Raw genomic sequence first — 72,089 nt, 5'->3', positions numbered from 1 at the left:
ATGATGCTTATGAGAAGTTCTTTTTCTAGAATTTGATCCTAATCTGAAAATAGAAGTGTTACCCTAGATAGTTTCTGATTTTATCAGTTTTATCTAAGAAAAGCATATAGGTGTGTGCTGCTAGCTAGGATGGCATTAAGTCAGGTGCACAGTGAGTTCCGTCCCACTGCCATGTCTTATCCCTGGTCGAGCCTCCCTCCTTTCTCCACTGTACCCCTGCTGTCATCTCCCTGCTCCATGCAATCTCCTGAAAGCCTGCTCTGAAGATCAAAGCTCTTTGTTATTATTATCGCCGACCTTTATTGTTGAAAGTATTATGTATGTCCCCCCTCTTCCTCCATTAAACCCCAATCCCACCCCCTCCCCAGGCCTTCACTGCACTATTGTGTGTCCATGGTTTATGCATAAGTGTACCTGTTAATAATGGTAGATTTTGTAATCAAAGAAAACATGATAATTTCAAGAGAAACATCAGAAATGCTTTATTCAAAGTAATGTTCATTCCACCATCTTTCAGGTAATTTGTGGATACCGTCCCAATAGAACTTTTCTTGTTTTGAGGCAAACCATTCAGAGACTCAATTTTTCCACTTCTTTGTATGTTTTGAAGTGCTGCTCAGAAAGTGTGTGTGCCATAGATCTGAACAAGTGGTAATCTGAAGGAGCAAGGTCTGGTAAATACAGTGGGTGGATTAACACTTCCCAGGCAAGATCTTTTAACGTGTCTTTAACTGGTTTTGAAGTGTGTAATAGGGTGTTATCATGAAGAAATTGCTTTGCCGTGTCTTCTGGCACATTCTGGTTGTTTCACAATCAAAGCGTGGTCCAAATTGATTACTTGTTGTCAGTAGTGATCAGTATTAATGGTTTTACCTGGTTTTAGAAGCTCATAATACACCACACCTCCCTGATCCCACCAAACGCAGAGCATTGTCTTCTTTCCGAAGCGATTTGGCCTTGCAGTCAATGTTGATGGTTGACCTGGATCAACCCATGATACTGTGCATTTGGGATTCTCAAAATAAATCCACTTTTCATCACCCATCACAATTTGGTGCAAAAAATACTTTCTTTCATGCCATTGAACCAACATTTTACTGATGACTTTTTGGTTTTCCATTTGTCTTTCGTTCAATTGATGTGACACCCATTTTCTTTCCTTTAAAATCTTTCTCATTGCTTATAAATGATCAGGAATTATTTGCTGAGCAACATTTAATCTTTCTGCAAGTTGTTTTAGAGTGACACGCATCTTCATCTAATAATGCTTGTAATTATTGGTCTTCAAACTTTTTTGGTTGACCTGGACATTCTTTGTCTTTCATATCAAAATCATCACTTTTAAAGTTTTTAGACCAGCGTTCACAAATATCTTGAGGTGGAGCATGTTCACAATAAGCTTCTCGAAGTATACCATAACTTTTTCTTTAAAATAAAGAAATGAATTAAAACTTCCTACAAATGCTCTTTTTTTTGCACAAAATTCTACATTTTTAAGTCTAAAAATATCTCTGATGTTAACACCTTCAGCCAATTTGACATGAAGTTTTGAAGCTTGCTTACAATAAAATAGCATACCTATCAAATCACATAAATATCAACATATGTGTAACTCCATCTGTTGAAAAAAAATCCACGTTAGTAACTGGGTCACCTATGTAAGTTCATTGGTTAATCTATTCCTGCCACCTCCCCAGCCCTTCCCTCTGAAATGTGTCAGTCTGTTCCATGCATCAATGTCTCTAGATCTATTTCTTTTCTTCACTTAATTTTGTTTATTGTATCCCACATATGAGTGAGATCATGTGATACTTGCCTTTCTCTGACTGGCTTATTTTGCTTAGCATAGTACTCTTGAGGTCCTATATGCTGCCTCAAAGGGTAAGAAATCTTTTTTATAGCTGCATAGTATTCCATTGTGTAAATGTACTAAATCTTTTTCATCCACTCATTTAGTGAGTCTGTTTTCAGGTCTTAGCTATTTTATTTTTAAAAAATATATTATTTATTTCATGAGAGATAGAAATATCAATGATGAGAGAGAATAATTGATCAGCTGTTTCCTGCACTTCCCACACTGGGGATCAAGCCTTCAACCCAGCCATGCGCCCTGACTGAGTACCAAACTGTGACCTCCTGGTTCAACTGCTGAGCCACGCCAGCCTGGCAGGTCTTAGTTATTTTAAATGATCCTCTCCAAACGTGAATTGATGAGCTTCAGCTCCTTCCTATCCAGCACCCTGCAATAGCCCTCCGTCCTACTCAGAACAGAGAGCCAATGACTTCAAGCTGTTTTGCATTCTCTGACCTCTTTCGCCTGCATCCCCTGCCACACTCTTCCCACCCCCAGTTCTCACCTCTGTTCCTGACTCTGCACCTGCCCACTGACTCCCCTACACAACAAAACTGCTTCCGCGTATTCCTGTGCACTGGCGTCTCCAGTGCTTGAAACACCTTCCCCCAGATACCAGGTGGCTCCCTCTCACCTCCTGGGACTCTTCCTTCAGGTGGCACCTTCTGATGCACCATCCCCGACCACACTATCTAAAATTACACCCCACACCCTGGCTGTTAACATTTTACTCTAAGTTAGTTCCCCATCTTTCACATTCTGGAATATGATCTTTAATGGGCAAGGATCTTTATGTGTTTTGGTCACTGACATGTTGAATGGGCTTAGAATAGTGCCAAGAACATAGTGGGCACTCAGTACATACTCCTGAATGAGTGAGACCATCAATCAGCAACTCAAAAATTATTCTGCCGTTTCAGTGGGATATTTCTAACGATGCAAAGTTCACTGAGCAACACAGCAGGCTTACAGCTAGAGGATGATGGAATGCAGGCAATTTGTTTGAGCATTCCAAGTTTCCAGGAAACCCAGGTCTAATATTAAAACTGTCGTTTCGGTAATGAAAATGCTCAGACAGGGATTGTTTACAAAACAGCGAAAATCTAGACTCTATAAGTATTGTTAGGATGACCTGTGGCAAGAACAGGTATGGATTGTCTTTTCAAATTTGAATTACCAGGAGATGCTCACTTTGTTATAATAATATTGATTCTGTTCTTTCAAAGAGGAGAGAGAAACACTGAGCTTGTGTTTTTCCACTGGGATTTTGCTATTTGAAACAGGATGGCAGAAAAGTAAGTGAGCAGGACTGTTTAATTACAGTAGAACATGCTACCAATTCAACTATTGATTTTACGTCATTTGCCATCTTGTAATATATTGTATACCTTTTTTTAAATCCATTCTATATAGTGCTCAGTATAGAATTTCATATTTATAAATTCTTTTAAATATTTAACGCCTCACCACTTAGATTCTTAAATCAAATATCTCCTAATAAACTAAAATAATCAGCGTTGTACTGAAAACTTAGGAAAAATATATAGATAGATCACACCTTATAATATACAAAGATTTCTAGAAAACACAAAACCATGTATCTAAAGATTAAATGTGTCAAATCATAGGTGTTAATTAGAAAGTATGGATTAATATAATAGAAACTCTATGTAATGGTACCGATACTGTACAGCAGTATATAAGAAAGTGTAATTCATATATGCAGGTAATATAAAAAGTGAAATTAAAATTTATGTGACTTAATAAGACTGTTATTGAACAAAATATGAAAATTCAACAAGAAAAAAGATTGGCTTTAGTCAGATGTGATACAAATTATTTTAAAACAGAAACAAATTATGCTGCTGTATTTAAGGGTTCTAGTTCTCTTGAATATTAGAGCCACGATATTTCAGAGAAGTAATAGGTAATTAACATGCAACTAAAGATCAGTATGAATATTACCCACATACATATGTATGTGTGTATGCTGTAGGTTATGCATCACGCTTACAGGCACTGATGTCGTGTAACAGTAGGTATTAAATGGGCAAAACTGCCATGAATAGCCAAGTAAGTGTGCAGCGATGGTTAGCCATTTGTTAGAAATTGCAAACTGGCTGAAACCTGTTTGGCTCAGTGGACAGAGCGTCAGCCTGCGGACTGAAGGGTCCCGTGTTTGATTCTGGTCAAGAGCACGTACCTTGGTTGCGGGCGCATCCCCAGTAGGGGGTGTGCAAGAGGCAGCTGATCAATGATTCTCTCTCATCGATGTTTCTAACTCTCTATCCCTCTCTGTAAAAAATCAATCATATATATATATATATATATATATATATATATATATATATATATATATATATATAAATTGCAAACTGGAGAAAATATCTGCAGTGTGTACTGCTGTGTTACTCGGCCACACCACTTGGCCTTCTCTGCGGTTATTTTCTGGACCCATGGAGGCTTAGGGAACGGCCTCTGATTAGTGCTCAGAGACCCAGCGATGGGCAGACTGGTGCCACCCCAGCCACCTGAGCGGCTCTGCAGTCCCCTCGCAGAAAGCCACCCCAGCACACCGGGCTGCACGCAGCACCATAAATCCCGGCGTGTCAGAGCCTCTCTCTCTGGAAGGAGCACACTCCTGTCTTTTAAAGGAGGTTTCCATATGCTGGGGAAGACATGTGTGATAAATGAAGCACTTCTTCCTAGACACTAAAAACATAATAGTGATATAATTAATTACAGTCATATTCTTGTTAAAATTGTGCGGAAAAATTAAACCTTTTTCTATTAACGTGAAATATAAGTGTCAAATCCCCTAATAAAACCCTGATCAATAAAACAATAATAATTGTGTTGTTAAAAGCGGACATCAAAAGGTGTTCATGGCAACATATTTTAAAGGTTAGAAACCCTTTTAAAATAAACGGATTTCATCTTTACACTATGTCATCTAAATCATCGCTGTGTTTGTGTATACAATTATAATCAGACGATAAATTGCAGCTATTGAATGGATTAAGTCTGCTCTTCTTGACCTCATAAATCTGAGGTTGTCATAGCTGCGGAAAATGCCTGTGTAACAATCAGTTGATTACATGCCATGAGCAGCTGTGCGTGCGCGGCGGCGGGGAGAGGGGAAGGGTAACGCAGAGTTCAGCGCACAACTTTGTACGGTGTCTGACACTTCCCTTTAGCTCTCACCCTCTCAGCCCTCCCCCGGAGCTGCCTTATTCTAGTAGGTTTGCCCGTGGGATAGAAGCACGGTAAGAAAGTTTAAGCTGATAAAATAAGGTCTAACTGAAATGTCAATATTCATTAAGACTTCCCGAACATCTCCACTTCCTGTAGAAAGCCTGGACAAAGCGTAAGAAGAGGGTGGTGGGGAGAGACCCGGCACGGTACATGGTAGTCAGTGGTTTGGGGCAAAAACGAAACCTTTGCATCCAAAGTGGCACCATTTCCCAGGGCTCCGTGTCCGCCAGGCACACGGCACTCAGCTCAGTGCCATGTGCACGTCCAGGAAGGAAGCGAAGGTGTCTCACACCAGCAAACCCCTTTAGCCTTCCCTCCGAGGACGGGAGAACCTGGACGCGGAGCACTGCGGTTTGTGAGGCAGCCACACCCGAACCCGCTGTTTCATGCTTAATCCATGAGGCACTGTGCCCGTTTTAGATCTTCCTGCAAAATTAGTTTTAACTCGAATTTGTCTACTTGCGTATAGCTTCCACTGCCAAAAATGTATGTAGAATATGACCTGATTTTGAAAATCTCACATATTAAAATGGTCTTAATCAAAGATTCAAAGAGAATTGGATTATTAATAATGAAATATTTTCATTTACTTTAATTTTCTCAGATGAAAGGATATAAAATGTGCTTTAAGCATTAGTTGGGAATTTACAGCCTGCTCGTAAAAGTGGTGTTTTTCTCGTTTTGCATTCAAAGTTAGAGTCTAGAATAACTAGCCAACTAACTAATCCCAAGGTCACAAGGAAAAGGGTACTCAGGGCGGCTAGCTCACAAGAGAATCCTCAAGTTCAAGCACCCGAGGGATAATTGCCGTTTTATAACCCTATTTAATAACATGTAATGATTAAATTGCCATGAAAATAAAACAAGTCGTTCCGAAGGCGTTCCGGTGGGAAATGAGGACCTGCCCTGGGATGTGCTTCCTGGGAGGGGCTCCAGCACAGTGACCGGAGCGCCCCCTGTCTGCAGAGCCCGCTGCCTGCGGGGAGCCGCGTGCGGGCACCTGCAGGTCCGGAGGGAAGGCAGCGCATGGTGCCTCCAGGGACGGGACCAGAAGCTGATGGTCACGGACAGTGTGCAGAGGCCTCCTCCCCAGACTGCCGCTCCGCTTCCCGCTGAACTGGCAGTTTTGTTGGACAGCACCCAGAAGCCTGAGGTGTAGATTGTTAGCCCCGCAGAGCTGCCTAATGTTACCTGGTGAGATGGTGAAGAACTGAGTGTTGATTTTTGCATTAGATAATTTTCTTGACGTTATTTCACTTTGTCTTTCAAGCCAATTGCAATGGAACTGCCATTGTCCTCAAAAAGCACACTGGAAATTAAGGGATCATGTGTGTGGTCCAGGGTCCCAGAGAGGGAGGGTGGTGTGCACAGTCGGATGGAGAACCGGCGCTGGGTTCCAGAACTCAGATCCACGCCGCCTCGGGCCAGCGCCTCCAGCTCCGCGGCCGCAGCGCATGGTTCCCGGAGTGAAGCTGCGACTCTCAGCAATCTCAGCCTCCCGCCGGCTGCCTACCCGGCTCTCCGCTCTAAAAGTGAAAACCTCAATCCAAACCTTAGTCTGAAAATGACCCATCGCATAGAACAGCATGTCTGGTTTGATTTTTACAACTTCATGACTTGAGTACTCCTGTGATAAAATGTAGCTCCTTGCTTTTCCATGTTTGCGGCATTTCTTTTAGGTAAAAATACCACCCATTAAAAGTTATATTTGAGTAGAAGACAATGTTTTCCAAATAAGTAGTTGAAGCCATCAAGCAGCTGCTGTGGGGAATGCCCCCAAACAGGGTGCGGTGTGCCCGTGGCAGCGGGAGGGGCTCGCTCCCAGCTGCTGTCTGTGCTGCCTCCCGGGCACAGTGAGGGAGGCGTGTCTCACTCACCCCGCTGGCCAATGATTTTCGGTAAATATGTAAGTGAAAGAACGGCACTTCGGGCTATTTGACCTCTGCAATTGTATTATGCCCACACAACCATGCTTAGCTTCACTTTTCCTTAACTGAGGTCATGAGCGCTATACACCATGTCCTCTCCTCTCTGGTTCCTCCTCGGGTCTCTGATGTTTGAATGTGCCGGATCCACGGCACAGGCCTGGACATCCTCCTGCCTACCTGTGGGCACTCCCTTCCCACGGCCTGTCCCAGCTCCCGCGTCTCAGACCTCAGTGCCCTGGCCCCTTCTCTCAGGAAGAGCCCTGACTTCGGGGATGGGCTGGGCGGCCCGACTGCGTGCTCCTGGGACACGTGCCTCCCTCCACAGCGGGTGTCCCCGCAGTTAGATTTGTGGGTGCACCTCTGACTAACGCCTCTCCGCAGCCTGAAGCATCATGTGGGCAGACAGCTCTCATCCACCCAGTGCCCAGCCCAGCTCTGGCCGTGGACCAGGTAACTGATGAGATCATGAATACCATGCCTGAGCTACAGACTACACACATGAGGAAAATGGTGAATGCATTGATTTCCAACCAACCTCATTGCGGTATAGTTTACATAAATAAAATGCACCCATTGTAAGTGTAGTTCAATACGTTTTTATTTTATTTTATTTTATTTAAATATATTTTATTGATTTTTTACAGAGAAGAAAGGAGAGGGATAGAGAGTTAGAAACATCGATGAGAGAGAGGCATCAATCAGCTGCCTCCTGCACACCCCCTACTGGGGATGTGCCCGCAACCAAGGTACATGCCCCTGACCGGAATCGGACCCGGGACCTTTCAGTCCGCAGACCGACGCTCTATCCACTGAGCCAAACCGGTGTCAGCAATACGTTTTTAATATATTGAGTCTTGTTAAGTTGCCTCTTCCTAATACGAGCTGTGACGCAATGGACACACCTTCAAATGCCCTGGATCTCTGACCCTTCGCCCTAGTGCCTGTCTCTCCCAGGGCCCTGCCCTGGGCCGCCCACACGGAGAGGCCACAGGCACATGTTCCATCTCCAGGGGAGATGCATCTTTAGAAACTTGTCAATAGATAGGGTCAACCTGCCTGATTTCTTATACACTCCCTGTTAATTTATCAAATTTGAGCCTTTAAGTTACCCCAACTTTGAAAAATGAATATTTATCTCCTTTAAAACAGCCCATCTTTCAATATGTAGTTTAATATCTTTGTCCCAGGGAATCCTTTCACAGTGAATACACAGAGAGTCACACACATCAGCACATGCCACGTTACCCGCCAGTTAAAGACAAGAGTGGCCACTCCGCCCAGCACCGTGGCAGCTTCCCCATCAAGAAGCGCAAAGGGCAAACCTGAACAAGGCTGCGGGGACACAAAGAGCCCAACACTTCTTCCCCCAGTCTTTGCTTTTCAGATCTTCCCCACTCCTTCCTCCCCTCCCCTTCTCCCTCCTTCCTTCCCACCTGCCTTTCCTGTGCCCCAGTCATTATTCCAATAACAGAAACACAGAAGCCCACACTGGTCGGCTTTTTAAAGGAGAGGAAGGAACAATAACAAACTGCTCACTAAGAGTGAAACATAATTGAAAGCACACTCAGACACTCTCCTATGGATGGCAAGTAACGGGAGGTTAGTCGAATAAGAATAGGAAATTAGAGGAGAACAAGAAGAGAGCAGTGAGGGAAACCACCCACAGGCGGAAAGCGCCAGAGAAAGGGAAGAGAGGGGGAAGCAGAGGAGCCCGCACAGCCCACACAGCGGGCAGTTTATAAAACAGGGCTCTCTGCTCTTAGGTGAGGTGCACTGGCTGAACACGAAGGACCTCCAATGAAGCCCTGGCACTGGCCATTTATGCTAAATGTTTTTAAATCTTTTAATACACATTAAAAAATTCATAAATAAAACCATCTTCCTCTGAAGATTTCCCCCATTATTTTTAAATTAAACCTTTCTATCTGGATCTGCTTATTTCTTTAAAAAAAAATCCTCACCCAAGAATATTTTTTCCATTGATTTTTAGAGGGGGAAGGAGAAAGAGAGAAGCATTGATGTGAGAGAGACACGTGGATTGATTGCCTCCCACACGGGCCTAGGCCCAGGCCAGAGACCAAGCCTGCCACCCAAGTAAGTGCCCTTGATTGGGATGGGAATCGAGCCCAAGACCCGCTGGTGTGTGGTCAGTGCTCTAACCACTGAGCAATGCCAGTGAGGACTGAATCTGTTCATTTCTGCTAGGATCTAGATTTGTCATGAAAATACATGTTTATTATGTTAAGGCATTATGATTGAAAGAGTAAAAAAAACATCATTTACTTAAGTGATTGATATTAAATTACTTTTCCAATAATTTTATTCTGTGTGAAATTTCAATAAATAAATCTATGTACATAATTGTAAAAATAAAATGAGACTTACAATGAAAGCAGTAGCTAGCCAGTTCACTCATTACTACCTTTAGTCTCACTCACAAAAGAAAATAACTTTTAATGGTTTCCTATTTAGTTCTTTGGAAGGATTGCCCCAAAAATGTTAAATAATTTGCTTCATTACTATGTCTCAATTTATCAAATTTGAACATAAAATATTGGGCATTGCTTGCCATCTTATATCTCCCCACTTACTACCAATTTTTGATAGATTTCTTTTTGGCCTTCTAAAGAACTTTCTACCTCTCAATAATTTATTTGAACTGTCACTTTATGTTCATTGACTGCTCTCAACACCTTACCATGTAAGATAAAAATATTAGTACCTTCCTTTCTACCATAATCACTTCCTAATTTATACTCCGTTGCAGCAGCGCATCTTAGCTTGAATTTTTGTGTAACTTCGGTCTTCGATCTACAGAAAAGGCGACGTGGGTGGCCAGTAGAAGCCAGTGGCTGGTGGGAGTGCCTTTTTCAACATCTTTAGCAAAAACACTGATTTCTCATGAATGCAGTTTGGAGTAGAATATGATTGTTTATTTATTTATTTATTTAATTTCTAAACTTCAAGGGTATTTTTCCATTGATTTTTAGAGAGCCAGAGACACACAGAGAGAAACATCGATGTGAGAGAGCGACACATCATTTGGTTGCCTCCTGCACATGTCCGAGCCTGTCAGAATTGAACCCGGGACCCTTCAGTCAGCAGACTGACACTCTATTCTCTGAGGCAAACCAGACAGGACTAGAATATGATTTTTAAAGGTGACTTTTTGGACTGATTCTTGGTAAAAGGTGAGCATGGGTCAAAACACAAGATTCCCAAAGATGATCCTATGGCAGGAGAGTAAGAAGCTAGGACAATTTCAGGGCCAGTGGAATGAGGAAACCGAGACAAGAAACTTAGACAAGTCCAATGTGGGCAGCCGGCAGCCAGCCTGTGAACTTCAAGACCTCAGCTTCCCCAACCACGGACACCTGAGAGCCTTGGCTTACACCTCCACTCTGGACCGGAGGACACACAGCCTAAACCACCTGCCCTGGGAGCGCAGAAATCAGAGGCCAATTAGTGCCATTTGTGCCAGCAAAACCCAAGGACAGATGAAGTCAGGGAACAAATAACAAAACCCCTAAAGCCAGACTGGCCTAAGGTAACAGTAAACCAGACCAAAGAATTATCCCAAACTTCCCTAGACACACAGTTTGATGCCTTAGTATTAAAAACACAACAGGAGAAGTGATGAATATTCTACTGAACCCTCCCCAAAGAGTCTCACCTTAAGAAAAATAATAATGAGAAAAAGCCCTCAGGACAGACTCAGCACTGGCTCTCTCCCAAGCACCCACGCCCATTCAGGGCATGAACTTTTCATTCCTGAGGGTCTCCACGGGGCTTGCAACCAGGGAGCAGTGGGCAGAGGCAGCTTGTACAGGCCAAGCCCCTGATCATGTCACCAAGGCCCCCTCCTCTCTGACTTCCCAGTGAGCTCAGCAGTCCCCCCCCACCCCAGGCTCACTGCCATCACATGACTTCACCCCCAGTGAGCTCAGCAGCCCCCCCCCCCCCAGGCTCACTGCCATCACATGACTTCCCTCCCAGTGAGCTCAGCAGTCCCTCCCCCCAGGCTCACAGCCATCACATGACTTCCCTCCCAGTGAGCTCAGCAGTGTCTCCACCCCCCCCCCCCCAGGCTCACTGCCATCACATGACTTCCCTCCCAGTGAGCTCAGCAGCCCCCCCCCCCCCCCCCCAGGCTCACTGCCATCACATGACTTCCCTCCCAGTGAGCTCAGCAGTGTCTCCACCCCCCCCCCCCAGGCTCACTGCCATCACATGACTTCCCTCCCAGTGAGCTCAGCAGCCCCCCCCCCCCCCCCCCAGGCTCACTGCCATCACATGACTTCCCTCCCAGTGAGCTCAGCAGTCCCCCCCCCCCCCAGGCTCACTGCCATCACATGACTTTCCTCCCAGTGAGCTCAGCAGCCCCCCAGGCTCACTGCTTTCCCAGAGCAGGGCTGCCCAGGCTCTCCTGCTCCTTTCTCCCGAAGCCCTTCCTTTACTGCACGAACTCTCAAACCCACCTGGACTCGTGCTGTGAAATGTGCCCTACATGAGGTCAGGAATCATGCCCTGCAGGCCCACCTGAGGCAGACGCTCTGGTAACAATACCATTGCACTTAGGTTTCCAGAGCGTGTGTTTCAGTCTTGAGTCATGCCTTAGACTAAGTTTTTAAGGATTTCATACAAGGCAAACCCATGACACTGCAGGGTGGTAGAGTTACTAAGCAGTTCTGAGGAGAGTCCCTGGCCTGGGGTGGATGTAGGAAGGAACCTGGAATAAAGCTGTGTAGGGACATTCAGAAGAGAGCAAGTTTTGTTCTTAAATAATTTCTTTAAATCAAAGGTTACTAAGATGCAGGGTTTGAACATGGAAGTGTCATGAGTATTCTCTGAAGAATCAGTGGGGATGGGGTGAGGGTGGAAAGCAGGTGATCTAGGAAGGGGGTGGGGGTGATTAGAAAGGGGACCTGGAGCAGGGCTTAAAGGATTTTGTAGGGACATTGACGGGAGAGAGCGGAAGGAGCGCACATCTGAACTATCCTCCAAGGCCAGTCTCAGGAGCCGTCTCTCCGTTAGACTCTCTCCCTCTCCATCCTCTGGTGAAGTGAATGTCCTTCTCCCTTTTCCACTGTCACTGTCATTTGTCTGTGCTGTCTTAGGGGGCTTGTCCACCCTTTGCTTTGTGTTAGGTTATTGACAAGTGAGATATCTGCTCTTTTAGATGGCAATTAATGCCTAATTTATCTTTACTTCCCACACCTAGCCGAGAGTCTTGCAATAATTTAACGTAGGTATGTGTATGTGCTTAACTAAAAGTGATATATGTGCAAATCTTTTCATTTCCTTCCTTTGCTTATTTCTTTCTTCCCTTCCTCTTTCTCTTCCTCCCATTTTCTCCCTCTGCCCTTTGTTTTAATTTTTCTTTCCTTTTGAATACAGAGGAGGTCTGTGCATATATAGACAAGGAAAGACAGGTCTGTGGATTATTAGAAATTGAAGATGCTAGAAATGAGAATAGAAGTGATGAAGAGAGAAGAAATGTGATCCAGATATTACAGGAAGAAGAAGAAGGAGACAGAGACGGAGATGGAGAGGAGAAGAAGGAGGGGAGAGAAGGAGGAGGAAAAGGAGGAAGAAAAAAAAGAAGGAAGGGAAGGGCCCTCTCTCTGAGGGTAGAGGGGCCGGGCTAGAATATCAGCATACCTTAACTGGACTTGAACAGAAATGACTGAAGTGGTCCCTGCCTAAATGTAAACATATAGAATGTGTAAATTCTTGCCGAATCTCTATATTAAGAAAAGGTTGAAAAACAAACAAAAACCAGATCACCATAAACACATTTTATATACCAGTAATCAAGGATTATATCCAGAGGAGAGAGAGACAGAGGGGGTTTCTTTGGTTTCTCTTTGGAAACTAGCAGTCCATAAAACCACCATCTGTATTCAAATGAGCTGTTGAAAGTGATGAACAGTTTTCTATAGACTATTATTACTTTGCATTCGGTACGCTTCCTACATACTTAATTAAAGGGATCTCAAAAACCTAAAGAAAATTATGGCATTTATTTCATTTAAAATGCCATAAATTGAGTAGCAGTTTCAAGGAAGAAAGTGCTGGCTACTGGCCGAGCGGTGACCTGGGCTACCTTGGGACCTGAAGGCGTTTCAGGGTCTGGCTATCACTCTGGCAGCTCACCAGCTCGATTTTATGCAGAGAGCAGAGTCCTCTCCTATGGCCAAACTCGTATTAGCCTTGTTCATAACGCACAGCCTGCCCACCAGGACAGTGAATCTCAAATCACACCGAGGAGCGTAAGCTCAGGCCTCGCACATCGGCTCAGCACATCACCTCCTCGCGCACGCTCTGTGGGAAGTTGAGCTGTACCAGAGTTTCACCTGCTGCATTTGGAATTAGAGTCAGAGATAAATGTTCTCGGGTTTCCTGGAGTCCAGTGACAACTGCAGCGCCTGTGCCTTTCAGAGGAAAACTCCCACTGCGGGCCTCCGCAGGCCGCATGAACCAGGTCTGTGTTTTCCCTTGTAATCCCAGAGGATCTACTGTACTTCCCATTTTCTTATGTGTTTCCTAATATCATTATATAGGGTATGCTCCAAAATGTGCATGTGTGTACAGTTTTGAGGGACACCCTATATTTATGTAATCATTTACATTCACCAGAAGCATTTCTGTAAGTGGTGTAATGATCTCCAGTGCAGTTCATAGTAATGATACCAACATTTCACCGAAAGGGAAATTGAGGCTCAGTGATGTTAAGTGATCTCACAGATACTGGCATAAGAACCATTAAAAACAGTAAACAGGAAGTACAGCTTATATTTTTTATAGTCACAAATATACTGCTCTATATTTGCTGATAATAGGCTTATCCATCTATCTATCTATATAAAATAGAGAAATATGCTAATTAACTGGGATGCCATAATGGGTTGACCAGACAGAAGGAGGTTGTGAGCGCGTTGGGAGCGGGATGGCGGGGGGCTCTGCACACCTGTGCTGGGAGAGAGCCTGATCAGCAGTGACCATGGCTACTTCAAGGGCCTGAGAGGGAGGCGGGGCCAGACCTGCCACTCAAGAGTGGGTGGTGCCCACAATTTCAAACCGCCACTGGGCTCAGTGGAAACATATTATGAACACATGGGTGTGCTTGAATAGTCATTTCACTCCGTGTCTCACAAGTTTTCCTCTCAATACTGAGTTTCCCTTAATGCATTTAAAGCATGACTTGCTTTATTTAAAAACTGTTTCTTTCCACAACATTCTAGGGACTGTCTATGTTTTAAAAGATAAGTGACTTAAAACTATAGGATAAATTTTAAAAAGACAGATGATTTTCTTCTGCTAGGTGTTCTTAGTTGCAAACAGATTGAACTCTATGAAGTTTGAGCAGAAAAGAAGTTTACTAATGGGTATAGGAGACACAACCTATACTTTGTTGTGCTTTGCCCAGATACTGTGTCTGTGTGTTTCCCACCCGAGAGTTTATTTTGCAAGGCTGGCACCTACACCTTTCTTCAGATGGCGTCCAAGGGCTACCCTTGCTGCTTTGCCAACAAGCACAGAGACGGAAGTGCCGGCAATGAGGTGTGGTGGGCCAGCCCACAAAGGTGTCTGATTGGCTGTCCAACAGGAAGGAGTCAGCTCCCCTGCCTGCAGTTGCACACTCTCTGGATGTTATTTTCACTGCAAGCTCCAGGCTGAGGCGGAGACTTTGCCTGAGATCTCACACTTCCTTGGCTTTTGAGTCTGTCCCATCCCGCGTCCTCTACTTTCTCCCTGGCTTCTCCTGGGAGCACTTGCACTAGATCCTTGTCTCTGGGTCTCCTCAGAGGAAGCCAACTGCATTAGTTCCCTGGGGCTGCCATAGCTGAACACACAGGCTGTGGTTTAAAACAACACCGATGTGTTCCCTAACAGTGCTGAGCCTCCGTGTCCAAAATGAAGGCGCTAGCAGGATGGTGCCCCTGAGACTCTGGGGAGAATAAACGTGTCCTGGCCTCTTCCCAGCTGCTGGTGCTGCTGGGGTCCCTGGCGGTCCTTGGTGTGCAGCTGCATCCTCCATCTCCCTCGTTGTCACGTGGCCTCTTCCCTGTGCATGTCTGTCTTCACAGGGCACTCTCCTCCATGTGCCTCTCCTATTGCCTTACAAGGACACCAGTCACATTGGATTCTGACTCACGACTGTCTCCTAATGTAACCACATCTGCAAAGATTCTGTTTCAAACAAGGCCACAGCCACAGGGGCCAGGAGTTAGTATTCCAGCCCATCTTTTAGGGGAGACAATTCAGTCCGCAGCAATAGCCTGAGACAGATGAAGTTAGGGAGCAACCAGCCAGGGCGAGTATTAGCCTTGACTGCAAAGCAAGGAGCCCAGCAGCCCTGGAAGGGAGGGCTTGAGGAGAGCTGCCCCACATGAGGGACATGGCCACCTCCTGCTGTGGCTGCTGCCTGGGCCTGGGCCTGATGTGAGAGCGAGAGCCCAGCGCTCTGCCCGCCCTGCACAGCCAGCACCTGGCTCTCTGCTCTCCGGAGAGAACCAGGTCTGCGTGTGTGGCCCCGTTTCTCCAGGCTGCCCCCCCGAAGGGAAATCTGTGGGCAAAGCCCCACTCAGAGAGGGAGGCGAGGCAGCAGGGCTCCTCCTGTTCCTGGGGCGCAGGCTGCCAGCACAGGAAGTGCCCCAATGCAGGAGGATGGCCAGAGGCGCTGTGCAGCCGGAAAACAGGTGAACACGCTGGGTGAGACATGGGGCGGAATGTCCTAGAGAGTTAGCATTCTCTCTGCACTTTGGATATGAGATTAATTCTTTTTTGAAAGAGAAGTAAAATATTCTAACTTGGAAAGCTTGCAATTCTTTATATGTTTTCCCTTAGAATAAGGTGACCAGACGTCAGTTTTGATTTTTAACAATTTGTCCCTCCTCCTGCGGAGTTTTAAAAAAGTCCAAAAGATTTAAAAGAATCTTTCAAAAAATTGGGACTTTTTAAAAATGCCGTGGGATGCAGGACAAATAGTTAAAAATGGGAACTGTCCCGCCAAAAGCGGGACATCTGGTCACCTCACCTTAGAATGCATGTTACTCTTCCTCAAGTTGTTACAAAGAGCTGCGCGTCCATTATTTATTATAAATATATTTCTATTTAAATTATTTGTATGGCAGGAGAAACAGATCTGAAGGCTAATTTGAAGAGAGTACTGCATGTTTCATTTGTGGATAGCTATGTTTAAACCTTTTGTATATTGCTTTATGAGACATATTGATCTTTATATGTAGGGTGAAGGTGTCATTTATAAATGTTATCACTTTCCAGTGGGAGGGACTAGGAGTTAGGCATGGCATTGGTCTTATCTGGTTCTTCCTGTTGCCCATCACACAGCTGGAAAACAGCAATAAGTAATTGTTAAGTGAAAAAAACAAAAACAAACAAACAAACAAAAAACAGGATTCTCTGGGTCCTCATTTTTTCTGTTGAAATAATCTGGAAAGGTGCATGTGAAATGATCTTTATGGTACTAAGGTGATGTTTAAACTGTAATCTATCTTGTCACACAACAAAATGCAGTACTCTCTTCAAATAAGCCTTCAGATCTGTTTCTTCATGCTTTGATGGACATGCAGACACCTCTGATCTGATTTGTTTAATGGGCCATGCTCGGGAGCAGGGTCACCAAACGATGGGCAATCGGGCCCACCACCTGGTGGCATTAGGTCCAGGAACGTTTTCACAGGCTGAATGTAGGCTGTGAAAAGGCGTTTGGCGCTTCCGGGAGGACAGTGGGTCACAGTGGGCATTGCTTCTTGGCCTGTGAAGCTGAAAACATTTGCTCTCTGGCCCCTCACACAGAAGCCTGCTGACTGGTGCGAAAGAACAGATCCAAGTACAGCTTCGGTATTGAAAATATTCTGCTTTCTCAAGAAATTGGAGTTTACCAAATTTTTAAAAATACTTTTCACAAAGAAAACCAGCCCTAAAGTGAAAATAACTGTATTTTGAAGGTGTTCGCTGAAACTGAGGAAAGTGTACTGAGGGGGGAAGAAATTACAGACCAGACACGAGGCTCTTCTCCCGTCACAGAGGAAGGACCATTGTGCACCTGAAGGTAACAAACACACACTAAAGTGTTTCCTCGGGTTTGGATAGCACCGGCAACTCTTCAACTCTGCCTCAGGCCAGTAGTTAATGTTTTAGCTGAATTACAGCAGTAACTCACATTTTCATTGTTTAACACTATGAAACGCAGTTGTGTGCACACCCCTTTTATCTGCCCTGATGACAGGCATTTCGCTTCTCAACCAAGCGACTGAGTTGGAAATCACGGAATTATTTGAACAAACTACTTGTCTAAAGCTCTTCTGGCTGGAGTTAATTCCAGGAGGCTCAAACTACTAGGACAATTTTAAAGTTATCTTTACTTCTTCATTTAGTAGATCAACGATATGGTTTTGAAAAAAATAATTTTTATATGTTGTGAAAAAATCTATTTGCTGGTGTAAATATTGTGTTCAGTTTGAATATAAATATTACCTCAAAGATCTTAACCCCTAACGGGGAGAATGATTTAAAACATGGCTATTTTGGTTATCAAAGAAGAAGCTTCAAACGGTGTGCTCAGGAGCTCTGTTTAAAACCATGTGTAGGCACCACATGGAGCAGGCATGAGGTGCAGTGGCACGCTAATTTGATTTAAATGAGTTGAAGTTGAAATTATGCCTTTGGATCTAAACTATCAGGCATTTAAGGTGTGGTCAACAGCACCAATATGGAGAAGGCTTCAAGGTCTTAGTTGATGGCTAGCTTAAAGCGTTTGGGGCCTGAGGAGGAGGCTGTGATCGTAGGCTGCAGCAGGTTAGGTCTAGCAAGGCGATGGCGCCTCCATCCTGGGAGAGCCGGCCAGGCACACCAGCGCACTGCCTCACACTGGGCGGTGCTCTCTGAGAGTCCTGAAGACCAGGGCTGCATGAGGTTTATGTCTTCTGTCAGTTCTAGTTGTGGCTGCCCAGCGAAATGGGTTGAGAGCGTTCTGAGGGCTAATGTAGGCCCGGTGGGAAAGGGTGCAGAAGTAGGCAGACATAACTAGCAGGTCAAACCTGGCCCATTGTCTGTTTGTGTATTTAAAATTTTAAATGTGAAGTGTCATGTTTTGAATTTGTCCCTTGGTTTATATTTGGTGGGATCACACAAAATGTTATAAATAACCATCTCATTTTTATTATCCCCAAAATAATTTATAATTATGTATTTGATTCTGTTTAAAAATCATTTGGGGCAGTAAGAAGACTGCTCTTAAAATATCCATTTGTATAATGTTTATTAATGTTTAATATTAATTAAACATTATCATACTCTATATTCTATGAAAATAATTTTTTAGAGAATGTATTTAATATTTTAGTCTATTATATATATACTTTTGAATACAGTTGATTAATGATTTTAAAAGAGGCTTTATATAGCATATGAACCTTTATACAAAGTTTTTAACTCAACATTATTAAATGTCATTTAGGTATTTTTATCCTTATCTATTTTTTAATAAACTGTCTGCCCTAGCCTGATAGAATGTGTGGGGACATGCACAGACTGTAAGCCTGTCCGTTCCTCTGTGCAGATCTGTATTTTCCTGAGGCAGAGAGCTCCACAGTGGGCGGAGGTCCGGGCTGGGAGACAGGGAAGAGTGAGGATGGCTCCTCCTTCGCCTCAGCACAGCCGCTGTCTCTGACGTGAGACGCTGCACCTGAGGACTCTGCTCCTCCACGGGTTAACCGATCAAACAAGAAGGGGCCCGGCCCGCTGCCTTCGGGAAGACAGAATCATTGGAAACTCTGTTTGGGCTTTGGATAGCTTTTTCTTCACGTTTACCTTCTCAGGCCTTTTTAAGGGGAGTTTAGAGTGGGTGAATGAAGTGCATTTGTCCAACTACCTTGTCAAAGCACATATTTCCACCATGCCCTCGTAGTTTAAAGGAGGACAGGAACAGAATTCTCTTTAGACATAGAATCCAGACAGTTGATCTTCAAATATCTTTAGCCCTAGAACAGGTATCCAAATGCCATTGTGAGCAGAGCCATTACACAGAACAAACAGATGACCAGTGGCTTGCCTGCCTGGAGGGCAGGAGGCAATGAGGGCAAAGGATGGAGGGCTACAGAGATAGGTCTAAAGGGATGCTCCCCTGATTTCTTAAGTAAAGACTTATAGATAAATATGTGTATTAGAACTATGTGGCTTATTGTTAGATAGCTTAAAATGGTTCTTAATAACAGTGAATATTAAAATGTTAAACTCCAGCACATCCCATTGTGATCCACGTGATAAATCAAAGCGGGTGAGCAGTCTTTTCTGAGAGTAGCAAGAACACAATTTCCTGGGCTACATTCTTTAAACTGCAGTCTCTGATGAAATTTTGAATTTGGAGAAAATTTCTATTATTTCAATTTTTGCATAAAGTGAAACTTCATTAATATTTTTATAGCGCACTACTTCAAATTGAGATTTTTCAGGTTCTCATAAAATTATATCTTACAAAATTAGATATGAAAACTAAGTGCATGTTCTGCTTTGCACAAATACTACCTACGTTACAAGAGACAGACATGGTCTGGCTTACTACTGTACAGCAGTGTCTTCACCAAACTCTAAGGTGGTATTTTAAATACCATAAGCCTAGACTACTCTAAGAGTGAGATTTTCTGGGAATGATGCTTACAATTCCAGGGCCAGTGACTACAAAAAGAGGTGACTCTTGTAAATTGAATCTTTACAAGATATGAAGCAAAAGTGATGGGGTCTGTACAAAATGAGCAGTGGAATTAGTGCATATTACAGGCCTGGCACCTACTGAATGTTTAATAAGTGGAAGCTAATGGTTATGTTATCAATATGGACTGGGACAAGGAACTAAAACAATCTCTCTATAAAAGCCTAAGTGACCCTTACGATGGGAAGACCAGAACGGCTGTTGCTATCATGCACACTGACCACAAGGGGGCAGATGCTCAGCACAGGAGCTGTCCCAGGCGGGCAGGCGCCAATCACCCAATTGGGGCCAGGTTCCCAGTCTGGGTTGGGGATGGTGGCCCCTTTCCCAGGGGGCCAAGGTCCAGCTTCCTCCTCAGGCTGCTGGCCATCCTCCTGGTTCCTCCCCCCGCCGGTAGAGCTGTGGCGCTCAGTCCTGGGCTGGATGGGGACACTGTCCTGGGTCTGTGACAGCACATCCTGATTCTTTTGGGTTTTGAATCAAGTGAAGGTGTTTTGTTCAAAAATCATAACAAATAAAATTTAAAAGAAAATAGCCAAAACCGGTTTGGCTCAGTGGATGGAGCGTTGGCCTGTGGACTGAAGGGTCCCAGGTTCGATTCCGGTCAAGGACATGTACCTTGGTTGTGGGCGCATCCTCGGTAGGGGGTGTGCAGGAGGCAGCTGATCGATGATTCTCTCTCATCGATGTTTCTAACTTTCTATCCCTCTCTCTTCCTCTCTGTAAAAAATCAATAAAAATATTTTTTTAAAAAAAAGAAATAAAAGAAAAGAAAAAGAAAATAACAACTGATAAGATACAGTGATCTGATCTATAGGAAAGGGTTAGTTTTGTTTTTGGTGTTCTAGAACACAAAACTAAAAGCAGTGTTTATTGATGCAGGATGTTAATGTCAGCCAGAAGAGGAAGCACTGTCTGATAATTAGCTATGCTGCTTTAAAGGCCTTTACATGGCCCCCGGTGGGCTCACTCAGTCCGAGAATGCAGCTCAACCAGGGGTTTGATTTAAACGAACTTTTATTGGGGATCAAGCCCAAGGAATAAGTGAGTGGTCACCGACGATGGAGTAGTCTGTTATGCTAAACAAGTCTTTATTGAACTTCTCATTTGATTCTCTCGGTACAGCATCCAATGCAGTGGTTGGAACCTGGAAACTACCTTCCAGGAGGATGGCCAGTGCTGGCGGTCCGTAGTTGTGTGGTGTCCACTCTGAGCCTCTGCACCTCGCTGGCGGCCATCATGGGCCGCCGGTGGGAGGATCGCAGACCCGCCGGGAGCTCCTGCGCTGACCCACTCAGCCCCGCTGCCCACGTAGCTCTGCATGCTCGCATGGTTTGAGAAGCAAGTTAGATGAGGTTTAGATTCCACAACTAGGCAGTAGAATTTGTTTTATCCCTAATGGAAATACGTTGGCCCATAGCCAAACTGCATTTAATTTTAATTCAATTAAATATTTTAATTTACAAATTGAATTACCCACAATAACCATAATACCTGATGATTATATGCACCTTTAAACATCTCATCTCACTCACTGTGCTTATGTGATAAGAATAGAACATTCAGGAATAAAAGATGTTTATTCCTCAAATTCGAGCACAATGCCCAGTGTTGGTATGGATGTAGCACCCAGATGTCCTCGGAGGCAAGGAGGTGACCCAATTAAAATAGCACAGTTAGGTCGCCTTTTTAGCTCATTATAAACTTTACTCTCAACGTGAAACAGTCTATTATGAACTAAAACAATGGTGCCTAAAACATGAATAATACATAGCACTAACAATGCTTTTGGAACCATTACGGCACAGAATATTGTATCAATCCATAATTTGAAGATGAGACTAAATGGATCTTTCATCTAAAAGAGCTGCTGTGATGTGTCAATTTACACCTGATGTTAATAAGAATATACTATCACCTAAAATCCATATTAAAATATTTTATACAAAATGTACTTGCATTAATAGATATCTGTCATTTGTTACTAAATACAGCTGTTAAAGGAACCTCTTAAGTGCTTTTAAAATTTGTTTTTAAGACCTTGACATTGAATTGAATAAAAAGTATTATGGAACCAATCCTTCATTGGGAAAATGGACATAATGGATGAAATACTGTATGTTGCTTACTTCATTTTTGCCAGGTCAAATTGAAATCTCATCAGCACTTGACATCCCTTACATGGCCACATAATAAATGAGCGGGAACCTAAATGCGGACATTAAATATTTCATTTTCACTAGACATTATTACCGAACAGTATAGTTCACCTTTTGAGGATATCTTTCACATTTCTTCCTTGACCATCACATTCTTTCATTGTGAGCCTTCTCTGTAACATGGAGTAAAATAAGGAGCTCACTCAATATGAATCATTCTGGATTATAAATTCACATACCATCAACCATGAATTCAACAAGTACACAGTGATCTGTTTGATCTGAAATTGCATCAGAGTGTGAAGTAGTACTTTAGGAGGATTAAATTAATAAAATAAATTGAATAAATGTTCACTATAAGTGAAATACGGCACCTTCACCTAAGGGTAAATAAATAAATCCACTATTTACATTGTTCCCTTTGACCTCGTTTTCTCCATCATCTTCTTGCTGACACTAACTGTTCCTCCATTTGATAGAATCAATATTTTAAATAAGAATCAAAATGCAAAGTAGGGGCTTAGGCACACAGAAGTTTGCAATAATTTTTTTCTAATGGCTTAGGCTCATTTATTTTAGTCTGAAAGACTGACTAACAGTGAGAAAATCACAGCACTTCTTATTTTTATTAAAATTTTTGCTTTTCATCTTCAAAATATTCTCTTCATCATTGTATTTAAACAAAAAAGTTTACTAAAAAACTGAATGGAAAAAGCACCACCTTTATCATTATTATTGTTGTTATTTTATAGAAAGAATATGGAACATGATTTACATGCTGCTTTGCTATGGTAATTATAAAATACCATTTCTTTTCCAAGAGGCTTATATTGTTTGAGCTTCAGCATGCCTCTATCATTTCTGTTCTCCGAAGGATTCATGTGTGGGAACCATGCTAAATGTTACACCAAATTTACACAGGGATTTTTAAGGAATCACTTTAAATGACCAGCTAGAACTTTAGGGAGCAAGTCAGACTTGAAAATGCATAGCTAAGAAGCTTTATTTCTCAATTTTTCCTGATGATTTCTTCATGATTTCCATGTATGGTAACATGTCTTCTTAAATGTAAGCAGACAATTAACATTACCTTGACATGCACACCAAAGGCTAGACTTTTGAGAAAACTCGGTGCTCACAACTGTCCTGAGTTTCTACTTAGAGAAATAGGTCAAAACTTGTCTGGTAATAAGAAATAAGTTACTGCTGTCATTTGTGGCTATAAATTCTATATAATCTTGATATAGCGTGTGCTGGTTTCTCTCAACATAATAGAGGTAAATGATGTTCTTTCTCCCATTGACTGCATTATTCCAGAGCTTCTCTTGCTGGAGTGGAGTCTTTTGATAACTTCACTAATAATGTTTAAATCAGAGATTTTAGGTAAACTCTGTTTACTCAGGGTGGAAAGGAAAGAGTGCATTAGAACCACAAAATCAATTGCTGTTAACAAGCTGACCTACCTCTACAAGAAGACAAACGTGTCCAAATTAGCCAGCTTTCACCAGTCTGAGCATTGTCGTTCGATCTTTTCATTACTTCCTGTTGTTATAGGAGAAATGCAGGATGATCTTTCTCCATTGCCAGTGGAACTGGGCTCTTGGGGTTCCACTAGAATAAGCATTTCCAGAGCCCCTACTGGAGGCTGAGATGTGACAGAAAGAGTGGACGAAAGGGGCCACATGCTGAGCTGACAGCTCAGGGGAGGCCTGCATGGAGGTCTTACAAACTCAGGGACCTGGAGTCACCACAAAGGATGGTCTGAAACTTTAACTAAAAGCCAAGATGGTGGGTAGTAATCTCCTAGGCAGGTATCTTTGCTGACAAGGTCAACCTTTACCTTAACTGAGCCCATCTGTCCTTTTGCATCTATGATAACACACCCTTGAAATGTCTGGGTAACTTGTAGCTTCCCTTTTTCTGGAGCCCCTGGGGCACAACCTAATGTGGTAGGTGCCAGGACAGATTCCACAAATTCCTTCATTGTTATCATGTTAATTGTTCCTGCATCCACCTAAATTATGTCTACCATTTTACTTTTTATCCAATCCCAGGGGTTTCCCAGCTTTGCTTTCTCCCGCCTCTACAGTCTATTACCAGTAGATCTCATGTAACCCACCCATGCCCCTCCTTTGATTGCCATGTATAAAAATAGGTGAGAAGCTGCCATTTTCTGGAGCACTAGCCCAATCCGTTGAGATACTGACCCCCAGCTTTATTTGCATGGAATTACATACCTCAGTTTCTAAGTCCCATTTCCCTTAACCCAGTCCTGGAAGAGGTGCAGCTGCGATTCCACAGAGCAGGAAGCAAAGCAGTGTCCAGCGTTGCCATCTCCAGCAAGAGACCGGAGCCTGGCACGCCAGAGAGCAAGCACAAGAGAGCAAACGCCTTTGTTTGGGAGCTTGTGCCTCTCAGATCTTCCTGCTCTTCCAGTGGCCGCACCTGCTCTGGCCCTCACTCTGCTCCCAGCTGTGACCGACTGCCAGGTACCTTCCCTGCGAGCCCAGACTTTCCCGGGCATGTGTCTGTTGTCTAGGCCAGTGGTTGGCAGACTGCGGCTCTCAGTTTGCCGCTCTGTTGGCTAATGAGTTTGCCAACTGCTGGTCCAGGCCCTTCCCCAGCCATCTGCGGGAGGAGACCTGTGGCTTTGCAGCTTCCTGGCAATGCTCACAAGTGGTCGCCTTTGCTCCTTCCTGTTGTTTAATAAGTGGGCCCGTCGCTGTCTTTGTCCAGCTGCTGGCTTTTTTCTCCCAGTTGGCACCTCTGCCACCTTGAAACGGATTCCTATTTTGTCATTCAGCAAACTCCATGCTCTACATGCCCTCCCCCCTCCCCGCCCCTCCCCCTCCGTCAGGAACACCCCGCATGGTCCTCAGGCTGCAGTGTCACCGCAGGCACGCTTCCCCAGCTGATGCTCCACATCCTTCATTCCGTGGCATCTGAGCAGAACCTCCAGATGACAACTTTCCGACCATAATGCGAATTAGTTATGCTCTCAGCACTTCCCATCCTCATTAAATCATTGCCAGGACAGTGGATTCATGTGGGACCATTTCCTGCTCTCATTGCAATTTTTGTCACAAGAATGAGGAATCAGAATTTCAATATTTCGCATCTTCTTTTAAAAATAATAGTGAACTCTTGCTGTGGTTCTGCATCTGGCTCTGCCTCGCCCTTATCTCCCTGCCAGTTTGTGGCTTCGCAATTAGATTAAGACTGAGAGTCCTGAATGTGGCAAAAGTTAGGAAATCATGAGAAGATCCTCTTAGAGCTTTGCCTTCCTTTTTCAATGACAAAAAAAAAAAAAAAAAATCTTCATTACAGCATACTTTCCAGAAAGCTGGAAAATTTAGACATGCTCATTTCTTAGGTAAAGGGCTTAATAATATTATTTTTCATTTTTACTTTCCTTTAATTTAATTAAAAAGACACAGCTTGTCCTTAAAAGAAAGCACAGAGCCCTAACCGGTTTGGCTCAGTGGATAGAGCATCGGCTTGTGGACTCAAGGGTCCCAGGTTCGATTCCCATTAAGGGCATGTATTTTGGTTGTGGACACATACTCAATGGGGAGGGTGAAGGAGGCAACTGATCGAAGTTTCTAACCCTCTATCCCTCTCCCTTCCTCTTTGTAAAAAAATCAATAAAAATATATTTTTTTTAAAAAAAGAAAGCACAGAAATAACATTCCTATTTTCTTTTGTGTTTTTTTTTTTTTTTTTTTTTTTTTTTTTTTTTTTTTTATGATTCCAAATTTATGTTACTTTCAGGGAAAAAATTCTTACTATTTAAATATATAACTTGAACAAATTACTTTATTTCCTTTCCTTGCTGATCCCAGCTGCCTTTACCAAGGTTTGCTTTGTTCTTCCAAACAGTTCACCTCCAGTTTGGAGTCCCGTAGGAGCCAGGTACAAACAGGGGCAATGATGGCTAACTAAGCACTCCTGCAGCCACTGCCCTTCCCCCCCCCACCCCCCCAGCCTCCACCGTCACTGGGCACTCTAACTACATGCAAACCTCACCCCGTGGACCAGCATCACCGCTGAGGTGATACACAAATGCATGCTCTTCCCTTTGGTAACATGGGATCAGTTTTTCACTTTGGTTTTCTTCGTTTCAGAGACTATTATCATAGAGATCGCTTAATTATTAAAAAATCAGCTGAACAATCTACAATAGCCAGAATTTGGAAACAGCCTAGGTGCCCGTCAGCAGATGATTGGATCCAAAAACTATGGTACATCTACACAATGGAATACTATGCTGCCATAGAAAAGAAGGAATTCTCATCATTTGCAGCAACCTGGATGGAATTGGAGAACATCATGCTAAGTGAAATAAGCCAGTCAATGAAAGAGAAACACCACATGACCTCACTCATTTGTGGATGATAAAGAACATTATAAATTGATGAACCAAGAGACAGATATAGAGACAGTAAAAAAACAGGCAGACTGTCAAATTATAGTGGAGAGGGGAGGAAGATCTGGGGGAGATAATAGATCAACCGAAGGACTTGTGTACATCCATATAAGTACAACCAATGGACATAAAACTCTGGGGAGGGAGGGTATGTACGGGAGGGAGGGAGGGGGGCAAAAAAAAAATCAATAAAAAAAAAAATTTAAAAATGAAAAAAAAAAAAAAATCAGCTGAAATTTTAACCCATAATATGCTTTTAGCTACATTTCAATTTACCACAGATTCAGAATAGAGAAATTAAGTTAAGTTGCTAGGTAGTTTTTAACCTGCTCCTCCAGTCTGTCACTTTTCCTATATTATTTTCATTTGCTGCTACTTTTTCATGTTCCTTTTTGGATTATTTAATAATTTAATTTTTCTTATTTGTGACAAAGTACAGTGGTGAAATATAGACAAACAAACATGTGTGCTCATAACAGGGAGGAATGGGAAATGGAATGGGATGGGTTAAAAATGGCAAAAATATAACCAGAAACCGAAATGGTTTTTAGTTAAGATTGCATTGGTTCATGGTAAATACGTTTTGTTTTATTTAAGCAGTTCCTTTTTACTCCTCCTGGATTTAGAGTTTTTGTTGGAAATGGCTGCAAATTCTGTTAGGTCTGATCAAATACCTGAATGGATGCCCCTCCCCGGGAATGACCTTCAGGCCATTTTGCTGAGACCACACTTGCTTGCTGGGACCACATTTCTTATCTCTCTGTCCAACCTGCACAGAGGTTTGCCCGCCCAGAAAAGCCACCAAAAGTCCTTAAAAAGCCGCCCATCCCGCCACTGGGGGCTGGAGCCACCAGGCTCAGCCACCGGGTGTGCGGATGATGGAATGCATTGGTAATCCCTCACCACACTGCCTCCCACCTCCTCCTTCAGCCACTTAACGAAGTCCTGTTCATATGGAGGAGCAGGTGAACACTATGCTCACCTCCTCCCAGGACCACATCAAAATTACAACCAATTACAGCACAGCCCACCCGGAGAGCCGCTGCAGACCACTGAACAGCTCCTACAGCAAAGGAGATCAAAGGAACCACCTGGAGACTGGTGGTGGGGGAGACCCAAATGGGCTGGTCCCACACCGCATGGCAGTTGCGAATTAGGAGAGGTTATCTCAGCTGCAGAAGGCCTCTCCCCCTTCCGTACCCCCCAGCTGGCAGAGCCAGTGCCAGGAAAAGGAGCCTACCTAACATCTGGCTGTGAAAATCAGCTGGGATTCTGTCCATCTGGGTGGAAGAGAGGCCGGAAACCCAGGTGTCCTCTTAAAGGGCCATACACAGATTCACTCTCTCACAGGCACTCGCCCTGGGCTCTGGCGAAGGGACAAAGGCCCAGGAGGGGCCAGAGCCTGCAGGGAGAGACTGAGTGGTGTGACTTCCACATGGGAGCTGGAGGGACAGCTGCCATTGTCCCGGGTTGAGCCCTCATACAGCTGGCAGGTAGGTGCCATCTTCCTGTGTTGAGCCCACCCAATGTGGGGCCAACGGGTGTTTGCTGTCACAAAATCTGGATCTGCATTAGCCTGGTGACCTCTCCTTGCCCCATGCCTGACAATCAGCACCCCAACCCCACCAGCCTGAGGCTCTCTCAGAGGCAGGCAGCTGGTCAAACAGGCACTGCAGTCCTCCCTGAAAACTCGTCACGTTCCGCAGGTCACTGTTTCCTGTGCCTGTCGGTGAGTAGCCACAGAGTTGGAACTAGCTCCGAATCTGAATCTGCATTAACCAGTAAACACCACTCTGGCCATCCTGGTGACTCGCCTCACCCAATTTGAATATGGCCCAAGGCTCTTCTCTGGGCTGAGCTTTAGAGGCAGCCTGAGGCAGTGGCAGATCCAGGGTGCCCGGTGCCTTCTGTTGATTAGTCCCAGGCCTGGTGCTAGTGGCAGTGTTGCAGAAGACCAAAGAAAAAACAAGCAATGCTCTAAAGAAAAGGAGGGACACTGTTTATTTATGCCGGTGGACTCAGGGAATAACTTTCCAAATCTGAGTAAAGTAACATGCAGGGGGCTTCTCCTTTATATCTTCCTGGGGTCTTTGTCCCACACACATGGGTTATGCCTCCAGTCTTTTTTGTGGGCCTTGCAAGAAGGCCCCCAGGTGTTGGGGGTCTCCAGGCCATATCTGATGGTCTGGCCTGGTGCCAGCATTAATGAGTCTCCCTCCGGGCAGTGCCCTGTCCACAGCCCAATGGCCTCTGTAACAGGTTCTGCAAGACCCGTTTCTGGGAAGGAGGTAGTGACTTAATTATAGCTTATTAAGAATGTACACTAGGCTTGCAGGCATGGATTCAGACTGCTAGCACTCCCCCCCCCCCCCCATTCCTCCCAAATATCAGGGTTACATTGGAATTAGCCCTTTTTAGCCTCCTCAGTGTGCAGCATGTCAATGGATGAATTTTTGTAGCTCCTACCATGTTGCCTGGGTGGGACACAGCAGCAGCTGACCTTAACCTGCAGCGGAGTCACTCCCAAATGGCCACAGAAGCAACTCTCAGAGGCCAGCTTCAGACCATAACCGAGCACCACCTGATTAGCTCCACAAGGAGCACACCCAAAAACTGGTCTCAACAGGCACCAGAGCCAGCTGGGGCAATTCCTTCTCCATGGCGTCAGCAGTTCATATTCTGTGGTCATGGCCAGTATTCACACCCAGTCAGCCTGAGGGTCAGCCCCACCCACTGATTTGCCAATAGCCCTTGAGCCTCAACTATAGCAGGAAGGCACACACAACCATCACTCAGCTCAGGAGATCAGGGAGACCACTACTGGGCCCCACAGGTTATCCTGATAAGACAAGGAAACATAGGAGGGGGGCAGCCAAAATGAGGAGACAAAAATACACACCCCAATGAAAACACAGGACACAATTTCATAAAATGAACTAAATGAAATGGAGGCAAGCAATCTACCAGATACAGAGTTCAAAACACTGGTTATAGGATGCTCAAGTAAGCATTAAAAACAACAACATAGAACCATAGAAAAAGAACAACTCAGAAATGAAGAATACACTAGAAACAAGTCAGTAGCAGATTAGATGAAACAGAGGATTAAATCAGCAATTTTAAAGACAAGGCAACAAAAAATACCCAATTGAAACAGCAAAAAGAAAAAAAGATCTTTTTACAATAAAAATAGTTTAACAGCATACACACTATAGAGGTACCAGAAGTAAGAGAGAGAGAGAACAAGGGATTGAGAAACTGTTGGGAGAAATAATGACTGAAAAATTCTTAGCCTGGCAAAGGAAATAGACATACAATTCCAGGAAGCACAGAGAGTATCCAATAAGATGAATACAAAGAGACCCACACCAAGAAACATCATAAGTAAAATGACAAAGTTTAAACACAAAGAGAGAATGTTTAAAAAAATGTTTTCAATTCTAATTTACATTCAATATTATTTTCTACTAGAAGTCTGGTGCACAAAATTCTGCACTGGGGGGCGGGATTAGGTCATTCAGCTCGACCTGCCTCCTGTCACAGTCCGGAGCCTTCAGGGGATGTGGTACTGATGGCTTAGGCCGGCTTTCCGCCACAGCTGCCAGCCCTCCTCAACCCTTGCAGCCACCATGGCTTTGTCAGGAAGGACATCCAGAAGGACATCCAGAAGGATGTCCAGAACACGTCCAGTCTATACATTTTAATTAGCATATTACCCTTTTATTAGTATAGATTAGGTTCAGGTGTACAGAATAGTGATTAGATAATCATATACTTTATGAAGTATTCCCCTAATATTTCTAGTACCCAATTGTCACCAAAAACAGTTATTACAATGTTACTGACTACATTTCTTATACTGTACTTTATATTCCCATGGCCATTTTATAACTACCAATCTGTACTTCAAAGAGAGAAACTTAAAAGCAACGAGAGAAAAGCAGTTAGTTACCTACAAAGGAGCTCCCATAGGCTGTCAGCTGGTTACTCACCAGAAAGTTAGTTAAAAGGCTGGAAGGGATTGGCACAAAATACTGAAAGTGATTAAAAGCAAGGACCTCCAATCAAAATTATTTTACCAGCAAGGCTGTCAGTTAAAACTGAATGAGAGATAATCAGCTTTCCAGAAAAAAATAAAGGCCAAAGAAGTTTATAACCACCAAACCAATATTAAAAGAAATGTCTATAACAAAAAAAACACAAAAAAAAATGTATATATAAATAATAAAATGGAAATAAATACTACCTATCAATAATCACTTGTAATATATATGAATTAAAGGTTCCAATCAAAAGACAGAGGATAACTGAATGTATAAGGAAATAAGATTTTCTTAGAAAACAACATTCTTAATACTGTTTATCTATGAAGGTAAGTTTATAATAGTTTTTTGTTTATCCTCACATGTATTTCTACATTTCCTACTATAAAAAAGGCTTTGCTTTGCTATTAAAAAAAAGATTTTAAAAATAACAAGTTATTTTTAATAATGAATTATTTTAAAAACATATATTGTCTGTCCACAGAGACCTACCTCAGATCCAAAGACATACCAGTACACAGGTATTTTATAATGAAGGGAACAATCCAACAAGACATAATGGTTGTGAACATTTAAGCACCCAACATAGGAGCACCTACATATATAAAGCAAATAGTGACAGACATAAAGATAGAGATCAAGAGTAATGCAGTCACAGTGGGTATTGTAATCCACTGATGTCAACCCATTGACATCAATGCATAGATCATTCAGACTGAAAATCAACAAAGGAAACAGTGGCATTAAATGACACATTAAACCAGACATGTTTAATTGATATTTTTGAGGCATTTCATTCCAAAGCAGCAGAAATACATTATTTTTAAGCACACATGGAACATTATTCAGGATACACCATATGTTAAGCCACAAAACAAGTCTAAATAAGTATAAAAAGATTGAAATCAAATCAAACATCTTCTCTGACCACAATGGTGTGAAACCAGAAATCAGTTACAAGGAGAAAACTGAAAAACACACAAACAGATGGCACTAAATAACATGCTACCAAACAATGAATGGTCTAACAATAAGATCAAGGAAGAAAATAAAAGACATCTTGAGACAAATAAAAATGAAAATATTGATACAACCACCCAAAATCTATGAGACCCAGCAAATGGAGTCCTAAGTGGAAAATTCATAGCAACATAGGCCTACCTCAGAAATAAGAAAAAAAGCTCAAATACACAACTTAACCTTATGCCTAAAGGGACAAAAACAATAATAACAAACCCAAAACTAAATAGCAGGAAAGAAATAATATAGATCTGAACAGAAATAAATAAAATAGAATCTAAAAACATAAAAGAGATCAATGAAAACAAGGGCTGGTTCTTTAAAAATATAATCAAAATTGATAAACCTAACCCAGAACCATGAAGAAAACAGAGAGAGGACTAAATAAAATAAAAAATAAAAGAGGAGATATAACTACTGACAGAAGATTATTTTTTAAAGTATTACAATTATATGCCAACTAATGGACAATCTGGAAGAAAAGGATAAATTAATGGAAACTTCAGATCTCTCAAGACTGAATCATGAAGAAACAGAATATTTGAGCAGACTGATTACTACTAACACAATCTAATCAGTAATCAAAATCTACCAACAATCACAAGTCCTTCCCAAAAGGCTTTGCAGGTAAAATTTACCAAGCATTCAAATTAGATTTATACCCATTCTTCTCATGCTATTCAAATAAATTAAAGAAGAGGGGTGACTCCTAAGTTCATTTTATGAGGTTAGCATTACCCTGATTCCAAAACAAAGACATTACAAAAATTAAATTACATGTCAATATCCCTGATAAACATACATGCAAATTCCTCAACAAAATACAATAGTAGCAAACCAAATTTAACGATATATTAAAAAAGATCACACACCATGATCAAGTGGGATTTATCCCTGGGATGCAAGGTTGGTTCAATGTCCACAAATCAAATAACATGATATAGCACATAAGCAAAATGAAGGCTAAAAATCATATGATCATTTAAATAGGTGCAGAAAAAAGTATTTGACCAAATCCAGCACCCATTTATAATGAAAACTCAGCAACATGGGAATAGAGGGAAAATACCTCAACATAATAAAGGCTATATATGACAAACTCACAACTAACATCATACTTAATAGGAAAAGGCAATGGGAGGTTTGCTTAAGATCAGAAACAAGATAAGAATGTCCACTTTCACCACTTTTATTTGACATAGTATTGGAAGTCCTAGCCACAGCAATCAGACAAGAAAATGAATAAAAGACATCCAAATTAGAAAGAAAGAAGTAAAACTGTCACTATTTGAGGGTAGGGGAAACTCTTCTTCCTCCTTCACAAGGTCATATAGTGAAAGGAACATTGTCATGATTTGAAGATATTCTGTATAACTGATCATGTAGAAAAATAACTTTCTTCTAAACATTTTTCCCCTTTGAACACTGAAATCTATCCTAGCCTTGAGGGCTTCTGAGTCCATTTAATAACTGGTATTCTATAATAGCTACAGCTATTATAGGACTAACTTAAGTTTTAAAAATTTAACCAAAGGATTTTTATCAGATAGCTCATAGAATGACCTAAGGCTGGATGACAGAGATACAGAGAGGGTTTTTCTTTGCAGATTTGATTTTTTGTCGTTGTTGCTTGTTGGTACATTTTTGCTCCTCATTGTAAGTCAGACAGCACTGATAGGAGCCTCACATAGAAGAGTAAGAAACTGTAGTTTCTATTGTTAAGGAAGGAAATTGTATTGGAGAATTCCATGGAATCAAAGGGGAGTGGTCAGCCACTGGAGTCTAACCACGGCCACAATAAGGGCATTTGGCATCAGTGAACTGTATCTGGTTTCACAAAACCTTACTAATCCTACCCATTTTCACAGGAGGGGGTGCTGAGGCTAGGACTCGGGGTTCAAACCCAGAAAGTCTGGCTTGTATTTTTAATATCTCTCATATATTGAAGAAAATAATGCTTGTTAGATAACTGTGTGAATAGGATATACAAAACAAACAAACATGACTCATTTCTTTCTAGATTTAGTAGCACATTATGATCCCTGGATTTTTTCAAAATCTAGTGTGTGAATAATATGTTTTTGCTTCTGCCCAGCATTTTTTTTATAATAAGAAATCCAATACGGCAAGGATTCTTCCCCTCAGAGTTTATGTCTTTTCCACATCCCTAGCCACTTTGTGGGCCGGAACAAAGGTGTTCCAGTATTAAGTCCAGAATTCACATTTTTCTATTTAGTCTACATAGAGAGATTAAATTTTAAAGAAAAAATAACTCCCGGAAGAATATTTTCAACCTCTGTACAGAAAGTAGATTACAAAACTGAACAATTTCTGCTTTCATTATTGCTTTCTACAAACATGTACACATACACACATGTAAGGATATAGTTTAGAAAGAATACAACATTCTCAATACTGTTTATCTATGAAGGTAAGTTTATAATAGTTTTTTGTTTATCCTCACATGTATTTCTACATTTCCTACTATAAAAAAGGCTTTGCTTTGCTATTAAAAAAAGATTAATAACAAGTTATTTTTAATAATGAATTATTTTAAAAACCTACCAATTTCATAAGTCTTACTCTGTAGCAGAATAAAGCCACCTAGACAAGTCAAAAGACAAAGCTGTCTTCCTCCTTTGCCAGTTTTACCACTGGTATTGAGTGTCTGGGCTGAGCAAACGCTCACAGAAATATCACTCCACAATAATTTTCTCTGCATTTTGTTCCTAACTTCTACCTCATCCATGAATGCCCTCTCACTTACCTTCTACTAGGCATGCTTCTTTTGAGCCATGCTGTCCACACAATATCCCTCTGCACACCAACCACAACCCCCATGCCTTCCTACATCAGTGGAAACGACGTGGTTAATCTCCGGGTTCTTCCCTGAGTCCCCCCTCTATCACCATCTGAATACATGAGTTCACAGAAAATGCAGTGTTAATTCAATGCTGAAGCAATTACACAAGATTTACCAATGTCTTTTAAATTAAAGATCTCCATACTTGCTCTTGCTAAAATGAAACTACCATTTTCATTTTTTAAAAATAAATATAGCCCAAGAGAGGATGACAGTAATATTGGCAAGCAGTTATATTAAAACCACATTTCTACTTTTGGAAATCAATATATTATTGGGGCACCCTAAATTTCCACTGACATTCAAAAAAGCTGCCTGAAATTATTAGCCTTACAGGAAGGGAATCTTTCTGTTGAAATATGTGCCCATAAGAGTTCTAAATTCAGTGTAGGATGATGACTTGGCAGGACAGAACTGTTGCTTGAAATATAATAACAAGAAAGAAAACCAGGAGAAAGATGCTTCCATTAAATTTTCCATCTAGTCTGTATGTTCTCACTATTAAAATGGACTTAGTATTTTCATCTGTTTTCCACACACAAACCTTATGGCTACCACCTCAGCTAAGTTGAAATAACTTGAATTCTAACATTAAAATGGAATATATATCATTTCCCCTTCAACTATATCTAGCCTCTCAACTTGATCTTGAAAGCTGTTAAGTCTTTCAATAGCTTTTACATCTGATTTGAGAATTTGACATATAATTCAAATCTCAGCACGTGTAAGTTTTAGCAAGTAAAAAAAAATCACAAGTCCTTGGAAATTATTTCAAAAGCCCATTCTTTTTTATGTCCACAGACCTGGTTGACATCTGAGGAATAAAATCAGAGAGACAATAAGCCCCGCTCTCTTTCTGGGATGTCAGGTAGGGCCGAGGGGGCCCTGGGGACCCTGCAGCGGGGTCTCTCCTGAAGGAAGCGGGGTCCTCTCCCTCTGAGGGAAGTCGGAAAGGTGCCCTCATTCCACAGCCCGGAGGGTGAGACTGAGCAACGGCCTAACAGAACCAGCCGCTGAGAGCAGGTCTGAAGAGCAGGGCTCGGAAGTCAGAGGAACCTAATCACAGGTGTGGGCTCTGGCCCCGGAGGAGGAAGGGAGAAGCCTTGTGTCACACGCTCTAACAGAGCTGTGTGAACTAGATGACAGTCTGCACAGTGTATCAAAATGCTGCCGTAGCACAGATCATAGCCATTATTGCTACTGCTACTATTGCAAATAAAAAGAAATCTCCACCTATATGTTCATAAGCAGGTTTTCAGATTTGCATATGCAAATGTGAGATGGTTATGGACAAATGTGTTTAAATAATTCTACAAATCTTGTTCAAATTTGATAAGAGTTCAAATTTTGGACTCGCCTTTAAAATCTGTCATTTTCCTTGGCCGCTGCTAAGCTGTTGATGTTGCTATTTTCTAAGGAACTGATTGCTGCTGGGGTTGGGGGGACAGAGGAGTTGGGTCAGTGGGTAAGGACTAGTCTGTGAACTAAAATGACCAACAAACCTTTCAAATAACTCACCTCCCCGCTGACACTGCCTGTGCCCGCCTTCCTTCTCCTGTGGTCATCATGACCCAGAGGCAAGGATGTGGGAGCTTTGGACAGAAGGACAGCTATGGGCCTGCCCTGCTGCGATCCAAACAGGAGGAGGGTTAGAAATAGAATAGGAAAAACATCAAAAAATTCTGAAAATTTACACCAAATTGGAAATGTATCCACTAATAATAATTTTATTACCCAGCTTTCTGTGGTAATGTTTTATTTTTACTTTTGCAATATCTACTGGGCATTTATTCATCTGAATGCTTTTCATGCTTAACTCATGAATCCTCTGAACGCCATAGGGGGGATATTGACTGTTATATCCCTCTAGAGGCCCGGTGCATGAATTTGTCTGGCCAGCCTGCCTCAATGGAGGCTGATGGGGCTGGGCTGGCAGGGGAAGAGGCTGGGGGAGGTTGGCTACCTGGCCCTGCCCCCAATCAGAGTGGGAGTGGCCGATTAGGAGCCCGCCAGTCAGAGTGAGGGGTCAGGAGAGGTTGGGGGGAGCGGATTGGGGCCCATCAGGCCAGTTGGCTGCCACAGTGCACGTCATAGCAACTTGTCATTCTGGTTGTTTCAGTACATCTGGTCATTCCATGGTTCTGACGCTTGGCTTTTGTATACATAGATTTTCCTTGTGAAAACCTGAGCATGGAGAGGGTCAGGCCTGGGCCAAGCTCAGACCAAAGGCTGGGACCTGCAGAGCAGGGCCAGCTGAGCGGGCCTGGCGCCCTCGGGCCCTGCGCTCTGTATCCTCCGGGGAGCAGTTGCAGCTACAGTTTCCAAACAAGTGAGCTGTGCGTGGCAAACTTTAATAAATGTACAGCTCATAATAGATAGTCATGTTCCTTCCTTTGGATTTATAAAGACGGGAAGGAAAAAACTTACTCATTTTTATGTTATTGTGTGAAACCGCAGGACTCCGGAGTTGGTGGCTGTGTGACGTGCCCAGAGGAAGGCCAGCTGCGGGGCGGCTCGCCCAGCCCGCACGTAAGACGGTGGCCTGGGAAAGAAAGTGCTGATTTGGGAATGAATGGTCTGTATTTTCCTGACGTTGACCTCTCTAAAAAAGTCTCTATTCTGAAAGTTTTTTATTAGTAGTCTATAAATAGAAGTTGATTCTTCCCGGCATATAAAAGAAAAATTATTTTCTCAGATTTCAACAATGCCAGATAAATTGCCTCTTATCCCATGCCTAAAATGTTTTGAAACTTGATGACAGTAAAAAAGAATTCATTTCGATTCAATTGGGTATTAAATGATAAATTTTCTATTTGCATAAGTTTGGCTTCTTTAACTTAATACTTAATATGTCAGTGTTTAATGCAATTAATCCATCTCTTTGTGCTTCTGGAGTCCTTTTTAAGAGAGAGCATTTCAGAATAGAATGTGCTTATCTGAGTTCAGAGGGTAAAATAGGGCTCACTCGCAGGAAGGAGCATTTTAAGTTTCCCTGCGGGTGACACGTGGTCATCCCTGTCTTTCCAGGCTCATTAAATAGGCCCCAGAATAACATCTCACATAAAAACAGCATCTCTATTAATAGTGTGGCTGAGTGTAAGTTAAGCTCCGCTCCTCTCTTCATATTTATAGAAACAAAGGCCGTTTGGGGATAAGTCCGGTGTTTTAAATATCACAGGGTGCCTGTCCCCGGCGGAGGGTGCAGCACTGAGCTGCCGGAAGGGCTGCAGGCCGTGGGCCCAGGAACTTGAGGCCCTGCGAAGTGAGCACCACCTGCAGGTAAATGTTCTTGAATTTCTTCAATTTTAAGCATAACATTTTATACAGTTTTTAGCCAGATAAAATAAAAAAATTACTTGGCATTTCTTTCCTTAAGAAGTTAGGACTTAAATACAACCAGTTTTGCCTCCTAAGCCCGTATCGTGCTGTACTAATTTGTAAGGAAAAGTTATTTTCCCCTGGAAACCTCCTTTCCCGCCCCCCAGTATGTGACTGGGAGCGAGTGAGGCGGAGCGGCTGTGCTGTGCGGCCTCTGCGCGGCGGCTGTCCGCAGCCCAGGCGGTCCTCGGGCCCAGCTCCTGTCCATGCCTGTGATCTGCTCTTCTGTACGCACTTAACGCACAGAGGTTAGGAATGGCATTTTGGAAGAATTCTTAAATGTTATTCAAATGAAATACCTGAACATCTGTGTCATAATCTAAAAACAACTTCCTGCGTTGTTATTGTTTGCCTGTCTGTCAAATTTTATTCACTTATTTGTGTTCATGTTTATATTCGCAGATGAAAGTAAGATTCCACAGCTACCCAATGTCCCAGATTTTGTTATCTCACACCTTCTTCCACACCCTAGGGAGGGGATTGGACTTCATTGCCAAGCCCTTCTATATATCTTCAAGCTTATAGAATAAAACATACAAACTTTGTCTTTTACCACAGCACATTCTAGAAATATCTTTGAGAAGCTGTATATCATAGAGTAGCTCATATGAACAATGTAATAATTAGTGAAGAACTCACTATCAAACAATTATAGTAAAAAAAATGTATTTTGAAAAAAATCACATGTAGAGTCGAGGAATTAAAAATAATATATTCTCTAAGCATAGGTGATTATTCAGGTATTGTTTTTGATATGCCAAACTTTAGGCATTTTCATTCAAATGTCTCAAATTTTCCTTATCTGTTTTCCACTACACTACTATTTATTGATGACGTGTTGTTCATTTATCTCATTGTACATAAAGTTTAAAATTCTTTAAGTGTTCGATGAGGTGTTTTAGATGCTGTCCTTGGTAATCCAGGGTCTGGGCCTGCAGGCTGCTGCTGCCAGTGGCTTCTGCTCTGTCCGCTGTGGCGCTTCGTTTCCTCTTTGCTTGCCTGTGTCTGTGTGTGTCACTCCCTAAATTATATGAATTCTTGGGATCAACATGTCTCTCTTATAAGATCTGTTTTGTTTCTGCCATGTGCCCAGGGTCATTGCCTGTGCAGAACCATTTAAAAATAGTTCAAGGAATGCTGGAGGGGGGAAACAAATATACAACAAGAAATGAAAAGATAAATGAAATGTGGACTAGTGATGTGCTACAACACAGTTGGACCTTGAAAACATTATCCTGCATGAAAGAAATCAGACCCAAAAGGCCACATATATATGACTCTATTCATTCGAAGGAGACCAGAATGGGCAAATTGGTAGAGATAGAAAGCAGATTAGAAATTCCCAGCGACTTGGGGAGGGAAGAATGGGAAGTGGCTGTATAACGGGTCTGGTTTCCATTGGAGGTGATGAAGATGTTTGGACCTCGATAGTGATAATGGCTGCACAACATTGTGAATACTCTTAATGCCACTGGATTGAATCTTTTTAAAATGGTTATAATGATAACTTTTTATATTCTGTCTATTCATCATCATTATTATAAACATCATCATATTTAAAACAGTCCAAGCCTGAAGAGTTATATACAGGACATTTTTGGACTACCCAGGTGTGGTTACTTTGCTTTGAGTTTCCCTAAGGCCACTTTGTGGTTATAAATTCCCAGAAACGTTTTCATCTCTCTGCTCTGCTCTGCAGCCAGACAACTTGCAAGGCTTTGAGGTTTGGGAGGATGTGGCCAGTCTGCCTTTAATTTGTCCTTACCTAACGGCTAACGCCCTGCTAGGTCCCCGGGTACCGAGGGAGACTCTCTTTGTAGACTCCCTTCCTGGTGGGCCCAAAGCTTTGACTTCTCTGGACCCCAGTGCAACCACCAAAATTATCCAAGTTGTTCTAGAATTGTGATTACTTTGAGGATCCACTGTCTATCTGGATTTTCACTTCCACTCAGATATTGCTGTCATATCCCTTACTACCTAGTCAGCAAGCCCATGTGTCCAAGATGTTTTAAGCTTTATTTCTGTGTTTTCATTTGTTTTCTACAGGAGGATGGGAATGAATGATCTCACCCATCAGTGTTATTAGGCATAAAGGTAGGCGACTTTGATCTGGCTACGCTCTCTTCATGCAGCTTGACTGTCTCCACATTCTACTTGTACTCTTTCTACCACCACCAATGAGTTTCACCAGAAGTGAAATCAGATAGTCTCAGCTCATCTTTTGTCCCAAAGCCATGGCTTGCTCACTGGCCCAGGACCGTCTGTATCAGGGCTCAGAGAAGTCGCACTGGCAGCCTGCCTTTCCAAGGTGAGCTTGAGAGAAACAGGTCTCATGACTGGATGTGTCACACAGACATTCCGACCCCCTCCCGAAGCTGTCAGTCACCCACTGTCCTGGTGGAGATGGTGCAGCTATTGTCCCCTTCTTAAAGCGTGGGTTAAGCAGTGTGAAGAAGCTTACTTAATTGGCCAACTTCACAGCATGTGAATGACAGAACCAGTTGTGAACCCCGGGTGCCTCCTCCGTGGAGCCATTCATCTTAGTGCTGGGCGCTGCTCCTTACACTTGAAAGAGGTCTGAGGAATGAGTGAGGGGCACCACTAGCCAGGAAGAGAGGGGAGCGCGCATGCACTCATGGGACACTGAGAAGTCCATTGTACCTCCCTGAGGAGGGAGAAGGAAAGGGAGCTGAGGGTGTGAAGAGTTGTTGAATTTTAGAATTATTTTGTCAATTTCTCTAATTTTCATTATACATTGGATTATATTTTTATTAGAATAATCATGAAGAAATTAGCATTTTTATAATTTAAAAAGTTTTGTAGGGTCTCTGTCATTCAAGAGCAATACATATACAATACTTGTATATATGTATATATAAGTAATTTAATAATTCTATGGCATTTCATATTTGATTTATATATTTTATTCAGGTCCTGTATATACTTTAAAAATCTCTTTCAGTGTTTTGTATTTGTGGTCAACATTCTCTTTGTAAAAACAATGATTTCCTCCTTTTGAAGTGTAATAGCTGAAGGGTAAGGTGAGCAGCATGGCTGCTCTGGACCAGCATCAGTGATGTTCACTGAAATGGCAGCTTCCTGGTCTGGTTGCCAGGCCAATGCCAATAGGTGCTTCTTGCTCAAATGAAGCCTATGCAGTTGGATATTCACTCCACTCCTGAGTGAGCGGCTCCTCTCCTGTGTCTCTGGCCCTTTCTCTGTTCCCTCATAATCTGTCTTCCCCAGGCCCTGCCGCTCTGGAAACCCTGTCTGTTCTCAGGAGTGTGATGAGATGTATCAATATTTCAGTTAGAACATGGGTCCTTCTCATTGACCTGAGAAGTAAGCCCTTTTAAACTCCAAAACGCATCCATCCCCTTTGTTCATTCAGACTCACTGTGTGTCATCCTTCAATAACATAAAATACGATTGTCTGAAAAACAAAAGGGAGAACTACAGAATAGATGAAAATATAAGGAAAGAGGACAGAATGATATTTTCAAAGTATTATTCAGACTGAAACCCAGACAAAAAATTAAGTAGGAAAATTTGTTAGCAAGCACTCTGTTTATCCTTCCACTGTCAAATTCCTAATATTACAGTCATTGTTCTCTCAAACTACATAGGTTTCACAAACACTTTCTATTTCACATCAGCCTTTCATACATGCAAAAATGTAGATGTTAAAGAGACCTTATTTGTTCCCGAAAGGACTCATATACACTGAAATACCCAAACTTCTCAACTCTAACTAATCTTATTCAGAGTTCAGAAGAGAATCATATGGGCCTCAGAGGCCGAGAAGGGTCCTCGGAGAGGCTATGTTGGACTGTTGAAGAGTCAGAAGAAAACAATATGTTCAAAGACATGTGATCATAGGAAATGGCTTCCAGGCTAAGACACATGGAACATGGTGTTTCCTTTGACAAAGATGAGGGAAGTTAGGAGTGAAGGGTGTGGGATGCTCATTTAAATGTGAGATGAGATGGGACTGTGACTATAGGCTGTCTTTCTAACTTCATGGAGATGATGTTGCTATAGATAATCAGAGCACTGGGGAGTCAACCCCACTGGCCGAGATAAGAGAGAGGTGGTTTCTTATATTGAGCATGCCTTAAGCTAGAAAGATGCATCAATAGGATCCCAGCATCCCAAAAGCTAGCAAGATAACTGGATTAAAAAAATCCCTCCCCTCCCTATCTCTATAAGAACCCAGGTTTGAGCAGGAGAAGGAGATGGTCTTTGAGCGGGGAGTCCACCATTCTCCCAGGCCAGGCAGGGCATGGATGAAACCTCTCCTTTCTGCACCAGCACCTGTCTCACAGGTTTGTTTTTCTTTGCAACACGTAGCCAAACTGCATTGTTGGTTTTGTTTTATTTTTTGGTTACAGTCACCTAAAATCTTCTTGAAGAGGTTAGATATAAGTGATTGGAAGCATCTTGAGATTTAGAAATAAATTAGCATGGTAACAGATTAAGTGAATGAGGGAAGAAGGATAAAGAAAGAAAAGTCAAACAATTTATTCTCTCAAATTAATGAGCAATCGGACAAATGCTATAAGAAAAGTGATAAGCTTAGTGAAACTAGTGTACATTCTGTCAAATGCTGCTTCATATATTATTTGCTCTAATATTTTGCCCAATTAGATAGCAAAAACTATTGAATATATTCTTGCTATTGTGTAGTAAAAACATCAGTCCCATTTAGTGAGTATCCACTGTGTGCCAGGCACCACACAAATATTTAATGCAGTGATTTTCATCTGTTGTGCCACAAGAATTTTTGAAACATACTAGCTGACGATTTAGTCAGGGGCACTGACTTCTTTTTCCTTAGATTGTCAAATTAAAAAAATGGCAACAGCCAACAGAACAATAGCCTCCCAGGGTGAATGAATCAAAATTATATCTTTTTTTTTTTTGTCAGATTGTCAGAAAATACATTTTTTTCTTGTGCCACCGGATTTTAGTAATTAGTTTATGTGTGACATGCTAACGGTTGAAAATCAGTGTTCTAATGCAATCTCTACATCAAACCCACAAAGTGGGTGCTGCTATCCCCGTGGTACAATCCTAGAACTGCACTGAGATGAAGAAACGTGCTCTCCAAGCCCTCAGGGAGTGAAGCTGGAGCTGGGAGTGAAGCTGACGTCCTTCTCAGCCAGGGCTCTGCACAGACGGAGCGGCTTACCCAGTGGGCAGAAAGAAGTCCTCAGACATGCCCGTCTCATGCCTCTGCTTCCCCACTCAGCAGCTCAGTCTACTCTTAGGTGCCCCTGGACACACGGCTGTGCCATCAGAAGTCACTCTCTTTGGGTCACTCTGTAGAGAAAGGAACCAGAGACGTGTCCAGAGTGTCAGTTGGTTAGCCATGCCATTCTCAAGGTGATCCCCACACACTTGCTCTGTGGCCTGTGCACTGGTAAAGGGACGGTATGAACAGTCAGTGACATGCAGGACACCAGCGACCTTCATAACAATGAATCCAGAGGATATGGGTTGTAGGTGCTTAAGGACTGAGAGAGATGAGCTAGGAAAGCCAGATTATATAACTAATGATACAGTAATTCCCACCTATGGTAATCATGAGGATTAACAAAATGCATGCAAGAATGAGACAGTAGCTGGCACATAATATGCACTGAATAAAAAAGAGCTATTCTTATCACTATATTAGAAGTTTGAATGAAAAAAAAAATTACCCCATTTTGGAGAAAGGCCCAAAGTATAAGAATTTATGGTTCACAACAATTTTAATATCTTTAAGCTCTATGTTTAATGTTAACATATTACAGAAGTCTCCACTCTCCTTCCTTTTGCCTGCCTCCACTCAGCCTCTGCCCCGCTTCCCTTGGCCATCCCACACTCTTGTCTGTGTGGGGGCTCTGCACGTATGTCCTTGGCTAATCCTCTCACCTTCTTCCATCCAGCCTCCCCACTCCCATGCCCTCTGACCGCTGTCAGTCTGTTCTATGTATCCATGCCTCTGGTTCTATTTTGTTCATGAGTTTATCAGTGAGACCACATGGTATTTCTATGCTGATCTCCTTCACTCCACACTCCCCTCCTTTCTAATTTTACTTTTGTCAACCTTGAGAGCTGTTTCCCCCGGTGTCTTCTCTCTCCTCTCCTGCATGCCCACAAGGCCCACGTAAGAGGCCCTTCTCCTGGCCGGGGTGGCTCAGGTGCTGGGCATATCCTGTGCGTTCCGGGTCAGGGCACGTGCTGGTTCCATTGCCAGGCAGGGCACATGCCAGGGCCGCAGGCTCCAGCCCTGGGAGGAGGAGGGCAGGAACCAGAGGAACGGTATTCTGCTCCGAGGTCGCTGTTTCTTTCTCCCTCTCCCGTCCTCTTTCTCTAAGAAATCAATGAAATTACTTTTTAAAAAGAGCCCCTTCTTTCTAGCTATACCTGACCCTGGATTTTCTAATTTCTCGCAAGATTACTAAGCATGGTTGTTTCATTCATTCATTCTTTTATTCAGAAAAAACACGTTTCCAGATGCCTGTGGCGCTCCGGTGCTTCAGAGGCGTTGAGCCATGCTGGAGAGTTTGGCTACCCGAGTGTCTGAGCTTCCTAGGAGGGAGAGAGGGTTACAGAGTGACTTGGTAACACTCCGAAGGGGATACAGCACTAAAGGGGAAACAAAGGGAGCTCTCGTGGAGGGGAGGGTCACGGAGGGGAGGCCCACGGAGGGGAGCCCTCCGGGGAAGCATTCACTCCTGCAGCCTTGGCACTGAGCATCTGGACGGCCTTATCTTAACTCTGCTGCCGGCCCCAGGCATCTGTCTCTTTTACCCAGAGTTCCCTTCGTAGACAGTCCATTATAGGCCTTTTCAACATTCCATCTGCATCTATTTTTCCTTCCCCTACTCCACATTAATATTCCACAACTCTTCCTTCTCAACATTCCATAAGGTGTGGTTACATTTTTCTTTGCTTTTTGTAGGAAGTGAGTGTGTGTCCTGTTTGCCACTCACCTCATTTCTCCCTGTGCTTCTCTGGCTCCGGCACTTCCAGGCCAGCTGCTTCCCTTTGAACTTGTGCTTCCTTTGTACTTTCATCTGTCCATCTACTAGCGCAATCATCTATCCTATTGCAGCAAACGCATCAGCTCAGGGATAGCTGTTGGTTCCTTAATCCCAGAAAGGTGAGGCCTGTAAAGCGTCTGTGACTTATCTATATGCGCCTTTGTGAAATTAAATCATTTCATTTGGCTGAACGGGCTAGTAATGATTTATACAAACATAAAATCATCAAACCTACTGTGCATGCCTTTCCCCCACAAGACCAAAGCCCAGGAGCAGCTGTAGAGGGAGAAGCTGGCACCGTACTCCTGGAGGGACAGGTCCCCCGCCCTGGTCCCCCCCCCCCCCCCCCGAGGAGCTCAGGGTCCTGCAGGGTGCCCCTGATGCGCCCTGGTTGCAGTGCTTCCCCACAGAAAGTCTCCTCGCGGATCAGCACCTCCTTCACTGCTGGCGCCAGGAGCAATTCCTGGGACAGTGTTCAATCAGGTGTAAACCAGGGGAGTGCCAGGAACCGTGGGGGGACCAGGAAGGCAGTGGTTTCCAGAGGAACAACTGCCAGGGAAACGTGAGCACGCACCCACACATATCGTGGGGGACGCCCCAGGAGTCACATGGGTGTAGACCTGGTTGCAGTTAGGGTGTGGGTTCCGCTGGGTGATTTACATGTGGTTATGTTGTTGGAGAACATTTAACTAGTACACAGTAAATCACGTAGAGTTTAAAAGAAATAAACACTCCTATTATTCAAAGCAATATGTTTAGAATACCACCATCAACATATGTTTTTATTTATAATTTAATAAGAAACTTGTTAAAGAAAAATAAAAACAGAAATAATCGATGAAAGCAAACCACAGGAGCTGAAAACCTGGGACTGTGGGGTTCCCGTTAGGCCAGAGAGAACATCCAGAGGACATGTAGTGTCATCAACAGAGAAAGGGCCTCAGGTATGGAGACTAAATGGAGACCACGTTAGGAAACATGCTGAACACCATTCCTTTTGGATCTTAGAACATATGAACATTCTAATAAAACTCTTAATGGAAAACCATTGCATTAAGACACGGGTCCGTGTTGTTTTGAAACTTAGGCTGTGAGATGGAAACGCTGAGATTGGGAGAAAGAAAGGGGCCCTTGTCCAACCAGCTGCTCAGCCAAAGTACTGAGAGCACAGTGAGCCCACTGCCACAGGAAGACGGCGGGCATCGTCCTGTCTTCTGGCTAATGGAAAATACTTCACTGTTCTTTGTTTACCATGGTGAAAATTATGTTAGTATGCATAGTTTCACATTTAGATTTTCTGAATTGTAATTGTTATTCTATGTTTCTTTATTGAAACCCATAGCTGTGAAATGGACCAGGACCAATACTAGTGCAGGCATTTGAAATCTTTAAAATGTATGAAATGTATGTGCAAAACACCGAACAATGACTTAACTTATGGCAATTAATTAAAAAAAATAAAGATGTAAGGAATTAATCATCATTCCATTTTTCATTATGTCCTATTTTCAAAGCTTACTTTTTTATTAGAGATACACACTGCACACATGTGCACGCACACACACAATACACTGCCTTTGTGACTGTCCAAGCAAATATTTTACCTAGGTTTTACTTATGGGCTCATTTAGCAAAATAAGACATAAATTTTTAAAAATAAAAATGTGTCTAAAAAAACATGAACTGTGCCAATATATGACAAAAATCATGCAGAGATTATTTAAAACTGCATGTAAATGACCCTCGGTGGTATATATCATGCTGAGGTTTATGCACCACCATACATAACTCTGAAAAAGGTATAAAGGCAATATTTATGCAAAGTAATATTTTATGAACCAGCATATCAGCTCAAAATTGAAAATGGATTTACAATTAAGATTATGCAAAATGTTTCCAGGCTTTCTAGAATTTGGGTATTGTCCTATTAGATGAGTTTTGTAATTCCTAAAAGTCACCATCATTTGTCAATTTTTCTTGAATTCAATTACAAGTGCCAGGTGTCCCAAGGGGAAGGGAATTCGCTCACTGTCACGCACATAGAAGAGAACATTGGCAGATGTTTTGTTAATGGGAGTGTTACAATAATCTGTTGTAAGACAGGAGATGCAGTAACACTTTGATCAGTCCTATGGTGGTCAGGCTATGTTCCCTGCAGAAATGACCACAAGACACCAAAGGACAAAAGAAATGTTAGGTGAGAAAACTGGAGAACATGTGATTGGCATGTTTCAGCAAGTGAGCCAGAAGGAACTGTATTCGACTGATTCCAACTACTTACGGTGATAAGTACATTGGGTGTGTGTGTTGAGATTTACCACCAGATAAACCCACATAAGTCATAGAAATTGCTTCACCTCAACAATAGTCATTGACCTTACATGGTAGTATCTTTTCTTTAAAAAGTTGCAGTTTCTGCAGAAACTGGTTTGGCTCAAAGTTTCCAGGTTCGATTCCGGTTAAGGGCATGTACATTGGTTGTAAGTACATCCCCGGTAGGGGGTGTGTAGGAGGCAGCTGGTTGATGTTTCTCTCTCATTGATGTTTCTAGCTCTCTATTCCTCTCCCTTCCTCTCTGTAAAATATAAATAAAACATATTTTTTAAAAGTTGCAGTTTCTTACTTTCCTCACAATTAGCAGTTGTAGGATGTTTTATGATTTACATACATACATAATCTTTACTCCAGGTTTACAGTTAGAAAGCCAAATGTCATTTAGGAATCGTGATGTTTTTAAAATCACTTAAGTAGTAAGTTACAAAGCTGGGCACAAATGAAAGCCATTCAAATATCCTGAGCTGTTCTTTGTGTTAAAATACTTTCCCTATTGTCTTAAGAAAAGTATTTTAAACGGAATTTCAGGGTTAATAATTGTAGTAAGAGTAGCAGCAGCCACAGTAGTAGTGATTATATAACAGTAACAACAAGATAACTTAATATTATCTTGTTGATCATTTTCACGAATTGTTATGTAGGTTGCAATTTCCATTTCTGCAGGTGCAGCCCTGACCTTCAGAGAGCAAATCTCTTGCCTGAGGTTATAAAGCTAGTGCGGAGTGGAGTTCAAATTCAAACTCAGAACCTCTGACGTCTGAATCTGCACACTGAGCAAATAGATAAATAAAAAAATAAATAAATAATAAGGTGAAGTGAGAGCAAGACATCCACCTAGTGCGAGCATGTCAAACTGTCACACACATGGCCTGAGGGCCCCATGCGGCCCACAACAAATGTTTTTGTGGTCCAGCCAATATAACAGTATGTAGGAAATGTTTTAATTAAAATGTTTGACTTAATTTTTACAGTATCCTGTTACACATAATTATTAACGAAGTACAACCTTCGCTAATGACTGGTTACTATAATGGTGTTGCATTCATTTCTCTTAAGCGCCTTTCACACAGGCACACCACTTCTCTCACTAATACCAGCAGCGAATATTTTAGCAGCCGATTGTCATTAGTCTTGGACTGGCTTGTTTGGTGTGATCAAAGGAAATATTTCGCTTTCAGAGAACAAGAAAAATAGGTATATTTGCATTACACTTATTAATTTGTGCAGTTATTCAGTGTCTAGTAAGTTAATGTTCAAGAAAAATATTAATTTTTATTAAAATGTTCTATTATTTACTTTAACAATGACTCATTTATTTCAGCCCTTTGTATTCAGCATGTCTCTATCAAATAAACCTACGTTTCTATGAACATTGAAGTTTCTGTTTTTTTGTGGCCCACATACGCTTACACCTTGTTTATTTGGCTTTTGAGTTTGACATGCTTAACCTAGGGAAGAGTTTGGGGGTAAATTTTTAGACAACTATAATCTTCAGAGTTTTATGTATTACAACATTACACACCAAATTTCTCTTTACCTGAAAAAAAATTTTCTGTATCCACTCTCTCTTTGAATAAGTCAGAGAGTACTAGAAAATATAGAACTACATTGCCTTATTTTTTGCACCCTGCCAAGTTTCCATGATATTAGTTGGTTGAAAAGATAATATGATATTTACAATCTTCTTAGAGTGAGGAAAACTTTTATCATAGTGTTTCGCATTAGAAAACTAAGGTTTTGTTAGCTGTCACAAGCTGTGAAATATCTAACGATTTTCAAACACCTTGGAGCAATGCAGAATGCTAAATATGGAGCGATGCTCTCCATTGACCCGTAGTCACTGGTTCACAAAATGAGAAGACACTAGGCCACAGCTGCTTCCTGCTGTCATCTCCAGCTCAGCATTTGGTTACCAGCAGTTCACCCAGCTGTAGCTTAGATACATGCGAACAATCATGTTTTCCCTGAAGAACATTTCCTTACCCTGTTCTGTTGTTTCTGATAGAAGATGAGTCCTTGTACTGGGAGTGTTTAGTCAGTTATGGAATTGCTACCACCCTTACATCGTGCACAACTTTTGACTCCTTATGTTTAACCAGTATGGGCAAAACTGATGACACAAAAAGAAGCACTTTTCAAAGTGTTTATTGAGACAGGTTTTCCCCTCTACTTGCCAGCTAAGGGCAGAACTGTCAGCCTTTCCCCAGGAGGACTGCAGTTACAGTTTTGTTGCTGTTGTTTTTAAAACAGCTTTGCTTTTTTTAAAAAGAACATTATTATTCTTGTAATCTCATATTATTGGAAAACAGGAAATAAAATTTTATGCACTATTATTTACAAAATTTATTTGTACTTTAAGGTATGTATTTAATTTGAGTTATTTCTTTGGGGAGTTCCTAAAATACTTATTTCCAAGCACAAATGAAGCTCAAATTTACAAGTGAAATCAAAGTAATGTGAGAAAATGCAGCAGGGGCTGGTGAAAGGAGAACGACTGTAAGGAAGTGCTCATTTCCACTTTGTCTTAAACTGTGAAGCTGAACCATTGGAACCAGCTTCCTGGTGGTGTTTACAGTTCTGTAAGCCCCCAATTTCTGACTCAGACACGAAGTTTCAATCCCCCTTTGTTTACATCAAATTCCGTAGACTGGTAGTTTGACAGTGTAGTCATCCCACCCTATGTCTTTTATTTAGTTACTAGAGGACCGGTGCATGAATTCATGCACCAGTGAAGTCCCTCAGCCTGGCCTGTGGGATCAGGCCGAAACCACCTCTCCAACCACTCCGGAGGGGTCCCAGATTGTGAGAGGGTGCAGGGCAGGCTGAGTACCCTACTGGTGCATGATTAGGGTTGGGAGGGACAAGGTTGGCAGCTGGGGAGGGACCACAGGAAGGTTCTAGGGTAGGGGTGTCGAACTCAATCAGAGAAGGGGCCAAAATCTAAAATCCAGCCTAAATCGCGGGCCGAATGGTTTACTGAACAGTCATAAACTGACAATGTCATAAACTGACAGCGGAGTGCAGTGATGACAGCGCGGTGCGGCCACATTGCAAGGCCTGGCGGGCTGGATTTGGCCTGCGGGCCTTGTGTTTGACACATGTGTAATCTAGGGCATGCCTGGCCTGTCTCGCTCAGTCCCAATTGGCTAGATCCCAGCAACAAGCTAACCTACCAGTTGGATCATCTGCCCCCTGATGGTCAGTGCACATCATAGAGAAAGGTTGAATGGTCAACTGCCCCCTGGTGGTCAGTGCACATCATAGCAATTGAGCAGCCTTAGTATCATTAACATTTTATGCTTTGATTGGTTGAATAGACAACCGGACAACCAGACACTTAGCATATTAAGCTTTTATTATATAGGATAAGCACCCATCACTGAGGCATGAATCTTGTAAAACTTCACATTATGATGCTGCTCCAAAACTAATTTTACAAGATAAACAATGGTAATCTTTATGATGCCAAAATATTTTAACTATTTATTCAAAAGAGTGTTATGTTTACTAAGTATTATTTATTGTGTACAAATTTTATTGGGAAGGACCTTTTATTAAAATCATGTTACTGTCAGGATTTTCAAAATCTCCCATTAAAAGTCTAATTTCCCTTACAGTATAGTTTGATATTAGTATTGTGATACCTCCAACTTTGATCTTCTTTATCCAGGTTGCTGTGGCTATTCAGGGTCATTTATGGTTCCACAAAATTTTTTAAATACTTGTTCCACATCTCTGAAATATGCCCTTTGTATTTTAATAGGAATTGTGTTGAATCTATGGATTGCTTTGAGTAGTATGGAGATTTTAATTATATTAATTCTTCTTCTAATCCATGAATATGGTATACACTTCCATTTGTATCTCCTTAATTTCTTTCTTCAATGTTCTATAGTTTTCCAAGTACAGGTCTTTTGCCTTCTTGGTTAAATTTTTTTCCAGTTACCACATTTTGTTGTTGTTACAGTAGTAAATGGGATTGTTTTCTTAGTTTATCTTACTGATAGTTATTACCTATAATAATAAAAGTAATATGCTAATTAGACTGGACATCCTTCCAGACAACCTTCTAGATGAAGCCCGGGCTGCGGGGGCCAAGACAGAGGCAGCCGCAGCAGCAGCAGGTGGAGGCCAGCCCCCTGCACAAATTTTGTCCATCAGGCCTCTATTTGGTATATAAAAATGCCACTGATTTCTGGATATTCATTTTGTATCTTGATAGTTTATTTATTAAATCTAGTAGTTTTTTGGTAGAGACTTTAAAGTTTCCTACAGACAATATCATGTCATCTGCAAGTAATGACAGTTTTACTTGTTCCTTTCCAATTTGGATGCCTGTAATTTCTTCTTCTTGTCTAATCACTGTGGCTAGTGCTTCCAACACTATGTCAAACAGGAGTGGTGAAAGCAGAGATCCTGTCTTTTTCCTTATCTTAAAGGAAATGCTTGTAGTTTTTGCCCATTGAGTATGATGGTGGCTGTAGGTTTGTCATACTTTTATTATGTTGAGGTATCATCCCTCTATTCCCACTTTGCTGAGAGTTTTTTTTATTATTCTAATCATAAATGGGTGTTAGATTTGACTTTGTCAAATGTCTTTTCTTCACCTATTGATATGATCATGTGATTTTTATCTTTCATTTTATTTACATATAATATTTATTTCTTTCAAATATTGTACCAACTTTCTTACATCTCTGTGATATCAAACTATACTGAAAGACCATCATAATAAAACAGGCTAGGGCTGGTATAAGAACAGAACAGAGAGCCCATAAATAAACCCACATCTTTCTGATCAATTAATATTTGACAAAGGAGGCAAAAGCATATAATGGAGTAAAGACAGTGTGTTCAATAAATGGTTTTGGGAAAATTGGACAGGTACATGCAAAAAAATAAAACTATATCAGCAACTTACACCATACACAAGAATAAACTCAAGATGGATAAAATACTTAAATGTAAGTTGTGAAATCATAAAAATCCTGCAAGAAAGCAGAGACAGTAAAATCTCAGACATATCAGGTAGCAGCATTTTCACCAATACATTGCTTAGGGCAAAGGAAACAAAGGAAAAAAGTAACAAATGGAACTATCGATATATCAAATTAAAAAGCTTCTGCACAGGAAAAGAAACCATCAACAAAATAAAAAGGGAGCCCACTGTATGGGAGAACATATTTGTCAATGATACATCTGATAATTTCCAAAATACATAAAGAAATTATACAACTTAACACCAGAAAGACAAACAATCCGATTAAAAAATGTGCAAGGGGCCTGAATAACACTTCTCCAAAGAAGATATACAGATGGTCAATAAACATATAGAAAAAAATGCTTAAATCTCTAATTATCAGAGATGCAAATTAAAAGGACAATGAGGTACCACCTCACACCTGTCAGAATGGCTACTATCAATAAATCAACAAACAACAAGTGCTGGCGAAGCTGTAGAGAAAGGGGAACCTTTTCCCACTCCTGGTAGGAATGCAGCCATTGCAGAAAGCAGAATGGAATTTTCTCAAAAATTTATAAATGGAACTTTGACCCAGTGATCCCGCTTCTGATAATATATTTTAAGAAACCCAAAATACCAATAGAAAGAATATATGCACCACTGTGTTCATAGCAGAGTCATTTACAATAGCCCAGATCTGGAAATATAATAGCTCAAGTGCCCATCAGCAGACGAGTGGATAAAAAAGCAGTGCTACAGTTACACCATGGAATTCTATGCAACAGTGAAAAAGAAGGATTTCTTACCCTTTGCAACAGCCTGGATGGACCTGGAGAGTATTATGTTAAGTTACATAATCCAGTCAGGGAAAGACAAATATCACATATCTTACACATATGTGAAATCTAATGAACAAAATAAACTGATGAACCACAGCATGGGTAGATGGAACAAACAGACAGCTGTCAGAGAGGGGGAGGCTGGGAAAAGATGAGTGAAAAAAGGAGGTTAGCCAGAGAACACACATGCAGAACCTACAGACACAGCCCACCGCGTGGTGTTGGCAGAGGGAACAGGGCAGGGCCTCACAGTGGGGATGTCTGTAACAGTTGTAACAAGGAAAAGGAAGTTAAAAGTAGGACCTACGCAATACTTCGAACAATAAAGATTTTAAAAATAAAGCTAAAAAATCAAATTTCTCAGAATTGTATTAGTTACTCTCTGAATTTATCAACATGCAAAGATCAAATTTAAGTTAGTTAGTCTTGTTTTTAAAGTTCATACTGTAGTCTCCCCCCAAATGATACCACTTAAAAGGCTCATGCTCTGTCTTTAAAGTCAAAATCATAGGTGATTTCAATCTTTGAAATCCTAGTAATACTTTATATTTTCTTTGAGTTAAATGCTTTCATGAGGAGGGGATTGGTTAAGAGAGTACAATTATAATAATCAAATTAACTATGCATTTTTAAAGATTTTTATATATTGATTAATATCAATATTTGAATAAGCAGAAGCATAGAGGAAAGTGTACTACTAATATCTAATTTGTTATGATGGAATTGAATTCTCTGAGAATTCAAACACTTTTTATATCACTGGACATAGAATTAGTTCACAGTGACTTTGTTGTCTGTGTTTTCTGTCTTGGTCTTGGTTTGTTGTGTGTGGTTTGGTGCCACTTCCTTACGTCTGGCAATTCGGAGGAATGAAGGTGGTGACGTCACTTTCAGGGGTACCGAAAGCAGTGAGCTACGTGGGCCTGAATGAACCTACAGGGGCTGTGCTAAAACCACAGTGTAAACGCTATCACAGAAGTTCTTCTCAAAGCCAGCTCTCCTTACACTCAGTAGATGCTCAAGTATGTTTTTTTTGGAGGAGCTATACAATAATTAATTAATGTGGCCTTAAGACAAGTAAGGTTCTGAAGCTACACAGGCATTATTCAGTGATATACTGTACATGTCAGAACTAGAAAGCGCTCACATTCTTTATCCAGGGGTAGGGGACAGAGTATAAGATACTGTGGACTGTCTATCATACATGTTTACTATGTAAGTCTAAGCAGTGTTTCCATAAAAGTTAAAATTTCACCTATAATTCAAGCTTCTTTTTCTATAATATTTGTGATAACTGTAACTTTGACCTATCAATCTAGGATTAGCACTTCTGAGATTTATATAATAAATTAGCGCCCTCTTCCATATCATGATCTTTACAATGTCCATAAGTAGCATTTCTCCTGTCTCCTCTCAATTAATTCTACAGGAAGCTTTTGCTCTTCTGAGTATTTTTCATTCCCACGGGGGGAATTTACCCAATTACCATATGTTTAGTTCTTATGTATGAAGATGCATTGACTTATCAAAATAAAGGCAAGCTCATGGCTGTCTTCAGCTTAAAACCCTTAGAAGGCAGGGATGGGACAGACATCACCGCACCATGTCCCTGGCAGCGCGCCCAGTCCTCAGTGTGAGGGCACAGGGGGAGTGAGCAGCACATTTGTCAGACTTTAGTAAGGGAACACTGAGGTAGGAAGGCAAACAGGTAGAGGCTGGGATGCTGACAATTAAAAAAAGGTGGAGCTGTGAGGCGGCATTGCGGCTGGGAGTGGAGGGGAGGGTTGTCTGCCTTGCCCGGAGCAGCTCAGCAGCCTCCACACTGGAGCACAGACAGCAGGAGCAGGAGCATGCAGCCAGGGCCTTCCACAGCTCCACTCCTGAGGAAGGAATGGAAACTGGCTGGCCAGCGTGAAGGACTAGGAGTTCGAAGGCTGTCTTCTAATCCCTGGCTGAGAGAGGCGCACTGGGTGCTCTCCGGGCCCTGCCTTGCAGTTGGGAAAGCTGAGGCACAGAGAGGTGGAGTAACCGCCCAAGGTCACACAGCTGGTCCCCTCCTCCGGAAAAGCACTGGGAGGGAAAATGGCTGAGAAGCAACTGCACAGGAGCTAGGACCTGTCTGTGAGGCTGGCCGTGCCACTGCACCCCCTCCCCTGGCACTGCACTCTCTGCCTCAGCATCACCTGCTGGCCTCACCTCCTTTCACTCGGTTCTTTTTTTTTAATATATATATTTTTTTATTAAATTATTATTTTTGTACATATTACCAATGCCCCCCCTTCCCGTACATACCCTCCCTCCCCAGAGTTTTGTGTCCATTGGTTGTACTTATATGCATGTATACAAGTCCTTCGGTTGATCTCTTATCTCCCCCAGATCTCCCCAACCTCCCCGCTGTAATTAGACAGTCTGCTTGTTGCTTTACTGTCTCTATATCTATCTTTTGGTTCTTCAGTTTATAATGTTCTTTATCATCCATAAATAAGTGAGGTCATGTGGTGTTTCTCTTTCATTGACTGGCTTGTTTCACTCAGCATGATGTTCTCCAATTCCATCCAGGTTGCTGCAAACGATGAGAATTTTTTTTCTTTTTTATGGCAGCATAATATTCCATTGTGTAGATGTACCATAGTTTTTGGATCCAATCATCTGCTGATGGCACCTAGGCTGTTTCCAAATCCTAGCTATTGTAAATTGTGCTGCTGTGAACATAGGGGTGCATATATCCTTTCTGATTGATGTTTCTAGCTTCTTGGGATATATTCCTAGGAGTGGGATTATTGGGTCTGGGTCAAATGGAAGTTCCATTTTCAGTTTTTTGAGGAAGCTCCATACTGTTCTCTACAGTGGTTGCACCAGTCTACATTCTCACCAGCAGTGCATCAGGGTTCCTTTTTCTCCGCAACCTCGCCAACACTTGTCGTTTGTTGATTTGTTGATGTTGGCCATTCTGACAGATGTGAGATGGTACCACATTGTTGTTTTGATTTGTATCTCTTGGATAATTAGTGACTTTAGCATGTTTTCATGTGCCTCTTGGCCTTTCTTCTGTCTTCTTTTGAGAAGATTCTATTTAGATCCCTTGCCCATTTTTTAATTGGGTCATTTATCTTCCTTTTATTAAGTTGTATAAGCTGTCTATAGATGTTGGAGATTACCTTTATCAGTGATAACATTTGCAAATATGTTCTCCCATACAGAGGGCTTTCTTGTTGTTTTGTTGATGGTTTCCTTTGCTGTAAAAAATCTTTTTATTTTGATGTAGTCCCATTTGTTTATTTTCTCCTTAGCTTCCATTGCCCTAGGGGAAGTATCAGTGAAGAAGTTCTTTTGGCATATGTCTGAGATTTTGCTGCCTGTGGATGCCTCCAGTATTTTTATGGTTTCCTGTCTTATGTTTAAGTCCTGTATCCATTTTGAGTTTATTTTTGTGTATGGTGTAAGTTGGTGATCCAGTTTCATTCTTTTGCATGTATCTGTCCAATTTTCCCAACACCATTTATTAAAGAGACTGTCTTGACTCCATTGTATGCTTGTGCCTCCTTTGTCAAATATTAACTGAGCATAGTGATTTGGGTCGATATCTGGGTTCTCAATTCTATTCCATTGATCTATATGTCTGTTCTTGTGCCAGTACCAGGCTGTTTTGAGAACAGTGGCTTTGTAATACAGCTTGAAATCTGGTATTGAGATCCCTCCTACTTTACTCTTCTTTCTCAGGATTGCTGTGGCTATTCGGGGTCTTTTGTTGTTCCAAATGAACTTTTGAAGAGTTTTTACTAGGTCAGTGAAATATGCCATTGGTATTTTAATTGCATTGAACCTATAGATTGCTTTGGGAAATATGGACATTTTGATGATGTTGATTCTACCAGTCCATGAACATGCTATGTTCTTCCATCTGTTCACATCTTCCTCTATCTCTTTTTTCAGTGTCATGTAGTTTTCTGTGTATAGGTCTTTTACCTCCTTAGTTAAGTTTATTCCAAGGTATCTTAATTTTTTTGGTGCGATGGTAAATGGGATTGCCTTTTTAGTCTCTGTTTCTGCAAGTTCGCTATTGGTGTATAGAAATGCCATGGATTTCTTGGCGTTAATTTTGTATCCTGCTACATTGCCAAATTCATTTATTTAGTCAATTAGTTTTTTAATGGAGTCTTTTGGGTTTTTCATGTACAATATCATGTCATCTGCAAATAAGGATAACTTTACTTCTTTTCCAATTTGGATGCCTTTATATCTTCTTCTTGTCTAATTGCAATGGCTAGTACTTCCGGTACTATGTAAAACAGGAGTGGTGAGAGTGGGCAACCCTGTCTTGTTCCTGTTCTTAGAGGGAATGGTTTTAGTTTTTGCCCATTGATGTTGGCTGTGGGTTTATCATATATAGCTTTTATTATGTTGAGGTATGATCCTTGTACTCCCCACTGTCATCCTTTGACAAATCATCTAAACAAAAAATCAGCAAAGAAATATCAATCCTAAATGACTCACTAAACCATATGGAATTAATCGACATCTTCAGAACATTCCACCCCAAAACCACAGAATATACATTCTTCTCAAGTGCACATGGGACATTTTCAAAGATAGACCACATTTTGGGATATAGGCAAAGTCTCTTCAAATTCAAGAAGATAGAAATCATATCAAGCATCTTCTCAGATCATAATGGCATAAAATTGGAAATTAACTACAATAAAAATAATCCAAAGAAATCAAACACATGGAGACTAAACAGCATGCTATTAAACAAGGACTGGGTTACCAGAGAAATCAAGGAAGAAATTAAAAACATCCTGGAAACAAATGATAGTGAAAACACAACAATCCAAAATCTATGGGACACAGCAAAAGCAGTTTTGAGAGGGAAGTTCATATCCCTACAAGCCTATTGCAAAAAACTTGAAAAAATGATAACAAATGATCTAACTCTACAACTCAAAAAGTTAGAAAAAGAGCAACAAGAAAAGCCCAGTGTAAGCAGAAGGAAGGAAATAACAAAAATTAGAGCAGAGATAAATGACATAGAGACCAAAGAAACAATACATAAAATCAACAAAAGCAAGAGCTGGTTCTTTGAAAGGATAAACAAGATAGATGAACCGCTAGCCAGGCTAACCAAGAAACAAAGAGAGAGGACCCAAATAAACAAAATCAGAAACGAAAGAGGTGAAATAACAACAGACCCCGCTGAAATACAAAGGATTGTTACAAAATACTGTGAACAACTCTATTCCAACAAACTGAACAACCTGGAGGAAATGGACATATTCCTAGAGAAATACAACTTTCCAAAACTCAATCAGGAAGAATCTATAAATCTCAATAGACCAGTGACTTGGGAAGAAATTGAAACAGTCATCAAAAAGCTTCCAGCAAACAAAAGCTCACAGGAGAGTTTTACCAAACATTCAAGGAAGAACTAAAACCTATCCTCCTCAGACAATTCCAAAAAATCCAAGAGGAAGGAACACTTCCAAACTCCTTCTATGAAGCCAGCATCACCCTAATACCAAAACCAGATAAAGACAACTCAGTGAAAGAGAATTACAGGCCAATATCCCTTATGAACATAGATGCCAAAATCCTCAACAAAATTCTAGCAAATCGGCTCCAGCAGAGCATCACAAAGATCATACACCACGACCAAGTAGGATTTATTTCGGGAATGCAAGGATAGTACAGTATCCGCAAATCAATAAACGTGATACATCACATAAACAAATTGAAAGATAAAAATCATATAGTCATATCAATTGATGCAGAAAAAACATTTGATAAAATCCAACACCCTTTCCTGATAAAAACTCTTAACAAGGTGGGCGTACAAGGATCATCACTCGGTTCTTGAACTTGTAACTCATGCGTAAGGTCTTACCAATACATAATTGAGAAACTGATCAGGTTTCGTTGCTTTATGTAGTTAGAATTCACATTAAAGGGTGTTTTGTGGTTGAGAAAACAATATAGCAATTTTATACAGCCTTTGCACCTGCGGCCTCAGCAGCCTGCGCTCTGGGGTAGTCAGAGCGGACCTGGGAGCTGCGGTGTCACAGAAGCAGCTTCCCCTGCTCACGGGAGCTCCGAGGCCGAGGCCTTGGCTGGGGTGATTCTGAGCTTCCCCAGAAGCAGTGCTGGAGCCCCAGGACGTGATTGCTGCCCGAGGACAGCCCACAATCAGTGCAGGCCACGGCCTGGCAGTGCTGCCACGGCTCCCACACGAAGAGGGGAAACCTGCAGCTGCTCTGCCCGGAGGAGGCAGTCAGTTCCCAGACACAGACAGCGCTGCCCCAGCGCCTGGAGACAGCCCGCTTAGGAGGAATCACCGATTAAACATCTCCGTAATGAGCGCCCTGCTATATTGACCCAACGCTGGTGAAGATATCAGAGATGCAGGCGCTGAAAAGGTATTATTTTGTAATTAAAAAGAAGTGCAGAAAGAGAAACCAGCGACATGATAATTACACAGTGCCTTCCGCGGAGTTGTCAGTGGAAATGCCGTTTAGGGAAAACAATGCCAAGCAGAAAGAAGTGAACGCGGGGAAGCTGAAAGGGAACTTGGTGTTGATACAAGGAGGATCAATTATACTGTCTGGAAGGCAACAGCTATTTGTGGTGGGTTTTAAACGCCGGCCCTGGGAATGTGAGCTCTGTGATCGGCATTGTTTTCATTGGAGGCGGGAGCGCTCGTTCCCGCATTTATCAGCCCAGCCTTCCCTCCCCACACACTGTGGGAACCGCCACGGCTCAGCATCACAAAGCTGTCTTCCTTGTTCTTAAGTTGGATCTGATTTGAGAGTGATATTCCCTTATTAATATAGATGTCACTGCCCTCCTCACGTGGAGGGACATGTTTATATGTTTTAATTTCTATGTATTACTATTTTTATTTTTTAAAGTGCAAATGCTTGATTTGATCAAGCCAGTGGGGAAATAACCCAAAAGCCACTCTTGGCATCCATCATGGCAAAAATTCCTCCACTCCCTCCCGCCCTTCCTTCCTGCTGGGTGGGCATCTCTTCCTGGAAAGTAATTGCTACAAATTCAAAAAGAACGAGTGGTTTGGAACAACCTGTGTCTAGTTTTTTTTTTTTTTTTTTTGATGATTTTGAAATTAGGCCAAAATATTTTTTACTAAGAAAAAATATTAAGAATTATAAACAGTTAGCCATGAATGCTGACAGTTCCAATGGATCATTTGACAGCGTATTAAAATTATTAGATATTTGATTAGAGCATTCCAGGAACCCAGGAGTAACTTTGCACAGTTTGATATTCATATTAATGACTGACTTTACATCAAGGCACAACGGAGAGATGAACTCCCACTTCATTCGAAGGGAGAGTGCAGCTACCCTCCCCTCTGTCTCCCTGCCGTCGCCAGGAGCAGCGGTCAGAGCGCCTCTGGTCGGAAGAGGCCCTCGCGGGGCAGGCTGTGTTGAGAGCTGGAAGGAAGGTCGCCGGCTGGATCGGCAGCATGTGTTCATAAGCCCGGGTCTGCTGTTCGGAAGACTTGAGTGGCACGTCTTCCATACCACCCAGTCCGATGGGTCCTGAGCTCTTCCTCCCACACAGCCCTGCGGGCCGGGAGGGTCAGGACAGGAGGGATGAGAACTGTGACTCGGGGGGACCACACTCCCATCAGGATCCTCCCACACGGGGTACAGCCAATCAGTGCCTCCGTATGCTTTCAGTTCCTAGCACACATGTCACTGCCATGCAGGGGGCTGCCCCCCCACTCCGCATGGACTGGACCCCTCGGCCACCCATCGGGGCGGTGACATCGCTAGCGGTGTGCTCATTAGATAGGTTATTGCTTGTTCGTCACTGTCTCCCATCGGAGGCTGCAGATTCCACGGGAGGCTCTTTCCCCGAGGCCCGCCTCAGAGGGGGCACTCCACAAACTTGTGTCTAGGAAGAGAAGGACGCTGGAGGGATTTGGGGGAAAAAAGATGGGCCTTAATAAAGTCGAGAAGATCACCCAGGACAGTGGTCGGCAAACTCATTAGTCAACAGAACCAAATATCAACAGGACGATTGAAATTTCTTTTGAGAGCCCAAAACTGACTTCCGCACAAGGGCCACGAAGTTTCAATGGCACTGTGCGTGCGCGCCCGCATTGGTGTTTTGTGGAAGAGCCACACTCAAGAGACCAAAGAAGCCGCGGTTTGCCGTCCTCTGACATAGGACATATGTCAGAATCAAGGAAGCAGATCGTGACTGTCTCCACAGGCCCTCACTGAGAGGACAAAGCATCCTTAAGCACCCTTCCAATCTCAGGAATTATGTCCAAAATGGAGCTCAGTGTACTCCATACGGAGCTCTTTTCTTGCTCCCAAGTGCAAAGCTTCTGTTATTAAGGAAAAAACACTTTCCTTAGAATATAACATTTTATTATGCTTTCCATCACTTTTTTTCTAATTCTAGGTAACATACCTTCAATGTCAAACATTTGGGAAATACATAAAAATAAAAATATGAAAATTAAAATAATCCATAAATGTACCACCAAGGAATATTTTTAGTACATACTTTTCAAGGTCTTTTTTCCATGCCCATCTATGTCATATTCCTATTGAAATTATATGGTATATATGCAATATGTTTTTGTGTTATTTTTCCACTTCACATTATGACATGATTTTCCTTGTTACTTGATCAGTCCCATATTAGGCTATATTATTAGTATTGTTTCCTTTTTTCAGTATTAGAAATAAGGGCACAATCAACCTGTTATACTATAGAAATGTTAAATACCCATGTTTCCCTGAAAATAAGACATCCTCCGAAAATAAGACCTACTTACAGGTTTCCTTCTGAGTGAAATATAAGGCATCCCCCGAAAATAAGGCCCCCGTAGGCTCTGTCTCAGAATGCTATTGCTAAACATGAGAGATTTGGTCCACTGATTCTGAAAGAAATGGAGTCACAAGAAATTCACCAGGAAATTCAGGAATTGGACTGTTATGATGATGTTCCAGAGATGATGACATGATTGTCATTGAATAAATGGGTAAATTCTTGATACTGTAGAATTCACAGTTTGTCTGGTTTGTGTTGACAACTACCATACTACCGTACCGTATACAGGTAATAGATTTCCTTTATTTTCATTTAACAATAAATATGTTCCGTATTCTTCTTCATGGAAAAATAATACCTAGCTCATCTTTGGGAGCAAAAATTAATATAAGACACTGTCTTATTTTCTGGGGAACAGGATATGATAAAAATATTTCCAACAAATGTAGGCTCCTCCTGTATGTGTGCAAATATCAGCTAGAAGTGACTGTACATCTCTGAACCTTTAATTTTTCAGAAAAAAAATGAAGTAGCAGTGAAAAAGTTAATAGCCAGAACTCAAAAAGCTTGGCCAAACTTGTGTTTTCTGGCCGGGAGTGTGATTTGCATGCGGTCCCCTCCACATGCCCACTGAGGCCCTGAGGGCACACCGGTCAGGGTCAGCCAGGGCGGCCTGTCTGCCCCCTGCAGGCGGCGCTCTTCTTGGTAGCCATGCTCTGTGCGTTAGGTGGGGTTATTGTGTGCACCCCTCAAACAACACCACCGAGGGGTCCCCAACACAGAGGCCTGGACTGTCTCCCGGAGAATTGTCTGGGTCCCTCCTCCCCCTCCTGCAGGCTCAGAACGGGGCTCCAGCGGAGAAGGGGCTGCCCAGAGGCGGGGGCGGGGTGCAGGCCCCGGAGACGGAGGCAGCCGGAGCGGGGGCAGCGGACTGGCCACCTGAGGAGCTGCCTGCGGGGCACAGGCGCTCTGAGGCCTTCTGGGCGGCTCCTGGGCGGTTCCAGGGCAGACTCCGCTCAGGCTGCACAGAGCCTTTGTGGGGTGAACTTGGGGCCAAAGGCCCCTGCAGCCCAGCGCCTGGCTCCCCTAAAGGCGGCCCTCCGCCAGGGCGCCTGGGCCCGGCCTCCGGAGAGCAGCGCAGGGGCTCCAGAGGGCCAGCAGGGCCGCAGGGAGCCGCAGGGAGCCCCCCCATCCCCCCCCTCGGCCACAGGGAGCCCCCCCCCCGCCCACAGGGAGCCCCCCTCCGGCCACAGGGAGCCCCCCTCCGGCCACAGGGAGTCGCCCACTCCCCGCCGCCGCAGGGAGCCCGCCCCAGTCCAGCATCTCCCTGGCGCAGGGCGGGGAGAGGCTCCTGTTTGCGGCTCCCCTGCAGCCTCACTAGCTTTTAGCTGTGTAGCTGTCGCGATGTCCTCCTCACGTCCAAGCGCCCTCTGCTCTGCGGAGCCGGACCTGAGTGCCACGGCGACTGCCCCAGACCGGGCCCCGCTCTGCATCCCAGGGAGCCTGGCAGGCCTGGGTGAGGCCGGGTGCAACTCCTGCTGTGGCACCTGCGACCCTCCGCTGGCACCTGGGACCCGCCTTTGCTGCCTGTGACCCACCGCTGGCACCTGAGTCCTGCCACTGGCACTGGGGACCCGCCGCTGGCACCTGAGTCCTGCCACTGGCACCTGAGACAAATTGCTGACTCCTGGGACCAGCAACTGGCACCAGGGACCCGCCACTGGCACCTGCAACCCTCCGCTGGCACCTGAGTCCTGCCACTGGCACCTGAGACAAATTGCTGTCTCCTGGGACCAGCCACTGGCACCTGGGACCCGCCTTTGCTTCCTGTGACCCACTGCTGGCATCTGAGTCCTGTGACCCACCACTGGCACCTGAGACAAATTGCTGACTCCTGGGACCTGCTGCTGGCACCAGGGACCCGCCACTGGCACCTGCGACCCTCCGCTGGCACCTGAGACAAATTGTTGGCTCCTGGGACCAGCCACTGGCACCTGGGACCTGCCGCTGCACCGGGGACCCTCTGCTGGCGCCTGGGACCCGCCGCTGACAGGGCAGCTGGGCGGACACCTGGCTGCCCGATGGGCGCGGCGCTCCGCAGAAGGCTGTTTGGGAACAGATGTTACGTGGTGTTTTCCATGGGAAGCGGGCCCAGGAGAGGGAAAATGTCTATCAATTACCGAGGAATTATGTATAGCAGCACATTTTAACCTTGAGAATGATTCTCTTTAAGTTCTCAGTAAAACATTTCAACTGCGACCACTTTCTTTGTCTCAAGTAAGACGCAACCTTGTGTGGCAAACGACCCACCCTCACGGTCCAGGAGCCCTGAGTCTGGCACGGCTGCTTCTCTCTGAGGCGGGATATTCTGCAGCTCAGATGCTCCCAGGATGAGGGAGCCTTTCCATCCACCTCCCAGACTGCTGTCAGCTCTTCTGTCTTTTCTGGTAGAAAACCATGAAAATAAAACTGTAGAATTAAATGGCCATTTAGGTTTTTTTTCTATGCAGCTTTCTCATAATTTCCAGTGCATGTGTAAGAAGCCATGTAAGTTGCTGTAAATGCTAATTACGCCCCGGACAGCTAGGCATTCAGACTTCTGCCCGAAGAATTTACTTCCCCTCTCGTGCTGGACTGAGTCTGAGACGCACGTGAGGGGCCCAGGATGCGGGCTGTTGGGGGGAGAGGGGACCGTCCCCCTCGGCAGCACCAGATGCGCTGAGGACCCGTGACCCTTTCGCAGACACGGTGTTTTGCATAATATATATATTTTCATTTTCCCTTAGCTTTCTTATTATTTATTCAATAAATCCTTTTTTCTTGCTGACAGCAGTTGTATTTATAAAGCTAAACCCAACACAGCAAAATGTTCATCACTTTATAAACTAAATGCTAATGTTTTATTTATGTGCAACGAGGAGAGAAAAAAGGACTGAATGGTGTTTACCTAACACGCCGCGCGGCAGCGCGGCACAATGCGCCGAGCTCAGGCGCGTCCGCGCTTGTAATTCCGGTGTCAACATTCGGATTGCAGAGCGAGTTTATGCAGACAGAGCGCGTACACAAGTGCAGCTCGGATCCACATCTATAAAAATAACATCTGTTTAAGCATACATTACATTTAAAAATAACTGTGCAGTGATCAGCTGGTTAAGTACAGTTAACCAGATGTCGTTTTAAAGGGCCAGATGGAACTATGAAACTAAGATTGAAAAATTAAAAAATACTGTGAAAGGTCAAACCAATTAAGCAACCTGCTTTGTTGGCATGTAGCAGTTAAAAGTAAGTTAAACTACTTAAGGAGTGAACGACAGGAAGATGCACCAGCTAAAACCAGGTCCTGCTCCTCTGGAGACAAAGAAAAATCCAGACGGCAGCTGCTCACTTATGGGAACCACAGGAACGCGGGCCAGGAGCAGAAATAGTGATTTTCCTCGATGTGACTCAGAAGCGTCTTGGCTATCTTTAAAGTGTATGTTTCCTAACAGAATTAAACTTCTGTTGCAAAGTTACAGGATCCAGCTGAACTTTCCATTCGCTGTGCCCAGGTTAAGCATCTGTATGGTCAATGAGACTAAACACGTTAATATTTGACTTAAGTCAGCGTTTTTCAACCGCTGTTCCGCGGCACACTAGTGTGCCGTGAGATGTTGCCTGGTGTGCCGTAGGTGCAGACAAGACAAGAATTTTATAATTTTTCACTATTTTGTTTACTTAATATTTCATAATAAAGTAATTATAAAATACTTTCTTTGTGTTTATTTGATTCCTATTCAAGAGAATTACTTTATATATAGTCAATATAGGCACAGAGTTAAATTTTTTAACATTTTCTAATGGTGGTGTGCCTCGTGATTTTTTTCATGAAACAAGTGTGCCTTTGCCCAAAAAAGGTTGAAAAACACTGACTTAAGTAATACATCTGAGCCTTACGAGTCAGCAATCTGATATCTTTCTAGAGAGCACCAATCCATTACTTTTCTTTTCTCATGCTAGCTGTTACATACCAGGCAGAGATAGGCAAATATTTTTGCATATCTATAACAGGGCAGTTTCTGTTCCAAACTTGTCCACATATCCCGGGTCACCACGGCAGGCTCGCAGGGCGTATGTGGCCTGAAGACCTGCCGTGTTTGCCTTGCGCTGAGCTTTACAATGGAATTAATTGCCAACAACTGGAACCTGCGAGGTTTCACATAAAAGTGCATAGTTCCTGCTTCCTAGAAAGTCTGGCAACACCAGGCACCCTTTTTTTTTTTTTTTTTTTTTTTTTTTCATTGCAAAATCTGGCTGGAGCCAAAAAGGAACAGCTGCCCCTTCAGAGGTCCAGAAAGTCCCAGGATTATTATGGGCTCTCCCACTCCCTCCAGATCAGAGACTCTCAGTTGTCCTGTGGGTCTCACTCCACTGTACGCACTGACATCACCGCCTGCTCCAGTGCGGGTTCCAGCCCTGAGATTCACCATCACCGCTCCTTCCCGCAGTGCGCCTTGGGAAGGGGTTGCTGGTTATTGCTGTTTTGTAGGAAACTGGGGCAAGAGAATCCTGTTGACTCTCCAGAGCTGGCAGCTAAGAGAAGTAGGAATCAAACTTGAGTCTCTGGGCTCTAAGGTTCTTTCTAAAACATCACAAGCCTTCGCGTAGCCAAGCATTGGAATCTTACCCTCCATCCATCATACAGCGGTAGGCTCCTTATATCTAAAATGAGATAAACTGACCTAGTATACAACAAATACCACAGGAGACAATCTGGAAGTGGTTCCTGCCACGGATGATTGTCGGGAGTCTGGATATCCAGACGCGTCAGGGAGCACAGGAATGCCCAGGATCCCACCCCCAGGGGTGGCCCTGTGCTGCCTTTGCGGCTGAGGTGCTGGAGGAGGAGGAATCCGAGGCTGCACTGGAGCTGGAGGGCTGACGTTGTAGCTTAGGAAGGGAGCAGGTGGGGACTGTATAATGTAGTTTTTAATCAGTGAATTCAACAGGACTTATTTTTTTCTCTTTTCTTCTTGGTAATATAAGCTTCCTCTTGGAAGAATCGGCCAATTTTACTTCCTCTTTCATCATTACCTTTTCTTACACTTTGCTACAATAAGTTAATTTCAAAAGGACTAATATTGGCAAAACAAGGTTTATTTTTTTCATCTAAATATTAATTTTAGATTTAATATTAATTTTCTCTTTTGCCTTCAATACTTACTTAAATTTTAAAAGAAAACTGTCAAATAAAAAAATATTGAGGAAAGGGGTAGATATATATTTGTACAGTTATGTCACCAGCCCAGGAGAGAGGAAGTATTTCTCTGTGCAGATATCGAGTTGCACAGTTGAAAGGAAATATTCAGAGTAATTTGGAGTTGCTGTCATTTACACATAATTCATCATTTTTCTGGAGGTAATGTGTCTTACATGGGAAAAAAAAAGATAGAGAAGACATTTTAAGAAAAAGAAAAATTATGAGGACCGAGAAATGAAAAGTTCCAAGAACCTAGCCTTTCCTCCACCCAGAACATAGCCCATGGAAAGAACTTCAATGGAAATAATGTACAATAATATTTTTAAAAAACTTCTAGAAAGCCTATGCTAACAGAACATACCTGTGGAACTGACAGTTTAGTGAGAATCAGGATTATTGGATGCATTTGAAATACAACAAGAATCCTCCAGAAGACACCATACAGGCGTTTTACTAGTAAATATCTCGAGTGAGTGACAGTTAGTGAATATCCTGGCTCGGGGCTGGAGAACCTGTGCAGGACCATCCAGGAGTAGTGATTCCTGGCCAAGAAAGAAAGGGGAGGGCGGTGAGGGGGGAGAAAGTGGGTCTGATAAAAGAGAGGGAATTAGAACAGGCCTGTTAGAAAGAGGAGCAGAAAACCTGCTGTGAAACCTCAGCCACCAGAGGCCTCCCTCTGAATGCACGCCCTCCCCCAGTTAAATGAACTGTGAAAAGACCCAAACCACGGCTGCAGCTAGGAGCCAACAATAACTCCGAAGCTAGAGCAGATGGCTCCACCTCCCCATCTGACTGCAGAGCGTCCCTGCCTCCCCCGCTCACTCTCCCCTCTCCCAGCATCAGAGCAGGCCGGGGACAAAGCAGGAGGCGGGAGAACGCGGGTTTCTGGGCTGTTGATAATGCCTATGTTGACCACTCCTTTTTGATTTTCAGGAATGGACAGAAGCAAGCTGCCTTTCTCACTAAAGCTCATCACGCGCTGGTGAGCCCTCAGACTGAGTAATGGCCCATGGAATGTCTATGGGAGCTGCACACAGCCATCGCACATCGTTCAGGCTCTCTGGACTGAGCGCTGAGGAGGGGACTGTCTGTGGGCCTTGCGTGTTGCGGCCTTTGTGCCGATGTTCCCATTGGTGGGAAGCTTCTCCTAGGAGATGATGCCCCGCCTCCAATGTAAGGACAGCCTTCTGGGGAACCATTATTGGGCCCCAGTCACAGACCTGCTCCCTCCCAGCGTGCAGTGCCTGCTGCAGCAGGGAGGGGGCTTGGAAAAGGCAGAGGCTCTAATCAGGGCTACCCCAGAGGGAGTGAGCCCAGACATAGCTGGAAGGCCCAGTGTGGGCTGGTTCGGTCACTAAGGGAAGGGCAACATCCTGGGGACTACCTACAGTACTCCGCCAGCAGGGAAGGCGAAAGGACTTGCAGACAGAAAGGACCCTCACAGAGAGGTGAGATATGTAAGTGGTTGTGACCAGGGATTGAAAGTAAAAAAGGTTACAAAATCTAAATAGGAAATCTAAGTAAGAAAAGCCAGCCTGGGATAAATTAATCAGCATGAGACTAAGGCAATAAATGGCACCTGACTCTCCCTTCGTGACAATGGAGCGGAAGGGGCACCCTTTCTAAGTGGGTGGCCATGAGAGATCCAGCCAGTGGGCGCCATACTACACAGAAATGTAGGAAATGTAGGAAATCTGGATTTTGATGATCGCTAATGGATAAACGGACTCTCTATATTTTTAAAAGTAAACATTGGGCAGACAAGCGGGTGCCTCTGCATGCCAAATGCAGCTCGGCGGCACCCGGGGTTCCTGGCCACAGCTAATGTATGTACAAAAATACCAGGGAACAGTGCCCTGAATTGGCCCAAAAGAGGCACAGGTTCTAACCCCAGCTCCGGCCATTAGTGGCCGCATGGCCTTGGCAATGCTTTCAAAAGCTTGCCTCCTCTTCCAGGAAGAGAGCACATACTTGTGTGCAGTGTCACCCCACGCTCTGCTATGAATGTGTCTGTCTTTTATTCTGCAGTTAGAACGGACACTTTAAAAACAAATATCTCTAGAAAGATAATAAGGCAACTTAGATACTCACTAAGTTGCAAATATCTAACCAAAACCTTAAAAGTGGTTCCAGTAGGAGGACGCGATGAAATAGGTGCCAGAGATGAGAGAATGTCACACAGGAGAAGTGTGAGAAGGGACTCTGGGGGCCCTGACATCAAACCAGACTCATCTCCACAGGCCCATGACCCAGTCTCCTCGGTGAGTTAAAACCCAAGGCTTCAGAGCGAGGTCAAGAGGAGACTGGGATTACGGGATTTCCAGGGCCTTGGATTTGCTTCTGTGCACGGACATTTATAAAAGGAGTGGCAGTGTGCTGTGTGCTCAAACCCTTGACTAAAGAACACTTGTTCTTTCTTCTTAGGGGACCAGGGCTCAGAACACACTCTTCACCTTTAGAAAAACGACTCTACAGCAAGCATGTCAAACTCAAAGACTAACACTGGCCAAATAAACAACGCATGTCACCCTCGGGCTGTGAGTTTGACATATTGCTCTACAGTGACAAGGTTGTGATGACTTTACTCACTTTAGCCACAGGACCTGTTCTCCCTCTGTGTGTTACTTTCGGAAGTAAATTCTAACATTGAGAAGAAAAGGCATGCATTAAATATTTGGGTTTGTTCTTTCCAAGTATCTGGAATCAGCATCTGTATAAATTTCACAAGTTTAAAATTTCCTCATTCAGTCATGGCATAAACTTCAGTCTTAACAAGAAATGCCTTTATTTTTTATGGTTTAAAAAAATCTTATTGTACCAAGTGTGCACTTCCTGGATTGAAGACAACGATAATATGTCTAATAAGAATAACTTACACTTAAGTCTTGAACTGGACTCAAAACACATTGCCTTTTTGGGCCTCCCACAACTTAAGACAGGATTTATAAATTTAGACTTTTTATAAATTTGAATTCCTTCTAAAAATCATCAGTATTATTTTTCACTGTTGGTTTTCATACAGAGAAACTTCCTGGTCACAAGATAGAACAATAAATATTTAAAAATGTGGTCATCTGACATTGAGGCTAACGGATTTCAGACCTCATTTTAAACATGGTCACCAATGAATATATTAATGTTCTAGAATATTAAATATTATGGCCATAATTTTGTTTAGGATTTCTAAAACTACTATTATTGGCATCTAAGTCTTCTATTTAAAATATGTTCTTATTGATTTTAGAGAGGAAGTCAGAGAAAGAGAGAGAAAGAGAGAGAGAGAGGTCAATGTTGAGAGGGGATCATTGATTAGCTGCCTTCTGCCCATCCCCAGGGAAATGCCCTAACAGGGAATCTACTGTGGCCTCCTGGTTCACGGGTCAATGCTCAACCACTGAGCCATGCCAGCCAGGAGGCATCTGAGTCATAATTTCCCCCCTTTAATTTAACTGATCTTCAAACAGTAAGCAGCAAGTAAAATAATTTTCAGAAATATGATCAGAATTTTTCTATCTTATAGCTTTTATTATAATAAACAGCCTTTTCTACTCTAGTGCCTCAGCTATCTTTACTGTAATTGTTTAATTTTATATTATGTGTGTACTTTAATTAAATTAAATTATTTATTAATTCATGAGTACCTGGCATTAGTTCATACTTATATTTTTATTTATTTTGCAAATGATAGGCTTTAAATTTTTAAAAATGGATTGTGTGAGGGATGTGTTGGAAGTTATTTCATTAAAGTAACGTATTTAGTTCTCTATCTATTTGGTTTATCATACTCCCTTCTGCAGGAAAGAGAAGCTGGATTTATGTGGGCTTCTCAATGAGTCTCATGTCATCGTAATCCTTTTCTTTCAATCATAATTTTCCCATAGACTTGAAAGATCTCAGCCAAGCACATTGAACAGAGAGCTCACTATGACACACGGGGAGCATTTTCAAAGCCTAAAACTGTGAGTGTATCGTGAGAATAGAACAAAAGAAATTAAAACACTAGATACGCCACAGCTGTCTCATGCAGCAGTTAGAAATTTAATTATTTTATCTCGTAGAATAATGTGCCCTTCAGAAATCATTTTGGACGAGATGTTTCAAGCCAATGATCTGTAGTTAATTATCGTTAATAACTGTTGCACATTATGGTTAGATCTATGTTTTTGCTAAACCAATTAATAATATCTTCATTAGTATAAAGACAAGGTAGCAGAATCCTTTCATTTTTCACATTGAAAGAGTAGATATTTTAAACACTGTAATTTACTTTAGCTATACATTCCCAATGATATGACTAATTAATGAAACTTCAAAGACATAACTTCCAAAAAGCTACTTATTTTAAAGTCACTGTTGAACAGTTAATGACATTAGGTTGGGGGCATTGCTGACACCCTAACTGTCCATGTGCTGAAATAGACAAAACCCATTTAACCTACAAAAAACATTTAATGTTTAAAAAAAGAAAGAAAATTAATAAGTATTATCTCTTTGGAATACTTGTTAATAACAGAAGAAAATATTAAAAATGGATGGTTGTAATGACCACGGACATATATTTTCTTTCAGTTGCACTGCTGGACCCTTTCAGTTGTGCTGACTGTGGCGGTGGCTGGCTCCTCTGAGGCTGACCTTCCCCTGCCCTTTGAAGCTTGTTTACTCTCAGCCTAGGGGTGGGCCCAGCAACAAAATCAGATCGAATGCACAGCCCACTTAGAGAAGGTGGGCCAAACTCTAGCATACTATTTTATGGGGCTAAAATGTTATGGGGCATTCACTGTCAGGCTGGCCCATGCAGGCAGAACTGTGGTGGGGGAAGATTACTGCAGGTAATTTGTTTGCATTTCAACCCCACAAATATTTCAAAGTACGGAATGATGTTGAAACATTGTTTAACACATATTTTAATACACTAAAAGTGCCTGGAAAGAGGGGAATGTTGTTGGGAGAATTCAAGACAAAAATCCACTTTGCTTTAAAAAAAGATCACTTGAGGTGACTTACAGAACCATGTTCACAGTAAATAATGAGAAAATTTGGGCAAAAGGATGGAAGCAAAACTCATTGTAAGTTAATTCTAGGTTTGGGAGGCTACTTAACGCCTAGTGAATGCCTTTACAACACAGGAAGTGCCTGAATCTGACCCGGTGAAGCCTGGTGGCCAAAGCAAAGATGGAGGTGCATCGTGGGAAACGAATTCACCAGAGCGCTGAGTACTCCT

At 42.6% G+C, this 72,089-nt stretch overlaps 1 long non-coding RNA gene across 1 annotated transcript; it reads left to right on the top strand.

Moving 5' to 3' along the window:
- Positions 1–37,489: 37,489 nt before the first annotated feature.
- On the top strand, positions 37,490–69,664 carry LOC311631697. Its single transcript, XR_014796625.1, has 4 exons — positions 37,490–37,561; positions 39,707–39,754; positions 67,802–67,850; positions 69,293–69,664. It is a non-coding gene; the product is annotated as an uncharacterized lncRNA (long non-coding RNA).
- Positions 69,665–72,089: the final 2,425 nt, after the last annotated feature.

Source organism: Pipistrellus hanaki (genome assembly GCF_964339955.1).
Source record: "Pipistrellus hanaki genome assembly, chromosome: 13".
NCBI lineage: Eukaryota > Metazoa > Chordata > Mammalia > Chiroptera > Vespertilionidae > Pipistrellus > Pipistrellus hanaki.
Note: the sequence above shows the minus strand (reverse complement) of the source record. Positions and strands in the feature narration are given on the sequence as shown.